Source organism: Nicotiana sylvestris, chromosome 11 (genome assembly GCF_000393655.2).
Source record: "Nicotiana sylvestris chromosome 11, ASM39365v2, whole genome shotgun sequence".
NCBI classification, from domain to species: Eukaryota; Viridiplantae; Streptophyta; class Magnoliopsida; order Solanales; family Solanaceae; genus Nicotiana; species Nicotiana sylvestris.
Window position 1 is genome coordinate 135,749,832 of NC_091067.1, and position 72,089 is coordinate 135,821,920.

General features: G+C 38.6%; 1 protein-coding gene, 1 long non-coding RNA gene and 2 pseudogenes across 3 annotated transcripts; 2 read left to right on the forward strand and 2 right to left on the reverse strand.

Annotated features, from left to right (window-relative positions):
* Positions 1 to 32,126: 32,126 nt before the first annotated feature.
* Positions 32,127 to 34,265, reverse strand: LOC104248001 (lysM domain receptor-like kinase 4). 2 transcript variants are annotated; one of them, XR_011403832.1, is made up of 3 exons: positions 34,085 to 34,265; positions 33,906 to 33,967; positions 32,127 to 33,169 (listed from the first exon to the last, which is right to left on the reverse strand). XR_011403832.1 is itself a non-coding variant. In XM_070162867.1 (3 exons), exons 1-3 carry the CDS (start codon positions 34,185 to 34,187, stop codon positions 33,164 to 33,166), a joined length of 477 nt encoding a protein of 158 aa, XP_070018968.1. In that variant the 5' UTR covers positions 34,188 to 34,265; the 3' UTR covers positions 32,127 to 33,163. The 2 variants fall into 2 exon arrangements, 1 of the variants encoding a protein (XP_070018968.1); XM_070162867.1 differs by having other exon boundaries at positions 33,600 to 33,967.
* Positions 34,266 to 41,897: 7,632 nt separating this feature from the next.
* LOC104226749 (uncharacterized) lies at positions 41,898 to 43,083 on the forward strand. Its single transcript, XR_710912.2, has 2 exons — positions 41,898 to 42,393; positions 42,514 to 43,083. It is a non-coding gene; the product is annotated as an uncharacterized lncRNA (long non-coding RNA).
* Positions 43,084 to 44,443: 1,360 nt separating this feature from the next.
* Positions 44,444 to 45,794, forward strand: LOC138881684 (uncharacterized mitochondrial protein AtMg00810-like; annotated as a pseudogene).
* Positions 45,795 to 46,295: 501 nt separating this feature from the next.
* On the reverse strand, positions 46,296 to 48,010 carry LOC138881685 (protein LYK5-like; annotated as a pseudogene).
* Positions 48,011 to 72,089: the final 24,079 nt, after the last annotated feature.

Here is a 72,089-nt window from a genome sequence, read left to right on the forward strand (position 1 = left end):
TGTTTGTATTGTTGTCTGTGAATGTTTATCTTGTTTTAATTAATTAAAAATACAAAAATATATATTGCATGCACATTTAGGATTTAATTGTGCACTTAGGAATTAACTGAACCATGTTTTGTTTCTAAAAGAAAGAAAATCACAAAATATGTATTTGTTGCATTTTTGTCGTTTTATTGTCCAATTGTCTAATTTTGTTTTTTTTTTATTATTAATATTTAATCTTGTGTGTCAATTATTATTTAGATTTAATTAATATTTTTAATTTAATTTTGGTTTTACAACTTATTTTAGAATTTTTGGTAATTAGGAATTAAAATGGAAAAAGAAAAACAAGTGAAATAAGAAACACATTCGGAACTGGGCCATTTTTTGGACACAAAATCAGGCCCAAAACACCCCATTTACCCAGACCAATATGCCTGATCTCTTAGAGGACTCAAATGACGCCGTTTAGGCATCTCAAATCTGAACCGTTGATCAAACAGATCAAACGGTCCAGTTCAGCCCCAACATTGGTTCAAACGACACCGTTTCAGGTGATTAAATATGAACCATTCGTTCCTTTTGATCTAACGGTCCCAGGCTTCCCCCATAACCCGGTCCATTTCACCCCGGCTCGACCCAGTCTCGCAGCATGGCCAAACGATGTCGTTTCCTATTAGTAAAATGATCCAGGCCGTTGATCGTGATTGATCCAACGGCCAAGATCAAATGCCCCCTCCCGTATATAACCCTAATCCCTTACCCCCACGCCCCCAAACCAAACCCTCCCTCGTCCCATCGTCTCTCTCAGACCCTTCAGAGACGCCCCCCAAACCCTAGCCGCCCTCGTTCCCTTCGCCTGAAACCCGGCGGCAACAACGCCGCCGATCACCAAATTAACACCCCTAAGCCATCTGACCACCCTTGTTACGAATCCGTTAACTGTTTGCCTCTAATCAACCTCTAGCTTCTCGAATCTTCAATCGAAGATTGGAGCAAAACCTAAACCTACTCCAACCAGTCCCAAACTCATACCACGACACCCCCTGACCTCCCTCGTGCCCATAATACCTTTGGCCTGGTTCGAATCTTGCTAGAACCATTCGAACCCCAAATGGAACCAAGACCCCTATGACGACCAAACCTGGGTTTTGTCCGAAATTAAAGGAATTTGGGCGTCTAATCGACCTTAGTCGAAGTGTTATCCATTGCGAACACTCGATTAACGTCCGTTCGACCTCAAAAAGTTCAAGTCAAGAGTTCGACTTGGGTTCGTCTAGTTTCTATTTTGTTAAGGTCCCTTTTTCTCCTTTCTTGTTCTATTTTTGTTACGGTTAATTGTGTTTAGTTTAGTTATAATCCAGTTTTTGTTCATTGCTTCTTCTTCTTCTCCAATCAGACCTTTTTATTTGGTCGAGTCTGCTTCTGTTCATGGTCGAATATATGCTATTAGCCATGTAATTTGTTAGTTTATAAGTTCCCTGTCTTTGTGAATACCACTCGAATCACTTATTGGTTTGTTTATTCTGATTGTTTATTGTTAACTGCTAAATGTTATAGCCTGTGTAATCAATAAGCATCGTCGATTAGTTTTTTAGGCTTGAGTGTTATGTTAACATGATAATAGTTCAACCTTTGGTTCATACCAGTATGTTTACCATCTTCTTATATGTACTTGAATTAGAGTTGTGTTTTCTCATTCCATGTATTTGGTTTGACCTCCTGTTCTTTATAGTTGTTCGCATGAACCTCCTTCCTTGATTCATACTGCTTCATTTTGGCTTGTATTATTGAATCCCTGCTCAATCACTGGGTTTGAGTTGATCAGGATTGGTTCCCAATATGATCAACTCATTCCCTTTGATTGATGCCATGTTTGAGATGATATGGTCTTCTTCTTTGAATCACTGTGTGAATTTGATAGTGGGAATTGGTTTATAGCTGTAATAATTTAGTGATCAATTAGAAATTAGTTGTTAGGGGTATTACAACTCATAGAGTTTTAATAATAGATCAATGAAGCTTAGGGCAGGCCAGTAATACATAGGGGTTAAGGGGGTAATTTTGGGATTTAGTAGGTCTGCAGGTGGACTAACTTAAGGGTCTGTTCAGTGGATAGTAGATACCATTAGTTTAATATCAATGTGGAACATAACATGATAGTATGGGAGTTAATAGGAATACTATAATAACCCATAGTTTTGATTGAAACAATAGGGAACAAGGCATGCAAGTGTGGGAAACAAAATAACTTCAAACAAGAAGACATCAAATAATGGGATTCAAAGGGGGGTGGGCAGTTAGAATCTGATAGTTTCAAGGCAGAGATAGCAGGCCTGTTTTTGGGTTATAAATAGAGTCATTTAAGACAGATTTAGGGGCTGGTTTTTTTGGAGAAGAAAAGATCATTTTTCTTTCAGTTTTTTTCAGAGAGTCTAGGCTGGATTTTTAACATTTAAGAGTTCAGTAATTTGAGAAAAAACAGGCTGGTTTTTAATCCTAAAAGGTTCAGTGTTTGAGAGCTAAGAAACTGAAAAGTGAGGTCTTTTCTTTTACTGCTGAATGTCAGAACTAGTACTGTTATTGTTTCATTGGTGTTGCTGGTTGGTATTTCTGGGGTTTCAATTGGTTTTTCCTGAGTTTGCTATTGGTTATTTTCTACTGTTTCATTGGGTGCTGCTAGAATTCTGCTGGTTGTTTTCTTTCTAATCTGTTACTGGGTTGTTCTGTTACTGTGTTGCTGGGTATTGTTGTTGCTGTTTGCTACTGCGCTGCTGATCCTCTTCTTCTTCTTCTTCTTCTTCTTCTTCTTCTTCTTCTTCTTCTTCTTCTTCTTCTTCTTCTTCTTCTTCTTCTTCTATTGTCTATTACCAGGTACACTTTCGAATCACACTGTGATGTAGCTGTGAGATGTAAAAGTGAAAAGAAAATGCTCGAGTAGTGGAGTACTTAGTGCATCTGTAATTTAGTAGATAAATGATAAGTTGTATAGTCTATCTTTATAACCCAATGGGGAATGTGGTCTGTGGAGTTTGTATCTGATAAGGACTGTATTGGACCATTAATTTGCCTTTCTTAGTTGCAAATTTAGTAGTTTAATACCAACTTTAGTAGCATAGAATTAAATAATCAAACTTCCAAGTTAACTGTGCTTTTCCTAAATAGTTAAGCATGCCCATTATTGTCAAGCTGTTTAGTTAAATAATTGGAGTAAGATGAAGATAGCATGAGTTTGTTCTATTTAACCTGCATGTTTAAACTTGTTAGTTTCACTAGCTATGAAAGTTTTAATATTGTCAACAGTAGGTAGATAATGATTGTTGGTAGCCCATTTGCTCAAAAGTTGAAATATATCGGGTTTGGCTTCATCATGTAAAGCAATTGGCAATAGCCTGTGTATGTTAAATCAGACTCGAATCCGCTTCTGTGAGTCGAACGCTGAACTTGGCCCAAATAACGCATGAAATCTGGGCGTAGGAAACGGGCTCGATCACAAGACCATCCTTAAAAATCATACAATAGAGTTAAGTAACAATTGGTTGGGACCTTCATTTTGTGTTTAGAGATGAACTTAATAGAAAAAATGTAGTCACTTTAGGATCGTCCTTTTAAAATAAACGAGATAAGCCTCGCCAAATAAAACACACAGATTGCGGGACCCTCACAAATGTATGTATTAATTACTTAGAACTCGGGATCGGCCGCTTAGCGAACTTCACGGCTTTTTCCCAAAATAACCACGCATTAGTCTCTTTAGGCGCGTGCTTTAAATAACATTACCTTCTTAAACCCGGGTGCACATTTATGTGACCCAAATCCAAATCTCAACGAAGTCGAAATGCGTCGCTAATCACGGGTACATTGATTGTGGCGTGGTTCGAGATGCATTTCCACAACGTTGTAAATTCCTTTTTTAAATATAATGAATGAGACGAGCCTCGACACACAAAAATACACAAGCTGCGGGGCCCTCTATACGTGTTGGTAAAATTACTTAGACTTTGGGATGGGTCGTTTAGCAAAATTTCACGGCCTTACCCAAAATAATGATACGCTAGTTGCTTTAGGCGCGCCTTTACTAATTTACTTTCTTAAGCTCGGGTGCACATTTATGTGACCCAAATCCAAATCTCAACGGAGTCGAAATATGTTGATAACCACGGGTACATTGATGTGACGTGGTTCGAGATACGTTCTCACAACGTTGCAATTCTCTGTTAAAATAATAATAATAATAATAAAATCGGTAAAGAGTTAAAACTTGCATATAAGCTCATAATTGTTAAAATCAGATAAATAAGCCGAATGTGATAGTTGAGTGACCGTGCCAGAACCACGGAACTCGGGAATGCCTAACACCTTCTCCCGGGTTAACAGAATTCCTTATCCGAACTTCTGGATCGCGGACTGTAATACTGAGTCATTCTTTTCCTCAATGGAATTCAACTGAGTAGTCATGTTGTTAACAACTGTATAAGAAAACAACACAAAAATTAGATAAAATTATAGGCAGTAATTTATAAATAAAAAGAGTCAAAGACATCCATTACACCCCTCATTTGGGGCAACTGTCTCTCCTTTTAAAAATCAAGGAGTTCAAGGCATTCTGTCACGACTCAGATTTTCCATCCTCGGGAGTCGTGCTGGCGCTTGCTAATGTGTGCTAGCAAGCCAAACCCTTAAACTAATTACTTCATTATCCATTTCTTTCTTTTTAACAAACATGAAGGGATAACGTATAAACAACGAAAATTTAATTTAAGCGGAAGAAAACCATAAAAATATCTGAAGTCTGTATTTATTACAACTGCTTAAGCCTTAATCACCCAAAACCTGGTGTCACAATACCACAGACGGTCTAAGACTGCTAAATACTAGGTCTAAAAATAAAATACGCACTGTTTCTGAAGCAAAAATATAAAACAAGAAATAAAAGATAGAGGAAACGCCAGTGTCTGCGGATGCCTACGGGTCTACCTTGGATCTTCGTGTGGACTGAAGGTAGCTTCCAAACTACAGTCCAAGAGCTGCTCCAGATCTACACATAGTGCAGAGTGTAGTATCAGCACAACCGACCCCATGTGCTGGTAAGTACCTAGCCTAACCTCGGCGAAGTTGTGATGAAGCTAGGACCAGACTACCAAATAAACCTGTGCAGTTATATAATATACAGCGGAAAGTAAAGCAGAAATAAACAAGTAAAGATGGGAGGGGGAAAACATGCTTCGGGAAATAACAGGTAACAACAGAATATCAAGAGAATTATAAAGGAACTAAAATCCAACTACTAACCAGGGTAAGGAAAAACGAAGGCATAATTCACTTTCATTTCACATCTTGTTGCAGGCATGCAACCCGATCCCAATTCATTTATCTCCTTGCAGGCGTGCAATCCGATCCCATTTCACATATCTTGTGGCAGGCGTGCCACCCGATCCCATTTCAAATGTCTCGTGGAAGGCGTGCCACCCGCTCCCATTTCATATATCTTGTGGCAGGCGTGCCACCCGCTCCCGTATTACAAATCAACAACAATCACAAAGAATTCCGGCAAGGGAACAAGAATAATATAACAACTTCCCGGCAAGGGTACATTAAGATTTCAACAACATCCTGGCAAGGGAACAATGATATTTCAACAGTATCCTGGCAAGGGAACAATAATATCAAACAAACGTCCCGGCAAGGGAACAATGATGATAATAATATGTCAGGCACAATAAACCACAATGGGATCATAACAATTATAATACAAGACTCACGGGCATGCTTGATACCGACGTATAGATACTCGTCGCCATGCCTATACGTCGTACTCTACAATTAACACGTAGCAAATAAGACACAACGCATAATCCCTCAATCTCAGGTTAGACCAAACACTTACCTCGATGCCACGAACATAATTCACGTTTCAATTATAGCTTTACCCCTTGATTCCACCACCAATTCGCTCGAATCTAGCCACAAGTTACTTAATTACATAAATAAATGCTAAATGAATCAACCCCAATGCATGAAAATGAGTTTTCCAAACTTTTACCCAAAAAGTCAAAAATCGCCCCTGAGCCCACATGGTCAAAACCCGAGGTTCGAACCAAAACCCGATTACCCATTCCCCCACAAACCCAAATATATAATTTATTTTGAAATCGGACCTCAAATCGAGGTCCAAATCCCCAATTTTTGAAAAACCTAGGTTCTATCCAAAACGCCCAATTTCCCCCATAAAATCATTGATTTTGAGTTGAAATCATATTAAAGATGTTAAGGATTGAAGAAAACTAGTTAAAAACGACTTACAATTGATTTGAAGAAGAAGAAGCCTTTGAAAAATCGCCCTAGAGTGTTTATGTTTTGAGAGGAGATGAAAATAGGTTAAAAATTCGTCTAAGTATAAAAGTTGCAGATCGCAGATGTGGGAATTGCGAACAGGGGTTCACAATTGCGAACCCCCGACCTCTGCTAAGTTGGGAATTGCGAAACAGGCTCGCATTTACGAACCCTTCAGGAAACTTGGACTTTCACATTTGCGTAACATATGTCGCATTTGCGATACATCAGCCTTCCAACCATCATCGCAATTGCGAGAGGCTGTTCGCAAATGCGAAATCGCATTTGCGAGGATGAAGTCGCATTTGCGACTCAGGCTGCCAGTCCACTTCTTTCGCATTTGCGATGATTTGTCGCATTTGCGAGCCAGGCTTCGCATTTGCGAAGCATGCAGACCTGATACACCAGCTGAGAAATCTGCAATTTTTCTAAGTCCAAAATACACCCCACGGCCTATCCAAAATTCACCCGAGACCTCGGGGCTCCAAACCAAACATACGCACAACCTCAAAAACATCCTACGGACTTATTCGTGTTCTCAAATCACCAAAATAACCTCATAAACATCGAAGTAAACCTCAATATTAATGAAATTTCTCAAAACTTCTTTAAACATCAAATTTTGCATTTAAGGCCCGAATTACATCAAATGGATTCCGTTTCTTACCAAACTTTACCGACAACACATATAAATCACATGAAACCTGTACCGGGTTCCGAAACCATAATACGAGCCCGATACCACATGTTTCCATTAACATTTCGCTTTCAAAAACATTTATATTTTTCAGAAAATAATTTCCTTTAAAAATTCATTTCTCGGACTTGGGACCTCAGAATTTGATTCCGAGCATACGCCCAAGTCCCATATTTTCCTACGGACCCTACGGGACCGTCAAATCATGGGTCCGGGTCCGGGTCCGGGTCCAGGTCCGTTTACACAAAACGTTGACCGAAGTCAAATTAATTCATTTTATAGTCAAAATTTATCATTTTTCATAGATTTTCACATATAAGCTTTCTGGCTACGCGCTCGGACTGTACACGCAAATCGAGGTGATGCTAAAAGAGATTGTTGAGGCCTCGGAGCGTAGAATTTATTTTAAAAAAACAGGTGATGACCTTTTGGGTCATTACGCATTCATTGCATCCTTGCCTTTAGCCAAGAGATACAAAACCTACTCCCCCTATTATCCAAGAGTACAAGGCATACATTATGTCCTTCCTTTAGGTAAGAGACACAAAACCTCCTTCTACAACAACTTATCCTTAGCATTAATTTAGCGTCACTAGTATCAAAAGGAAAATCTCTAATACTAGTGTACACTTATAAAGGATAATTTGGGCATGGTGCATTGAGAATATTTCAATAACTCAAATAAACAAATCACTTTGTTGGAAACTATCTATTAATCATAATTCTCAATCCATGCATTAAAAAATCTCACATGTATATAATATTAATAACTTTTTAGTGACTCCAAATAAATAGACCACTTTGGTGATGCTATTTATTAATCACAGTTTTTAGTTATACATGTTAATACATGTGATAAAATAACACCCATCGACGAGACGTTCACCTAAAAAACGGCATAGTGAACAAAATTTCGTTGTGTTGTACTGTTGTTCGAAAGTTGAAAGCAGCACTGTATATACTATGAAATTCAAGATTAATTTTATTGATCTTAATCCCTAACTATGGTGGCTCTGATACCAACTGTAAGATAATTAATTCGCAGCCATAGCAGAGATTAAGACACAATTATACAATTATACAATCAATCTAGAGTCAGAGTGTAAGAAAGTGCATCGTTCAACTCCATCGATTCAGCAGCGACATCAACCGGTGATTAAGCCTGAGACCAACTTCCACAATCCACTAGCTACGCACTCTCACAATCCGGAGAACTTGACCGATGTGACGTCTACCTTTACCACGTATTCATAAGGTAGAATAAGCTAGGGTTTTCTAATAGCTAGGAAAAGGGGAGTTGGCCGCTATTTATAAAGAGTATCTACCCATCACAAGCCAATAGTTATTGGGCCTCACTTATCCGCACACAAAATATTTAATATTAGGCCTTTTATTTATCCATTACTTGGGCCACTTCACTATCCTTTCAGGCTATAACTAATTAACATAAGTCCAAATTCCAACACTTCATTTAGTAACTAATCGACTGATGTAATTTTTTAAACATGAGGTGCTGTCAAACTTGTTGGCCTCATCTGTTTGAGCCATTAAACCTTAATTAAATAATTGAGAAAAGTATATTTCTAACTGCTCTTAAAAATAATAGCCGAGAAATGTATATCTTATATATATACACGTATTATATACAAAATGTATTTTTGTACATTTTTGGCTAGAGATATAATTAGTTCTAGCCAACCGACGAGTAATTTGCTAATTGATGCATGGACACTACGCACTTAATCTTTGGACCATTCTCAAACTTTGTTCTCAGGGCCCATTTTACATTACTTTGCAATAAATCACTTTTCCTGTGGATTTGAGGACATCGACCACTCTTGGTTATAGTGGTTGAGAGAGTTTCTCTAACACCACTTGGTCAAGGGTTCAAGGCTGGTACAAAAGGAAGAAAATAAGCAAAAAATGTGGTTATTCTAAAATATCTCTTTTTTATTTCTAAAATTATTTTATGTCCTCTATAACATAGATGTGCTTTTCTAAAAGACCAACTTTTGCAAAAATTGTAAAGAGAATGTGGAATTAAAGCAACATTTTAGTCATGACAGCAAGATGAAAGTCTAAAATCTTGACATATATATATATAGCTTATAAATTAAGGTGAGCAAATGCATTAGTTAACTATGATTTACTGATAATCATATTTGTGAAAATATATTTAATATATTTATTGAATTGCTATAAATTAATCACCTTAATTTATATCACTTAATCATGATAAATTAATAGAGTTTGATATAAACGCATACCATAAAATACCTCATAGACTAATACGCTTGTTCACATCGTTTCAAGTTAAGAAATGTGAATTTTCTCCAGCGTCATTCTAAAGGACAATGAAAAATATTTCTACTATTGTCATTCTTGCGCACGATCACACAAATACATACACATAGGATGTGTTTGGTAGAAAATATTTTACTACAACCAAACAAATAATTACTTACTGCAATCTAACACCAAAAGATATTTTTCTTGAATAATATTTTATTAATAAGGGAAAACGACTTTCTTTCCATATGTTTTTCTCATATAATCTATTTAAAGTAGTTTCTAGATGATTTCATATCTCTTTAATATATACTAATATATGCAAAAATTTACATGCCAAATATGAACCAAACAAAATAAGATACTAAAGATGACACCTACTTCGTTTAGTAACTCATCAACGGATGTAATTCGAAATATTGTTTAGATAAACATGAGGAAGGGTTAAGTTCCCAAATAATTTTGAATTTTTGGCCTTTGGGGCAGATCACCTGACCAATGGACAAAATTTCTAGTTTAACAATTTTTGCCCCATAACCAACATTAACTTTTGACATTTCTGCCTTTTTTTTTCTTGAGGAGTTCTCAAACTTGTGGCCTATTTTTTTGGGCAATTAAAAATTCAATATTTTTGCTAGGAGGATTTATATTGATACTTAATAATTGAGTGCGACAATACACGAGACAATTTAAAGGGGGTTGGACGTGCCAGTTGCATCATAATGTAGGTGCATGAGGGTATAAGGGGAAAGGGGGGGGGGGAGTTCTTCAAAATACAAGATCGGGTGTGGGGGTGATCCTGTGTTTGATTTTCCAAATTTTGCCAGTGCATCCGCAACTCCATTTCTTTCTCTTATTGCGTGGTTGAGTTGTTGTATGTTGAGTTCCTGGATCATTGACCTGCAAGCTGTTATGAGTTGTAAGTATCTTGGGTTTTCCATTTGAAGTAATACCTGCGAGTCTGTTTCAACAATTAATGGACAAAGTCTTCGATTGGAAGGAATTGTTAGTCCATGGTAGAGTGCCAGTAGTTCAGCCTGTATGGCGTTTGTACTTGGTAGATGTGTTTCAAAGTCGTAGATCCATTGTCCTGTGGAGTCGCAAAAAACTCCTCCTGCTCCTCCATAGTGATTTGTTGGGTCATAAGCCCCGTCGATGTTGAGCTTAATAAGTGGTGACTGTAGTTTAGCCCAAGGGGTAATTTCTCTCTTCGCCTTAGTTTTTTTGTTAGGGATATTTGTTAAATAGTGTACTTGAGATGCTAGAGAGATGATTGTGGTGGTATCTATTAGGTGGTTTTGGTATTTGAAATGGTTATTATTGCGGTTTAGCCAAAGTTGCCACAAGAGGATGGGTGTTAAGATGAAAGATGGTATGGAAGTGCTGGAGTTTAATTGGATTGGTGTATGTGAGGTACAAAGCTTGTGTAACCAGTGCATGAGATTGGTTGTTGGTGTTTTAATACGGATGTGGCGCCACAAAATGCTTGCTGATTTGTAGTGTAGAAAGATGTGTGGGATATCCTCTCGGATATTAGTACAATTCGGGCAGTATGGGTTATAAGTGATGTTTCTGTAGCATAGAAGTGATTTGATTGGGAGTTTCTCATGTGAAAGAATCCACAAAAAATATTTTATTTTTGGTAATGTGGTTAGTTTCCAGATCCAGTTGTTGGGAAAGTTTATTTTACGGTGAGTATCTTTATGTAGTATATATAGGTAGGCTGAGGAAGTGGTAAATGAACCATCATTTGAGTGGTGCCAATATGATGTATCTTATCCTTGTTGGGGTGTAAGGATGGGTGTGTTTTATACGAGGGACATGATTTGTGGGGGCAATGGAAAAGAGAGATTAGAGGTGTCCTAAGTGGAGTGTGAGGTGCCACTGGTTTATGTAGTTCGTGTTTAGGGATAGGTCCCTAGATTAGGTGCCTAGGAGATAAGTTATTTGCAATCTAGTGATTAGACCAAAAGTTTATGTTTTTACCATTAGTTATGTTCCAACTTGTTCATGTGCGACAATAATTAATGTTTTTGATGATGCTTTTCCAAATGTAGAAGTCGTTAGGGTGTTTTATTTTTGATTGTATAGAATGTTTTTAAAATATTCTTGTGGATGGTCATATTTTGCTGATAGGATATTTGCCCAAGGAGAATTATTGAAATGTGTGTAGCGCCAAAGGAAATTTGTTAGGAAGGCTTTATTCTTTTGGGATAGTTTTTGTATTCCCAAGCCATCTTCGAATTTTGGAGTGCTGATCTTGTCCCAGTTTATTAAATGCAATTTATATTTTTGATCTGTTGATCCCCAAAGGAAATTGCGTTGAATTTGTTTAAGTTTGTGTATTAGTTTGGGTGGTAGTAGATTAATTTGCATTGCGTATGTGGGAATTGTGTTTAGGACGGATTTGATTAGGGTTGTCCTTCCTGCTGTGGATAGAAATTTTGATTTCTATCCAGATAGTTTGAAGGTGACTCGATGAATAATGTATTGGTATTCAGCTGTTTTAGGTTGGTTATGAGCGATTGGTACTCCTAAGTATTTGCCTATTTTTGTGGTAATGAGGATATTTAAGGAATTTGATATCACTTGGCTAAGAGTAGGGTTTACATTAGCTAAGAAAAGAAGTTTTGAATTTTGAAAATTGATCCTTTGTCCAGATTTTACACTTAATTGTTGGAATATGTCAATTATTATCATAGTATTGGAAGTGATAGCTTGTGCTAGTAGGATGAAATCATCTGCAAACATGAGGTGTGAGAATGGTTGAGCATTTCTATTTAGTTGTATGGGTGTCCACCGACAAATATCTATATTGTGCTCAATAATGCGTGATAATAATTCCATACATATGATGAATAAGTATGGTGATAGTGGGTCTCCTTGTCTTATACCTCTAGAGGGTTGAAAGAAAGGAGTGGGTGTTCCATTGATAATTATTGTCATGACCCTAAAACGGACCCAGTCGTGATGGTGCCTATCGTGAAACTAGACTAGTCGACACAAACCCCAACCAACCGAACAATTAATAATAAGTCATTTAAAGACATTAACAAGATAAAATCCCATAGTATAAAGTAGGATAAAACAGTGCAAAAACCAAAAAATAGCCCGACATCGGGGTGTCACCAGTCTTGAGCATCTACAACTCGTCTAGAAATATGAAAAGATAACATATTCTGAAACAAAGCTAGTACAAAGCGAAATAAAGATAGGTAAGAGAAGCACTGGGCTGCGAACGCCGAGTAACTACCTAGTCAACTCCGAAAAAGCCTACTTGAAGACAAATCAACACTCGCTAGCGTGACCCGAGACTCCTTGATCTGCACATAGGGTGCAGAGAGTAATGTGAGTACGCCAACTCAGTAAGTAATAAAAGTAAAGGCAACTGAGCAGTAGGAAAACACGTCAAAATACAACATAATGCTACATCAAAACAGTATAAATCCAGAACAATATAGTAAAACAATAAAACTCGTAAAAACATCTCAGTTCAGTAAATATTTTTTTAAAACATCCTTCAGTAGTTCAAAAGAGTGATGAAAACAGTGAGAAAAAGGTAGAAATATAAATCAGCCCCTCGAGCAAAACAAGTACCATAACCACCCCTCGGAAAAAATACCAACAGAACCAGTCCCTCGAGCTACCTCACAATCACTCATATCAGCCCCTCAGGCAATAATATGAAATAACAATAGCCCCTTGGGAAATATCACATCTCACATTGGGTACCCGCGCTCACTGGGATTGTGCAGACTTCGGAGGGGCTCCTATAGCCCAAGTGCTATATCAAGCCATCTCGTGGCATAATCAACTGCCCCTCGACCACATAACAAGCCACCTCGTGGCGTAACAAATCAGGTCCTTGTCCTCATAATCATGAATCAATACAACACTGCTGCGGCGCAAAGCCTGATCCCATAATATCCTCACAACACATGCCCTCAGCCTCACTCAGTCAGAAGTCTCTCAAGCCACTTGGGCAACAGTAAAACATGATGCTCAGCCAAAATATCATTTAAAATATCAAAATAGAGTAAATATGGCTGAGTTATGAAAACAGTAGAATACAACATGACTGAGTACAAATATGAAGTCAAAGCAGTGAGGAATAGTAGTAAAAATCCCTTAAAGGTCCAACACAATTGGCACGAGGCCCAAATATGGCATTCAACCCAAACATGATAATACTTTTCAAAACACAACGACATCAACCAGTTTCAATAAAATACGCAACTTAACAGTCACACGGGACGAACTAAGTCACAATCCCCAATGGTGCACGACCCCACGCTCGTCATCTAGTGTGTGTATCACCTTAAAGTAGCACAACGATGTAAAATCCGGGGTTTCATACCCTCAGGACAACATTTACAATCATTACTTACCTTTATCCGGTCCAAACTCTAGCCCGCGATGCCCTTGCCTCTCGAATCAGCCTCTGGATGCTCCAAATCTAACCAAAAATAGATTTATACCATCAAAATATGCTAAGGAAACAAAGCCCACTCGAAAATAATTAATTTACATAAAAAATCCCGAAATTGGCAAAACCCGACCCCCGGGCCCACGTCTCGGATTTCGACAAAAATCACAAAACTAGAATCCATAAACTCTCATGAGTTCATACATATTAAATACATCAAAATTCGACCACAAATGACCCCTCAAATCCTCAAATCAAAGTCTCAATTTCCAAGTCCTAACTCCCCAATTTTAGGCTTTAGATTCCACAAATTTCATGTTTAATTAGGTAGAAATCACAATAGGATTGAGTATTAAGTTCATAAATCTTACCTCCAAGTGTTTCCCTTTGATTCACTCTTCAATTCTTCTCAAAAAGCTCCAAAGCCAACTCAAAAATGGTGAACTATGGCCAAAATCGCGAAAGTGGTCTTTTAAACATTCTGCCCAGCAATTTAAATCCCTTCTTCGCGAACGAGGTCAACGCCTCGTGTTCACGAAGTACAAAATTCGTTGATCACTTAAATCCTTCATTGCGAACGCGACATTCTGAACGCGAACGCGAAGCTTCAGCTTCTCAAACCATCGCGAACGCGAAGCACAATGAACCTGGACCCAGCTGCTCCCATTTACTCTACCCGAACACGAGAAACTCATCGCGTTCTCGATGAACATTGCACGTAACCCTTTGTAAATGCGGGACACCCATCGCGAATATGAAGGCCAAACTTCCTGCCTCACACCCTAAACCTTGGCGAACACGAGAGCCCACTCGCGAACGCGAAGGCCAAATGTCTGCAACACCAACAACAGATTTTCTGCAACTTTTCCCACATGAATTTGATCCGTTCAACCACCTGAAACTCACCCGAGGCCCTCGGGACCTCAACCAAATATGTAAACATATCTCATAACATCATTCAAACTTGTTCCAACCCTCAGAATGCTTGAAACAACATCAAAACACCAAATCATCATCGGATTCAAGCCTAAAAATTTCAAAAACTTCCAACACATCAAAAATGACACAACAGACCTACTCCAACTTTAGGAATTTTATTCCGACCCCTATATTAAAATCTCACCTATCAACCGAAAAATGCCCAAAATTCCAATTTCGCCAATTCAAGCCTAAATCTACTCCGAACCTCCAAAATACATTCTGATCATGCTCCTAAGTCTCAAATCACCTCCCGAAGCTATCCGAATTATCGAAATTCACATCCAATCCCTTTTCACATAAATCAATATACGGTTAACTTTTCCAACCTAACCTTACTCAAAAGAGACTAAGTGTCTCATTTCTTCCCAAAACTTCTCCGAACCCGAGCCAACCAACCTGATACCACATAATACAACTAAACAAGGCAATAAGAAGTAGAAATGGGGGAAACGGAGCGGTAACTCATGAAACAACTGGTCGGGTCATTACATCCTCCCCCTCTTAAACAAACGTTTGTCCTCGAACGGGTCAAGAAACATACTTGAAGTCTCAAATAGGTAAGGATATCTACTCCGCATCTCCCAGGTAGCCTCCTCCACGGTCTGACCCCTCCACTGCACTTTCACTGGCTCCGCATCATAAGTCAAATCATCATCTAACTGAACCGTGCTGAAATCCAAAACATGAGACGGATCGCTAATATACTTTCGGAGCATAGAACATGAAATACTAGATGCACGCTAGATAATCTGGGTGGCAAAGCAAGCTCATAAGCCACCTCCCCAATCCTTCGAATCACCTTAAAAGGCCCAATGAACCGAGGACTCAATTTACCCTTCTTCCCAAATCTCATAACACCCTTCATGGGTGAAACCTTCAATAGAACCTTCTCACCAACAATGTAAGACACATCCCAAACCTTCCTGTCAGCATAACGCTTTTGTCTCGACTGCGCTATACGAAGCCTCTCCTGAATCACCTTCACCTTGTCTAAAGCATCCTACACCAAGTCTGTACTCAATAGCCCAGCCTCACCCGGCTCAAACCAACTGACCGGAGATCTACACCGTCTCCCATACAAAGCCTCATATGGAGCCATCTGAATAATCGACTGATAACTATTGTTATAAGCAAAATATGCAAGAGATAGAAACTAATCCCACGACCCTCCAAAATCAATGACACAAGCGCGCAACATGTCCTCTAATATCTGAATAGTGCACTCGGACTGCCCGTCCGTCTGAGGGTAAAAAGCTGTGCTCAACTCAACCTGAGTACCCATCTCTCGCTGTACAGACCTCCAAAAATGCGAAGTAAACTGAGTACCTTTATCTGAAATTATGGAAACTGGGACACCATGCAAACAAACAATCTCTCGGATATATATCTCTACCAACCGCTCTAAAGAATAGGTAGTATACACAGGAATGAAGTGCGCGGACTTGGTCAGCCAATCCACAATCAACCAAATAACATCAAACTTCTTCAAAGTCCGTGGGAGCCCAACTACAAAGTCCATAGTGATCCGCTCCCCCTTCCACTCTGGTATATCCATTTGCTGAAGCAAGCCACTCGGTCTCCAATGCTCATATTTCACCTGCTGACAATTGAGACACCGAGCTACAAATCCTACAATGTCCTTCTTCATTCTCCTCCACCAATAATGCTATCTCATATCCTAATACATCTTTGCGGCACCTGGATGGATGGAGTACCGCGAGCTATGGGCCTCCTCTAGAATCAACTCCCGAAGCCCATCTACATTGGGCATGCAAATCCGGCCCTGTATCCTCAATACCCCATCATCACCAATAGTCACATCTCTGGCATCGTCGTGCTGAACTCTGTCCTTAAGGACAAACAAATGAGAATCATCATACTGGCGCTCTCTGATGCGACCAAATAAGGAAGACCGAGAAATCACACAAGCCAATACCCTACTGGGCTCCGAAATATCTAACCTCACGAACCGATTGGCTAAGGCCTGGACATAAACTGTAGGAGGTCTCTCCCTAACAGGAATATACGCCAAACTTCCCATACTTACCGCCTTCCTACTCAAGGCATCGGCCACCACATTGGCCTTTCCCCGGATGGTACAAAATAGTGATATCATAGTCCTTTAGCATCTCCAACCATCCCCGCTGCCTCAAATTGAGATCCTTCTGCTTGAACAAGTGCTGGAGGCTACGATGATCGATAAACACCTTACAAGACACACCATACAAATAATGCCTCCAAATCTTCAACGCGTGAACAATGACAGCCAACTCCAAATCATGAACAGGGTAGTTCTTCTCATGGAGCTTCAACTGACAAGAAGCATAAACAATAACTCTACCCTCTTGCATCAACACACACCCAATACCAACTCTCGAAGCATCACAATACACTGTATATGAACCTGAAGCTGATGGCAAAATTAACACTAGAGTTGTGGTCAAGGCAATCTTGAGCTTCTGAAAGCTCTCCTCATACTCATCCGACCACCTGAATGGAGCACCCTTTTGAGTCAACTTGGTCAAGGATGATTCTATAGATGAAAATCTCCATAAAGGAAGAAATAGTCATATTTTGATGCTCTAAGCATAAGGGACCATAAATAACTGATCTGATAGTCGTACCAGGCGCAATTCATGGGTCATCCCAAAGTTTAATGTGAGTGACTCTTCCTATATTCCATTTTATACCTAGCTAACATAGATATCAACCAGTAGTTATATTAGACCAAATGTGAGAATGATTATTAATAGGAGAAGTATGAATATATTTGGACAGTAAGACCCTAGCCCACATAGCATTTGGTGAGTTGAATTGCCTCCAAGCTAAACTTACTAATAAAGCATTGTTCTTATCACGTAATTTTTGAATTCCTAATCCTCCAATATTTGTTGGCCTAGTAATATCATTCCATATGACAAGATGTAGTTTCTTTTTTTCTAATGTAGTGCCCCATAAGAAATTTCGTTGATACCGATCTAACTTGTGTAGAATATGGGATGGAATGTGTATATATTGCATTAAATGATTAGGTAGTTGGTTTAATGTAGATTTTATTAAGTTAGCTCTTCCTGCTAATTTATTCTTAAAATTATCAAGTAGGAACAGAAAATCAGCATTTTTAGGTTTTGCTTGGAATATGGGGATCCCAAATATTTGCCAAAAGAGGTGCCTTCTTTCATACTAAATGAATTGATAACAAAATCTTTTTCAGTAGGACCACAATTTTTGGAGAAGAAATTTTTTGATTTATCAAAATTAATTCTTTGCCCTGAGTATTCTGAAAAGTTATTTAACACATCAATGATCGCATGACAGCTTTTAGTAGTTATTTTTGAAAATAGTATAATATCGTCTGCGAAGAAAAGATGAGATAGTAGTGGGCCTTTGTTAGATAGTCGAATTGGTTGTCATTTTAGATAGTCCACTGATTGTGAAATATTTATAGACAATAATTCCATGCACATGATAAATAAATATGGTGATAATGGATCTCCTTGACGGATACCCCTTGAGGGTGTAAAGTAATGTGTGCTTGAACAATTAATTAAAATAGAAACCGATGTAGTTGTAACACAGGACATAATTAAAGAAATCATTGAAGGGGGAATATTAAAGTAAAATAAAGCATGTCTTATAAAAGACCATTCTAATCTATCAAAAGCTTTCTCTAAATCAAGTTTTAATAATATTGAAGGATATTTCCCTTTCATTCTAGCAAGGTAATTTAAAGCTTCTTGGACTATTATAGAATTATCGCAAGCTCTCTTAACTTGTTGGAAGCTAGTTTGTGTTGGTCCTATAATCCTACTTATGAATTGTTTAAGCCTATTGACTATTATCTTCGTAATTAGCTTATAAACAGTATTGCAAAGGCTAATTGGCCTAAATTGTTGTATTCTTGTAGGATGTTTTACCTTAGGGATAAGGTAAAGGAGAGTCTTATTAAGCTCAAGTGGCACAGTTTTAGAATTAAATACATTATAACAAAAAGTGGTTACTTTAACACCTACATCCTTCCAGTATTTTTGGTAGAAAAATGGATGTAATCCATCTGGTCCTAGTGATTTGTAGGCCTTAAAACTATTTAAAGCATTTAAAATCTCTTCTTCATCAAGGGGTAAATCCATCTTAAGTAAACCATTAGAAGAGATCTCACGGCTATATGAATCCATACTCATGTTCTTAGAGATTAAGTGGTCACTCTGAAATAGATCAGTATAATAATTTAAGATTAAGCAAAGAATTTCAGTAGAAGTAGATACCCAATTCCCTACGTTATCTTGTAAAGTAGTTATTTTATTTTTATGACGTCTATGAAGAGTGGATAGATGATAAAATTTAGTATTTGCATCCCCTTCATTCAACCAATTTATTCTAGATTTTAACTGCCAGAATTATACGAAGAATGTAACTATATTCCAAAGTCAATTGAGTTTCTAAATTTTGCAAGAAGATACTAGTAGGATAATGGAATGAAGATTGTAAGCCTGCTAATCTGGCAAGCAATTTTCTTTTTCGTTTAAAGATATTACCAAAAATATTATAATTCCAACATGTTGCTACCCTCTTAAAATTTTCAGTAGTAGTTAATAAAGGTGAATTATTCGACCATGTTGCATGAACCAATTGTTGAAATTGAGGATGAGAAGCCCACATAGTCTCAAATCTAAATATCCTTTTGTGGAATGGTTGAGGAGGTTCTAAATTAATTAGTAAAGGACAATGATCAGAGTGTACGAGGAAGATGCGTCACAGTAGAGTTTGGAAATAAACTTTACTAATCATAATTAGCCAAAAATGATCTAGTCTTTCTAATATGGTATGCCCATTTCTTTGTTTATTAGTCCAAGTAAAACGACTACCCTGAAAACCTAAATCCAAAAGGTTACAACTATGCATGAAGTTAGCAAATTTATCAGTCCTATTATTGTTAATGGGTAGACCCCCAAACTTATCCCTAGATTCTAGAATTTCATTAAAATCCCCCCCTATTAGCCATGGCAAATAATTGTTAATATGCAAATTAATTAAACTGTTCCAAAGCATATCACGTAATTGGTAGTGTCGACTAGCGTAAATAGCAGATAATAGCCAGAAGGGTTTTGTAGGACTAACCTGGATTAGGCAATGTATTTCCTGTTCAGAAATTCTCATTTAAGTGACATTAATAAGATCATCATTCCAAAGCACCACCAAACTCCCAATGAGTCCATTTGTAGAAGCTTGAGCCATATTTGTGAAATTGAAATCCTCACGCAAGCGTGTATGATCTTGCATGTGTGTTTTCAGTAAGATAGCAAGAGTGGGCTTATGATTATCTAATAGAGACCTAAAGTGTCTCCTAAACTCTTGATTATGGGAGCCCCTACAATTCCAAACTAAGAAATTCATATAAGAATTAGGGTTCCTGTGTTGGTTCGTAGGAGCTTGAGTCAGTGGATTGACAACTGAGGGTGTCATCGAATCCAGACTCAGTGGAAGTTGAAGAAGCGTTGGAATGATGACCATGGCATATTTTCCAACCTCCGGATTGGTGGTCTGACGGAATTGAGGCTGCATGTTTTCAGTTCCGGAGGACACTTTAGAATGAATTTTTTTTCAAATTGTTCTTTGAGGTTGTAAAACTGGATCCCTTTTAACCACTAAAATTCCGTTCGTGTTTCTCTCATCTCCGCAAGTATGGCTATCAGTTCCTCTCTTGTATCTCTGTCTAGTTCTTGTGGAGATGGAGGAGGTGAGTGCACTGGACTGGTTGGTGGTGTTAGACTCTCTAGTGAATTTAGTGGACTTGAATAAGGGGAGAGTGGATTGAAGGAGTCCAGAGCTTGAAACCAAGGAGCATAGACCAGACCCATATGATGGAGTGGATAAAAAGGTAGTAGACTTACTGTGTGATCCCAGGTTAGATTCATCTAGGTGAACTGATATGGTCAAGGTTGATGAGTGGAGCTGGAAGCCTGGTGCTTCATTGGAAGAGGGGTTTGGGTCGTGTACCATTGATTCTGGTTGTAGGCTTCCATTCCCAACCTCATCCCTTCTGTCACTATTTCTGCTATATGTGTTGGGTTTTGTATGAGCAGCACCACCTCTTGGTTGTTGAGTTGCAGTGTAAATACTAGAGCATATCCCTGCAATCCCATTTCCAGCCAAGATTGGAGAGGAAGGTCTGTGGTCATTATCTGGGACGTGTATATCAGAGGTGATGTACTCTGAGGTAGCTGAGGACCTACCATTGTGAGATGAAGAAGATGGAAAAATTGGTTGTTGGTCTGTAAATTCGCCCTCAAAAACTGACTCCGAGTCATACTTATGAATGTTGGTCTCTACATTAAAAATAGAGTATGGTAGTTGCTTTGCTTCAGAGGGAATAATCGTACTAGGCATGGGTGTTTGAATTAGTGAAGGATAAATATTAGTGAGTGAAGGAGATAAGATAATGAGTTTGTCATTATGATATTCACATGAAAGATCATTATGCGGTTTACATAGGTTTTGAGGAAACCTATCATCATAAGTAACTGTATTTACTATTACTCCTTTAGATTGAGATGGATTCAACGTGACCGAATTTTGTAGAGATCCTTCTAACTTGGTTAATGCTGATTGGCTTATAGAAGTGTATGGCTGGTTACATGACAAAGGTAGAATAGGTGTCATGCAATCCTGATGAGACGTGTGATAATCAACTAAGATTAAGGAGTGATCTTTTAGTAATGTAGGCTTAGGGTTAAGGGAAAGAGTATTGGTTATAACGGGCGGCAGCTTATCAGCATCCAGTAAGTGGTTATTAGCAAGGTCTTGGGCTTGTAGTAGTTTATTACTATTATTATTAGTTATTGAGCTTTGGAAGGATTGGCTAGATTGAAAATCTGTATGCCTAACTATAGAGAGCAACTGAAATTTATTTTTAGATTCTATAGTGGGCTCATGTATCTTAACAGGCTTAGTGGGGGAGACTCGGCCCATTGCATCCTGAGTAGGGTTAGAGAAATTACTTGGTGATGTCTGTGTCACTGGTGAAACCGCCATTGTAGTTGCCTGCTCCTTGCCAAGAGGGAGTTGTTTAGGTAGATGAAAGTTTTTCTTAGGAAAGATTACTGTTTTCCATTCATTGTTCTTCAAAGATATGTTATTAGTAGAGGTAGTAGATTGTAGCTGTTTGTTTTCCTCATTTTGATCTTTTGGTACACTAATACTTTCAGGGCAATTATTGGCAGGGTGTCCAAATCTCCCACAGTTGGTACATAAAAGATTTAATCCTTCATATAGAAGGGATTGCCTATGGTTTCCTATATATAGATGAGTTTTTAATGGCTTCTCCAAAGGCACTTCAATACAGATACGAGCATATCGTCCTCGCGTAGTTGATGATGTACATATATCTATTTTCAGCAGTTGCCCTAGTTTAGAACCAATCATGCCGAGTATTTCCAAGTCGTAAAACTCTGTAGGCAATTCAGGCAACCTGACCCATAGAGCTGAGTATGTAAGCTGTGTAAAGGAGGCTTTGAACTTAGGTTCCCATCCTCTGACAGTTAGGAAGTGACTTAGAATAAACCATGGTCCTCCGTGCAAGGCCTTATGCATATTTTCTTCTCTTTGAAATTTAATGAGAAAGAAATCAGAACCCAAATCAATGAGGGGGAGGGCCTCTATGGGTTTCCATAAGGACATCAGCTTATCATGCATGATTTGATGCGTAATCCTTTTGCCAAAGATCTTAACGATGACAGAGTATTTCCATAGTTCATATAATCGTGTTTTATCAATCGATGTAATTGGTATAAAAGTATCATCGTAAGTAGGGTTGTGAATAACTTCATCTATTAGATCTATAGTGGTTAAGGAGGGTATTTGCGTGGTTGGGGCTGGCATAAGATATTTATCAGTTAGTAGAGTTTGTAAGAAAGTTGGAGGTTGTGTAAGCATATTTGTATCATCTATTTGCATAGATCCAATATCTGGGGGTTTTGTAGGCGTAGTGGTCTGGTGTAGTTGTTGCTGAGAATCATCCATGGTGTTTACTAAAAGAGTTAAGATGTATGGAGTTATTTTCTGAAGTAGATCGTTGATAGGGAAGGTTTTCACATTGTTCTATTTTACTTATGGTTGCAATGACTTTTTGTCTTGTTTTATATGTCTGCTCGATGTTGTATTCAACAAAAAAAGTTACAAATGAGAAAAAATCTTTAATATTTACGATTTCTCTCTTTCGTGATTTTTCTCACAGTTTCAATGTTTAGTTTACTGGTTTGATTAGGAACTTTTTTACCCCTTCTCCTTTTGCATCTCTTTGTTTTAGGTTTTTCGTTCTCTTACAAATTTATTGATGTGGCGAATGCAGAATTTAACGTTATGAATTCAAAATAAATGTTATCTTACTATATGTAAACAACTTAGATAATTACGTAATTAGAGTAATAAACAATGAGTTAAATTTTGTTTTTCTTATCCCGCCCCACCCTGTTAGGGGGTAAATATTACAAATGATCATATAACTATATATGAATTTTTTCACCAAAGTCATATAACTTTATTTTCTCACAAAAATTATATAACTTGTATGACACTTCTATAGATTAAAATAATACTAAAAGTGAATAGTAAATCCTTCAACACATGACACTTCTGTTTGACCAAAATATATAATCCTTTGGTTGAACTAATTAATTTTGTATAATGAGAGATTAAACCTAGTTAATAATAATAACTTCAGATCTATAATCAGTCTAGGTGGATGATGTTGAACATTGTTAGGAGAGAATAATGCAACGTCTATTTAATGTTTCTATGTCAATAATGGGAGATGATATGAAGCATTAAATAATAATAAGTGGCATTATAAAAATAAGTAGAATAATTCACCCAATATTGAATGAGGTGGATGATTCTTCCTTCTGACAATGATGAATGACAGACAAATATAAGAATATTGGAGACTTTCTCGGATCTTATGGGAAAAGTAGAACAATCAACCAAAACGAATATCTCTAGAAAGGTGTTGTTTGTATTTATCTAGAGAAAGTCTGCTTTTTAAGAGTGTTCTTATCAGAGAATATTACATGCCTTTTACCTTATCTCTCTTTCTATTTATATGGGACATACCCTCAGTTAACCCTAAAAGTACAAATACAAAGAATATTCACTGGAATATTCTTCTAAAAGTCATACTACAAAACTAGTCGCTACTGCCGCCTTCGATGCTTGACCTCGGCCATTATCGACTGCTCGGCTATAACCCCCACTGTTTAGGTCTCGATCTCGGCCATATTACTTTTCGTAATTCCACTTCATTTTAAATTTCTTGAAGGCAAATTTAGACACATACAGTTAGTCCCTCCGCTTATTGAGGTCGACCCTCGACGACCTTAATGAGCGGACTATGTTAGTTGTGGTCGAGATATTTAGGCGACTAGTTCGAGCAGCATTGTTCCGATCGAGGTGGCTATGTTGCGCTGTGTGAGCCATAACCTATGGTTACATTAATTCGGAGTGACGTCATGACGTCATGCGTCATTATTACATGTTTTCCCGATGCGTTGCATCATTGACCGTGCCTCTGTCATTTCGATATTTTTGTTGGGCTTTGACGATTTGTTTCCTCGGTATTGATGCCCTGATTGTTACAAATAGAGAAATGAAACCCTTGACCTCACTCTTTGTTTTCCCTAACCTTGAGAATTTGTATCTTCTTCTTTCTTCTCCATTCAGGATTTCTACTCCTATTATTCTTTCTCTCGTGCCTCTATTTTCGCTGGTTTTGGTGACTTCTGCTACTCACGGTTCTTCTGTTCTTATATCATCTTCATACATAAACCAAAAAAAATGGTTATGTAAAGACCCATCCCGTTATTTCAAGCTCTAGCACGTCGTTCGGCGGTTTGAGACTTTGAGTAGCTTTACTTCAGGTATTATGAACTGTACTTTGAATTTCGGAAAATTCGGAGTTGATTTGGAAAGAAAATTATAATTTCGGAAGCTTAAAGTTGGAGGAATTGACTAATGTTTGACTTTTGAGTTAACGACCTCGGAATCGGGATTTGAAGGTTCCAACAGGTTCGAATGATGATTTTAGACTTGGGCGTACTTCCGGACCCGGTTTTGGATGACCCGGGAATGTTTCGGCTCCTATTATGGAAAGTTGGCATTTTGGAAGGATTTCATAAATTTGGGTTGAAGTACATTTCAATGTTATCAGTGTCCGTTTGGAATTTCGTGTAACGACCCGACCTGTCGTTTTGAGCTCTAACGCATCGTTCGGCGGTTTGAGGCCATGAGCAGCTTCACTTCAAGTATTATGACTTGTACGCGTGGTCGGGATTGAATTTTGGGAAGTTCGGAGTTGAATTGGAAATAAAATTCTCATTTCGAAAACTTTAAGTTGGAAGAATTGACTAAGATTGGATTCTCAAGTAAACGACCTCGGAATCGGGATTTGAAGGTTCCAACAGGTTGGTACAATGATTATGGACTTGGGCATATGTTCAGATCGGGTTTTGGATGACCCGAGGATGTTTCGGCGCCTATTGTGGAAGTTAGCATTTTGGAAGAATTTCATAAATTTGGGTTGAAGTGCATTTCAATGTTATTGATGTCCGTTTGGAATTTTGAGCCTGAGAATAGCTCCGTATGGTGATTCTGGTATTAAGAGCACGTCTGAAAGTGGATTAGGAGGTCCGTAGGTCATTTTGGAATCGTTTGGCAAAAGTTAGAAATTTGAAGGTTTTTGAGAAGTTTGACCGGAAGTCGACTTTTTTGATATCGGGATCGGATTCCGATTCCAGAAGTTAGAGTAGGTCCGTAAAGTCAAGTGAGACTTGTGTGCAAAATTTGAGATCAATCGGACGTGATTTGATTGGTTTCGGCATTGAATGTAGAAGTTTGAAGTTCTAAAGTTCATTAAGCTTGAATTGTAGTGTGATCCATGGTTTTAGCGTTGTTTGATGTAATTTGAAGCCTTGAGCAGGTCCGCATTATGTTTTGGAACTAGTCGGTGTGATTGGATGGGGTCCCGGGGGCCTCGGGTTGTTAACGGGTTGAATTCGTCCTTATGAAGATTTCTAAGCCTGCTGACATCTGGTGTAACTGCACCTGCGAGGTTTTGGCCGCAGGTGCGAAGCCGCAGAAGCGGCCAAAAGGGCACATATGCAATTTGGTGGGGAAGTGCTGAGACCATAGATGCGGTCATCTCGCCGCAGAAGCGGAAGTGGGCAGCTGAGGGATAGACCGCAGAAGCGGTCAAGTGACCGCAGGTGAGAAAGTTGGGGCTGGTAGTATCTTCCTTAAAAACGAGGGTTTAGCTTACCTCCACTTCGGATACGGCTAGGTAGAAGAGGAGGCACTCTTCGAGATCCGCTTTGGGCAGTAGTGGTGATGATAGGTAAGCTTTTAACTCCTTTAGGGCATCGACGCACTCGGAGGTCCATTGGAGGCTGTTGTCTTTCTAGAGTATGCCAAAAAATTTGTGGAATCTCTGGGATGACCGCGAGATGAATCTTGACAGGGCGGTTATACGGTCGATCAGTCACCGAACCATTTTTTTGGTTAAGTTATGTGATATGCCCTCTATAGCTTTGATTTTGTCGGGGTTTATCTTGATGCCTCGTTGTGATACTAGGAAGCCTAGGAATTTCCCTGAGGTCACGCTGAATGCGCATTTTTCAGGATTCAGTTTCATTCTATATCGCTTGAGTATATCGAAGGCTTCTTTCAGGTGGTTGATGTGATCTTCTTTTCTTTTGGACATGACCAACGTATTATCTATGTAGACCTGCATGGTTTTGCCGAGTTGGTCTTTCAACATTCTTGTCACCAACCTTTGATATGTCGCCCCCATATTTTTCAGTCCGTAAGGCATCATCCTGTAGCAATACGTTCCTTGATGGGTGATGAAGGTGGTTTTCTCCTGGTCCTCCTCCTCCATGAGGATCTAGTTATAGCTCGAGTATGCGTCTAAGAAGCTCAACAGTTCGTGGCCGGCTGTTACGTCAATGAGCTGATCGATATGGGGTAGTGGGAATGAGTCTTTCGGGTATGATTTGTTCAAATCTGTGAAGTATACACACATCTGCCATTTTTTCGTTCTTCTTTTTCACTCTGACCACGTTGGCGACCTATTGGGGGTATTTTATTCCCTGATGGAGCCATTTTCCAGCAGTGTTTCAACCTCCTCACGGACTGCATCATTTATTACGAAGTTGAACTTCTGCTTAACTTGCCTTACCGGGGGTAAAATGGATCGACGTTCAACTTGTGTGTCGCTATCTCCTTCAGTATACCTGGCATGTCTGCATGGGAAAAGGCAAACAAGTCACGTTATTAGTTAAGAAATGATGGAATTTACCTGGTTCTTGAAGTTTGTGGCCGATATAGGCTTTATTGTTGTGGTCATTATCATCAAGTTGGACGGATCGAGGTCTTCTACGGTTGATCTCGTGGCCTCTATTATTTTGGGGTCTTTTATGACGTCCTCCCTTTTGTCACTGCCCGACCTCGACCCTGTTAATTTCTATGCCTCCTTTGCTTTTCCATTCATTTGTTGGGTGTATGTACAATCCTGGACAATGCACAATAGCATTCTCGGGAAGTGCGTTGTTCTCCTCGTATACTGAACACTCCCTATGGTGTGGGAAATTTGATAACTTGATACAAGGTGGAGGGAATGGCCTTCATGGCGTGTATCTAGGGTCGACCTATTATGGTGTTATATGTCGTATCTTGGTCCATGATATGGAATATGGTTTCCAGAGTGACGCTGCCAGCCAGAACGGGGAGTGTGATTTCTCCGGATATTCGTTCAACTGCATTGTTAAAACTGATTAGCGTGATGCAGTGTGGCAATATCTTATCCTCGAGTTTCATCTGTGCAAGCACTCGAGGGTGGATAATTCACGCATCGTTCCATCGTCCACCATAATATGTTTTACATCTGTATCTAATATGCGGAGCATCATAGTGAGGGAAAAACAAACCGTGGGTATTCGACTTATCGAAGATGATACTTTCTTCGAGTTCGTCATACCGTTCGTGAGTGATCGACCGTTTGAGTTTGTGGATCGTGATGAACTTTACGCTATTGATTGATGCATCGTCACCGCCTCCGATGATCATTTGGATGGTACGAGTTGGTGAAGGTGGTTTTTGTGGCCCCTGGTGTTGTTCACGTCCTCGGGCAATGTTGGCCCTTCCTTGATCGCTCAACAGATCTTTCAAGTGCCCTTGGTGAAGCATGTTCATGACCTTCTGCCTTGCAGTCCTCTGTTTTATGACCTCGCTCTTGGTGGAATTCACAGAGGGCATTGGACTTCCTGGTGCTTAGATCAGACCTCATTTTTGCGGCCACTTCACTTTTGGGCCGAGTTTCTCCAATGCGTACACTATTTCTGAAGGCCAGACACAAAATTGTGAGCAGATAGCAAAGGGGGCATACCTCTCTCGCTCCGGTGAGTCCCTGTCCTTGGCCTAGATGAACCTTCTTCAGGACGGGAGGGGGTCATGAAGGCACCCATGACATATGGTTGATGTCTTTCTCGGTTGGGTCTTGGAGCTGCTAGATCTCTTCTGGCATCGTTTCTTGTGGCATCGTTTCTTCAGTCTTTCCTGGACTCGCCCTGTACCGATGTTAACTGTTGGGTTCGTGCATTTAGGTCGTCTTCGTCCGCATGGACTTCGGCACAGTAGGCATTATATAATTCATCCCAAGTGGTTGGGGGATATTTCATAAGCCAACTCAACAACTTTCTAGTCGCCCTCGACCCGTTTCTGTTCAGCCCGTTTTGGAAAGCTACTACAGCCATGCCTTCTGATACATTTGGTAAGGTCATCCTCACACGGTTGAATCGAGCAAGGAAGTCCCTCAGTCCCTCTCCAGGTGATTGTTTTATAACAAATATATCGTTCACTCTTGCCTCCGCCTTTTTGGCTCCACCATGGGCCGTTACGAATTTGTTGGCCATCTCCTCGAAGGTTTCAATGGAGCATGCGAGCAGCTGCGAATACTAAGTTAATGCGCCTCCGGTGAGGGTTTCACCAAACTTTTTCAACAGGAAGTAGGATACTTGTTCTATGGCGAGGTCGCTCCCCTTTACCGCAGTGACGTAGTGAGTCACATAATCTTTAAGGTCGATTGTGTCATCGTATATTTGTAGGTAGGGTAGAATTTTGAAGGTCTTAGGTATGGCATACTGGTCGGCTTCTCAATGTAGGGTTGTTCCACGAACCGACCCACATCTATTTTTGGTAAGAGTTTTGGGGCACCCGATATTTTGTCTACCCTTTATTGATGTTCCTTCATTTGGTCTAGTAGCATTTTGTTCTCGTTTCCATTTTTTTTATATTCCTCATAATGGTTGTGAGGGTGTCGTCACCTATATTACTAACATTGTGAGTGATACCTGTTATTGGAGGGGGAGGCCGTGCTGCTCAGCCGCTATTGGTGCAACGCAGGTCCTCGCATTCTCTCTGGTTGCTTTTTGGGCGGGCATGTAGCGTGCTTGTCAACCAAGCCTCAAGTAATTTATTCATTGCTGGTGGCGCCTCTTCCGTTGTAGACGTGGAAGCCCCTTTACTGTGGGACATTGTGATACTATCATGAGGGAGGGGCGGGCCACTTCACCTGGGAGAGCCGTCCGACGTTACATCTTTACCCTCCGTGTCTGAAACCTCGTTGATGGTGTTTAAGAGATTGGTGGTGAGATCGGCCACTGCCTTCATCCTTTCTTCTCTGTTACCTGCCATGTTAGATCTGTGTGTACAAGAGAGTAGGGGGTTCTGCATTTTTTTTTGCCAGTTATAGATCTAGAAGAAACTAAAATTTTAACTAGGAAATCCCCACAGACGGCGCCAAATTGTTTGACAAAAAAATATAATCCTTTGGTTGAACTAATTAATTTTATATAATGGGGGGTTAAACCTAGTTAATAATAATAACTTCAGATTTATAATCAGTCTAGCTGGATGATGTTGAACAATGTTGGGAGAGAATAAATGCAACATGTATTTAATGTTTCTATGTCAATAATGGGAGAGGAATGTCAAGCATTAAATAACAATAGATGACACTATAGTAAATAAGGAGAATAATTCATCCAATATTGAATGAGGTAGATGATTTTTCCTTCCTACGATGATGAATTACAAACAAATATAAGAATATCGGAGATTTTCTCGGATCTGATGGAAAAAGTATAGAACAATCAACCAAAACGAATATCTCCAAATAGGTGTTGTTTATATTTATCTAGAGAGAATCTGCTTTTCAAGAGTGTTCTTATAAGAGAATATTACATGTCTTTCACCTTATCTCTCTTTCTTTTTATATGGGACATACCCCTAGTCAACCCTAAAAATACAGGTACAAAGAATATTCACTGAAATATTCTTCTAACGATCCTATTACAAAACTAGCTGCTACTGCCGCCTTCGATGCTTGACCTCGGCCGTTATCGACTGCTCGGCTATAACCCCCACTGTTTAGGTCTTGACCTCGGCCATATTACTTTTCGTAATGCCACTTCATTTTAAATTTCTTGAAGGCAAATTTAGACCCATACAACTTCTATCTTTTATTTTATTTTTTCAAATTGATAGCATTTTTAGCTTGCTAATTATACCTTTTATTTCTTTATTTTTTTGTCAGAATCTCATGCATTCCGAACTAAGATTTTTACGGGGAAAGAATTCACTTTTAGTATTATTTTAACTTACGTATAAGGGTATTGGGTCAGGCTGGGTTGGATCATTCCTATTTTAAGGAAGAATATAAAATTAACCGGTTGGCCGAAACTAATTGCATTTGCTAGCCAAAATATATAGAATGTGTATATTATATGTGTATAATACACATATATATATATATAAATATTTTATCGGCTATCTTTTTGGGTGCAGTTGGGTAATTATTTATTAGACTGAAAATAAAAAATAAAAAAACGTCAAAAAAGAAAATACTACCGAAAATTTGTTTTCTCACCATTATGATTTTTGTGTGAGTTAGTGAAAGTTTTATGATTTTTGTGCGCGTTAGTGAAAGTATTACGATTTTTGTGTGAGAAAACAAAGTTATAGTATGACTTTAGTGAAAAAGATCATAGTTATATGATTTTTGTGTGAGAAAATAAAGTTATATGGCTTTGGTAAAAAAAGAGTCATAGTTATATGACCATTTGTGAAATTTAACCCCCTCCCCGGTTAGGAGAATCAATAGTGTTCTCACTCGTATAATGATAAACTCTATTTTTTCGTTTTTTTATTTTATTTTTATATTCTATCCCAACATCATAAACATGAACCCTGACAGTGGTGCAACAACATAATGACATGAGATTAATAAATCTAACTAGACAAAAAAAAATTACAAACGGTCCTTTTCAACAAACGATTCTGATTAAACATTGAATATAATTTGCACTAGGAAAAATCATGGAAATAGTCGGTGGTCATTTTATTTGCTATTATTAATTATCCTATGTTTTTTAACTAATAGAAACAACATATAATTCAAACCTGCTCAGCTACTCAAATATAGCTTGAAAACTTCTTCACATTATTCTTGTGGTCAAAGCCAGCTATATCTTCTTGGTCAATTTCACATTTCTATTTCCACTAATGCTACTTTAATTTATTCTTCTATATAAACAACCTTCCATTGGTAAAGTTTCCATAACAAAGTACAAGTTTAGAATCTATACTTCATTCCTCTCTATAAGCAACGTTCTATTGGTAAAGTTTCCTTAATAAAACACAAGTTTTATTAAGCTCAACAAAGCATAATTTGCATTATTACAAAAATCAGATGATTTAACGTATATTACTGACAGTGCAAGGAATATAATTTTTACTATATCTTACCATATGCATAGAGGTCTATTTACTTTATTTTTTTGGCTATGATATTAGGGTTATTTAATTTAGAAATTTAGACCTTAATCTGAAAGCGAAAATGTTTGACAAGAATAATTCAACAAACACTATAAAGATCGATCAATGAATATATATTGAGTAATAGGACCTATTATTCCTACATGTTCCATTAGTAACATTCCCTTGAAATGTTACTAAAAATCATGTGTTTAATCTTTCTTGATTAGAAATCATATTAGGAATAATGGAGGTCGCTCCGCTGAAAGACGGACGTAACTATAATTGTCCTAAGCTAGCGAAATTATTTATCGGGTAAGTTTCGATCCGCACGAAAGACATAACGATATGTGCACTGTCTCGGAGAGAGGCTCGATGAAATAGACGACATGTCTGTGAAGATGCGAACTACCTTACTGTACCTTAGTGATGGAAAGGAAGTAGGATTTATTAAAATGAATACAAATTGAAAGCAAGAATTCATAGATCTAGTGAAAACTGTAGCTACAAAGAGACAATTAATATTTGACTAGGGCAAGTACAATTAATTGATGTTACTAACATTGCATATGGTGATGAATGGAATATATTTTTGAAATCATACCATTTTGGCAACAACAATAACATATTCATTGTATTTCCACATGTGGGGTCTGTGGAAGCTAGTACGTACACAGATCTTACACTTATCTTGTGGAGGTCCTATCGATCCTCACCTAAATGTAGACCCTCGGCTAAATAAAATCATACCATTCTAGCAAGAACTTTAATTATATCATCCATAGATGGCCTATGAAGAGGATCATCTTCAATACAAGCTTTAGCTAAAACAACTAAACATAATGCTTCTGCTAAAGGGTAATCTTCCCTAAGGCATGGATCAATGGAAAATTTCAACTGTTCGAAGCATCCTCCTTCATTAGCTTCCCCTCTCAAAAATGTAATTGAATACCTCAAAAAATTCCCATCAACATCTTCTTTTCCCGATATCAGCTCGACTAATACTACCCCGAATGCAAAAATGTCCACTTTTTCAGACACTAAGCCATGTACTAGATGCTCGGGGGCAATCCAGCCTCCGAGACTTCCAATACTTCCAATTTTCTTTGTCGTTCCAATGACAACCTTCGCTCCAAAAACAGCAAGCTTTGCCCTCCAATTCGGAGTCAAGAAGATATTTTTGCTATTTATGTTCATGTGTGTATAAGGTGGAATAGTGCAAAAGTGCAAGTAATGTAACCCTCTGGCAATGTCAAAGGCAATTTGAGTTCTTTTATGCCAACTAAGAGAAGCTAAGGAGTTTGACAAACAATCCCTTAATGTTCCATTTGATGAATATTCAAACACAAGATAAGATCCTGAAATGTCATCCTCGCCATAACAAACACCTCGAAGGTTAACAATATTGACATGATTGATTCTTGAGTGTACATCAATTACTTGTTTTGTGTCCTCAAATCTTATTTTCTTGATCAATACTTCAGCATTATCAACACAACCCTTGTATACATTGTCACTTATCTTAGTTCCTTCACTAAAATTATTCGTCGCTCTTTTCAATTCATCTATGTTGTACTCCCCCAAAGAGTACTTTATTCCTGCAAGTAAATCAGGTGATAAGCACAAATTCGTGGAACTTCTAGTAGTCGTTGGAGGGGAATTTCTTGGTGTTGAACCTGAAGTAACAGAGCTTTTATGTATCGAAGAACGATTTTTCTCTGCCTTGAATTTCCTTATGGCCCTTATATATAAACCACAAGCAACTAAAGTTGCAGCAAACAGGAAAAAACCAACAACTGACACTGAAATGTAAAGTTTCTTTAGTTTCAGGTTTTTGGATAATTTTTCTACCATTTGTGTTGGTAAAAAATCAGGAGTAGGAGAATCAGAATCATGTATGCTGAAATTAATAGAGGGTTCTCCTCTCAAGGGAACTAAAATTGCTGTATTTGAAAATATAGTGGGATTAAAACTTAAATAGTTAGCACCCCATATATCTTCAATAGAAGTATTGAATTTTTCACTTACTTTTCCTGTATCATCTCCTGAAATAAAAGGGTATGTGATAAGGTACTTTAATCCAACATCAAAAAATTTACCAGGACATGCACATTTCAAAGGCATTAGCAACTCTGTACCAGCTTTGATATCATAATTGACATCAGAAATATTGGTTTTCTTGGAAATATTTTCCTCCAAAAGTGTAATGGATTTAACTAAACCTTCAAAAACTCCACAAGCAACGTCGTCGAATTTTGTGTTTGTAGGTGAATGGTAGCTAATATTAGCTTGAAAGGATTCACCTAAACAAGAACATTGAATTGGAACAATTACCTCTCTACCAATTTCAAGAATCTGCGACGACGAAGTGACATTGTTTAAGGTGAGTAGTACATCTGGAGAAAAACCAAGCAAGTAAGAAACATCAGATATTGTTGTGAAATCTTGATTAGTTCTATAGATCAAGAATGTTTGACAAGAATCATTTAGAGAAGTACAAGTATATCTTGTACCTGGAGAACTGATATTAGAAAAACATGAGGTTGAATCATAGAATTGTTGGCCATAGCTTGAGCTAATGCAGATGCAAATTACTAGAAGCCATTGAAAATTCATGACATACAAATTAAAATTTAGATGGTAAGCATTCTGCTCAAGGATTCTGCTCAAGCATTGAAAATATGTCCAATGAGATTTAATGGCAGGCCAAGCAGTGAAGTATATGAAAGGAATGACCATTAATTTTTTATTCATTTCCTTTGCTTTTCTATATAGTAATAACAAATTGTGACTGAGTTGGTAATGGAAATTTTTATATGAAAGGCAACATTAGCAGCCGGCCATTTTGTATCCAACTGTTATCTACGACTACTAGTAATTGGTAAGTAGACGAAAAAAAAAAAGATGGAATATTTTCTGACGTTTGTGATGGAGCCTGGATATGTTTCTAGCTGATAAGAGTGACATAGCTCTGTCCTTATACAATAATCCGAGTCAATAATTCGGTATAACCTATACAATATTCAGTTTTCAGTATAAAACTTTGCATTATAAAGATAATTTATGTATAACTAATACATCATTCAGCTTTCAGTATTAAACTCCATATAGCTTATGTGAAGTTGAAATACCAGAAACAGAGGCGGAGCTAGGATTTAAACCTTATGGATTCGGGATTATAATCATATGTAACAGCCCAATCCACTAGTATAATTGTCCGCTTTGGAAATAGGCTCGCGCGGCTTTAAAACACGTCAGTAGAGTCTAAGACATGTCTATTTATATACCCAGCATCTCTCACGTATTTTATCGATATGGAATTCGCCTAGGGTGTCATATACACCCCCTCATGGATTTTCCCTACCACCGTTCAAGGTTGCATGCGGAGTGACTCAAATATCATATGTAACAGCCTAACTTACTAGTGATATTGTCCGCTTCGGGCCTAGGCCCGCACGACTTTAAAACGCGCCACTAGAGTCTAAGGCATGTCTACTTATATAGCCAACATCTCTCCCGTATTTTGTCGATGTGGGATTCTGATGGTAGGCTATAATTGCGTATTTTAGTCGCTTATCGCACTCTAATTTACTGCACCTTTATTGTGTTTGATCTTTAATCGCTAGTGTTTTTCACTTATTGTGTGTTTTATGCCTTGTAGGAGTGATTCTGTGTTATGGAGATGTTGTGGTACTAATTCGAGCTATGTGGAGCTTTGAAGTCTGAGTAAAATCCCAAGGAATGAAGTCGGGATCGTGTTCGGGGGTCGAGGATCAATTCTTAACGTCAAAATTCAAGGAAGAAGCAACTGCTGAAGAAATGCACTAGTGTGGGTAATGCGAGGCACTGTGCGACGCATTAATGCAAAGTTTTGTCAGAAATTTATAAAGTTAAGAGACTGTATTTTTTGTGGTGTGACAGGAAAAGGCATTAGTGAGACGCACTGGGCGACGCATGAAAAGCAATAAGTTTGCAAGTTTTCCTATTTCGGCTAGGAAAAGGAAATTTCGTCTTGGTCCGACCCTACTTGGTATAAATACAAGGAAAAATATTATTTTCTGAACTTTGGAACTAATTCGAGCTATGTGGAACTTTGAAGTTTGAGTACAAGCTCAAGGGTTGAAGCCTGGATCGTTTTCGGGGGTCGAGAACTAATTCTGGACGTCAAAATTCAAGGAAGAAGCAACTGCTGAAGAAATGCACTAGTGCGAGGCGCTGTGCGACGCATTATGCAAAGTTTTGTCAGAAATCTCTAAAGTTCAGAGGCTGGGTTTTTTGTGGTCTGACATCAAAAGGCATTAGTGTGACGCACTGGGCAACGCATGAAAAACAATAAGTTTGCAAGTTTTCCTATTTCAGCTAGGAAAAGGAGATTTTGTCTTGGTCCGACCCTACTTGGTATAAATACATGGAAAATGTTATTTTTTGAACTTTGGACACACTTTAGACCTAGAGACACACGATGAACATCCCGGAGCAAGGATATCTCAGATTTCTTCATCGTTTCTTAGTATTTTTAATTATCCAACACTTATGAATTTGTTTGATACTATCAAGAGTGGCTAAAACCCATAGTTCTAGGGTTGTGATTTAGCCATGAATATTGATATTTAATGTCGACTTAACCTTGATTATAATTCACCAATATATGGTTGTTTCTTCAATTTTGTGATTAATTGCTTAATTTTCTGTCCAACAGTTAGGTTCTATTTCCTATTTATGCTATGCTTGGGAAAGCCATGTTTAGATTAGAGAAGAATTAAAGAGAGCACGATCTTAACTCTGGGAGGGAGGCGGATTTGTGGTTAGGATAGGAATATACCTAGTCACCATGCTTAATTAAATATCTTAATCTTAATGCGTTCTTAATAAATTGATTTCATAGGAATATAGGCATTAATCTATTTTGAATAAGCGAGTAGTACTTCGAAAGAAGGCTATGAGAGCAATTGTTCGATTAATTAGCAACCATGAGTGAATTGTATGAAGGGGAAAGTTAACTAGAATATAATAGGATTGGTGAATTGATCACAACCCTAGAATATTTGTCTCTACTGAATACACAACAACTGTTTTATTGCTTGATAATTTAGTTACTACTTAGAATTATAGTTTAGTATAATTAAACTCTTGAACTCAAATTGGCTCGACTGAATAACAATCTTGGTGAATTTAGTGGATACTTGATACAAGTCTCTGTGGGTTCGACACTCGACTTATCATTTTATTATTTGCACGACCACGTATACTTGCATGTGCATTTGGGAGAAAAAAGTTTTTGGCACCATTGACGGGGACTTGAATATTGACTACTCTCTAGTTTTTGCTTTCATTGTTTATTTCGTCAAGTCTAACATTACTTGATTGTTACTCTGATCTCAGGAACTTTGATTGAATGCGCAAGGTCAGAAGCCAGGACAGACTTTAAGGATTTGATCCCGAACCTGAGAGAACATTTCATAGGAGGTTGAGGGAAGTAAATGATACAAATAATCTTCATGCACTTGTTCAATTTCCTGTGAACATGGAAGAGGAGCAACGTATGGTTGTTCAGGAGATGGCTATGCCCAACATTGCTAATGTTACCTCTAGCATTGTGAAGCCCAGAATCACTGGGCACTTTAAGCTAAAACAGAGCATGATCCAGCTACCTCATGTGAATGGGCAGTTAATGGGTCTTCCACACGAGGATCCACAACAGATATCCTGAATTTCTTGGAGATTAGTGATACTTACATCACTAACGGAGTCACTCCAGACTATGTGAGGCTCACACTTTTCCCGTTCTCTCTGTTGGACGAAGCAAAGTGATGGCCGAAGGCAGAACCAGCTAATTCTATTACATCATGGAATGACCTGGCAAGGTTCTTTCCTTTAGGCAAAAGTGCAAAGATCAGAAGTGAGATAGTCGCATTCAAATAGAAATCGGGGGAGTCTTTATACTCAGCTAGGGAGAGGTTTAAGGGGTTGCTAAGAGACTGTCCTCATCACAATCAGACAAATGAAGTGTTAGCTCACACATTCATAGAAGGGCTATATCCTGAGACAAAGATTGTGGTAGATGCTACAGCTGGAGGTCAAGTGTTGGAGAAAAGCTTTGATGAGATATATGCGTTGTTGAACAAATTCTCCAAAAGCAATCCTGATTGGCAAGGAGAGATGGGCAGACACAAATTGTAAAAATCTATAGGGTTCTCGAGTTAGATGTCGTCTCGGCATTACCAGTGCAGATTTCCACATTGACAAACTAAGTCAATCAAATGACCTTGGTTATTAACAAGCAACAAGCTCAACCAGTGCAATAGGTTCAATTGTTTTGAGAAGTATGTGGCGAGGGTCATACGAGCGATTTATACCCAGTTAATCTATTTTGTGGGTAATGCATATAGGGGCCAGACAAACCAGTATGGGAACACCTACAATCCTAACTGGAGGAACCACCCAAACTTCTCTTGGGGTGAAAACCAAGGTGCTAAGAATCAATATTGACCACAAGCACCTCAACAACAATATAGACCACCTCAAGCTGAGCAAAATGCAAACTCAACAAGTCACATTGAGGAACTGATGAAGAAGATGGCTAAGCAGCAAGCCCACACATCATGATGAAGAAAGTGATGGCTGACCAGCAGTCCCAAGCCGCAGCAATGAGAAATTTGGAGCGACAAATGGGACAATTTGCTAGTTCCCAAAATACTCGACCAATTGGAGCTCTTTCCAACGATACTAAGGCTAATCCTAAGGCATCTATTAATGTTGTGTCATTAAGGAATGGGAGACAATTAGAAGAAGTCCAGTTGAAAAAGAGAAAACAAGTAACCTTTAATGAGAATCCGGCCACTATATTGTCAGAATCAGAAAAATCAAAAGAGTCAGAGAAGCCAGCCGAAGAGGCTGTGGCTAAGCAAACCCCACCATTGGTTGAGAGGCCATCACCTCCGTTCCCTCAAAGATTGCAGAAATTGAAGGATAGTGCCGCGTATAAAAAGTTTCTCAATATTTTGAAGTAGGTGCAAATTAATATTCCACTGGTAGACATCCTGCAAGAAGTACCCAAATATGCAAAATACATCAAGGACGTAGTGGCCAATAAAAGGAGGTTGACCGAGTTCGAGACTGTGGCACTCAATGAGGAATGTGGCTCAAGAATTCAAAGCAAGCTACCTCAGAAATTGAAGGATCCGGGTAGTTTCACTATCCAAATCTCAATTGGTAAACATGCAGTTAGGCGAACGTTATGTGATCTTGGAGTGAGCATCAATTTGATGTTGCTATCTGTGTTCAGATAGTTGGGGTTGGGTGAGCCGCGCGCAACAACAGTAATCTTACAGTTGGTTGATCGCTCCCTTGCTCATCCTGAAGGAGTGATTGAAGATGTGTTAGTTCAAGTGGGTTCGTTCATATTCCCTACTGATTTCATTATCTTGAACCAGTTCGGACGAACCTAGTAACTTTTTGCTTAGACGATATATTTGTACTAGAAAATTCATTAAATATGTATTAATACTTAATTGCGAACCCAGTAACCAACGAGCTATGGGTTCGATTGCAAATTCAAAACGCATAAACTTTAAATCATGTTTCCGCCTCTATCTCTTGTTACAGATCGAGGATGATTTAAAGGCTCTAGCCCATACAAAAGGTGTGGAAAGAAATATTGGAGTTATTGATCCAAAACAAGTGAAGTTAGGTAGCAGAAAATATTACAGATATATTGGCTCCTTGACTGTTCCTCCTTGCACTCAAGATGTTGTTTGGACTATTGTAAGAAAGGTAATTTAAAAACTCTAGCGTTCTATCTATGCTGTGATTATTCTTTTTGCCACTATCAATTTGAAGTTTAATATTCAATTTCGTTTGCTTTATATTTTCTTAGGTGAGAACTGTTACAAAAGAGCAAATGAAACTAATCCGCGAGGCTGTTCATGACGTAAGTTGCTACACTTCACCTTCGGTCCATATTTTTTAGTAACATTTTAAGATTTTGGCAAACCCTTTAAGAAATATATGATTATCCTTAATCATAAAAATATTCGATTAAATTAAATAGATTTTTAGTTTTTGTTTTATACGTCACACTTAATTAATACTCCATTAATTGGAGTAGTAAATGTAAATTTGAAGGGGAAAAAAAGGTAAACTCTTACTTATTGTCTAAAACGTCAAATATTTCAAAATTTGTCAAAATGACTCATATTTGGTACCTTGGGTGCTAATTCTTTATTTGATCATAATTTTTTTTTTTGCAGGAATCTGAAACAAATTCAAGACCAGTCCAAGCAGCAAACAAACGACCGATCCGACTCTATCGACCAAATGATCCTAAAGAATAATAAAAATGATTCTACGTACAATCTTAGACGTAACTTGCCATATTTATAGTTACTGTCACAATGATTTTGTTTATATACAATAAAATTGAGTTCAGTATATGAGCTAGAAATGGCCTTATCCCGTTAATGGCCGTTATCATCCATGTATTTTCATAACATGGTCGGAATTCTTTCCACAATATAGTGTATTTCTTGGTTCTATTTATTATTTATTGAATTGTAGCAAAATAAATTAGTGGCACTTGTTCTTTGTACCAGTAGGCCTCTCATTTTCAGTCTTCGACATATTTGTCTTTATTTTTTATTCTACTAACCCCACAAAAGCAACAAATGTAGGAAAGATTCATTAATTAGAGTTAGGCAACAAGTAATTAACTATTGGACAAGATTATGTCAAACAATTGGCAAAGCACAATATAGATTCTACTAGTCATGCATATGTTCAACAGATAGTCCATTTGTTCCTTCCAAAACTGGATTAGAAAATTTCTTTATCGTTGTTGAAGCTAGCATACATAGAGCATAATTTGTACTATTACAAAAATCAGATGTCCCCGTCACAAATTAAAATAAATAAACTAATACGCTCTAATGTTTTAACTTATCTACACTGAGAACGTACGAAATTTTTACGGCTATATGCTGATAGAGAAGGGGAGCATTCACGGTAAAGTTGTTGTCATATGACCAGGAGGTCACTGGTCGAGCCGTGGAAACAGCCTCTTGCAAAAATGCAAGGTAAGGCTGCGTACAATAGATCTTTCTGGTCCGGCTCTTCCCCGGACCCGTGCATATATAACGGGAATTTAGTGCACCGGACTACTATTTTTTATATGATGCTAGCAGAATATTTAATTTATTTTCTTGGCTACGATATTAGGATTATTTAATTTAAACATTTAAACCTTAACCTGAAGGTGAAAAAGTTTGACAAGAATAATTTAACAACAACATATATACCCATTATAATCTCACAAATGATAGGTGTAAAGGAATTACATAGATGCACTACAGTGCACTATTGTTGAGTTGGACACTAGCTAGGGACAGTTGTACATTGTAGCTAGTTAGTTGATTAATTAAGTCGGTTAGTTAGTTGTATATATTGCTAGATACAATAGCTATTTAGGCAGAGCTTCATTTTCTGTAATTGCATGTTGATCAGATTATTCTAGAAGCTGTCGATTTCTCCTTGCTCTATCTTCATTCTTCTTCTGCTCCTCATCTCTTAAATCATGGCTGATAATCGGCCAACTTAACATGGTATCAGAACTAACTAGCTACTAGATTGAGGGATTTTTCACAAAATTGACAGTGAAAAAAGAGGAATTCAGAGATAGTGTAGCAAGCAAACCCTATTTTTCAAATTCAATAGCGATTAAAAAGATAGTTACTGAAAATATGAGTGATACTTCAAGCGGAGTCACTGGCGGTAGCTCGATGGTGATTGACCACAATCACCCTTTATTCCTTGGTGCCGGCGACACTCCTGGCGTCGTTCAAATTGGAATTCAGCTGGTCGGAATGGAGAACTACTCGTTGTGGAGTTGATCCATGAAAGTAGCTTTGCTAGTGAAGAACATGCTATGTTTCATAGATGGCTCAGTGTGACGTGAAGATTATAGAGGAGATCTGGTGAAACAGTGGAATCGCTGTAATGCAATGGTGATTTCTGGCTTACGAGCAATGTAAGTGCAAATTTACTCAGTGGAATTCTCTATAGTTCAAATGCATTTCATGTCTGGAATGATCTTCAGGAAAGATTTGACAAAGTTAACTTGACAAGAATCTATCATTTGCTTCGAGCAATTTGTACACTAAAACAAGGTGTTTCACCTATTTCTGTCTACTACTCAAAGATAAAAGACCTTTGGGATGAAATGGATTCAATTATTCCTTTTACTTCTTATAATTGTGATGAATCTAAGGAGTATGTGGTTCATCTCTGAAACCAGGGGTTACTACAGTTCCTAGTGGGACTTAATGACTCATATAGCCAAGTAAGGAGTCAAACATGATGATACCAACTCCTAGTGTAAATCAAGCATATGCTACGTTTGTGCACGATGAGAGTCAGAAAGAAACTTATGGAATGCTAAATTTAAGGGGAAATGGTACTGAACCAACAGCCTTATTCACAACAAAATGAGGCACATGAATGGGACAGGGGAATAGAAAAAATTACAATATGTACTTTGACTATTGTAACATGAAAGGACACAATAGTGACAATTGCTTCAAGCTGATGAAATGTGAGGTTTGTCAGATCAAAGGTCAGACGAAAGAGAACTGCTATAAGGTGATAGGATATCGAGTTGATTTCAAAGGAAAAAAGGTCAACTTGGTGAATGTAGGGGGAGATTATGGTTAGCAGTCAGTTGGTCACATGAATACACTAGTAGCATCATTCTTCACTAAGGAACAATACAGTCAAATCTTGACCATGTTAAAGAAGGCAAACATATCTGATGCAAGTGTAAGCTTAGCAGGTAAACCTTTATTTTTTACATTAACTAACTTGAAATGGATTGTGGATTTTGGGGAAACTAACCACATGGTTGGTGAAAAATCCATGTTGAACACTGATGTATCAGTTACTAATTATGCAGTTGCAAATTCTGGCATAGGTGAAACTTTCAATTGGTGATTCAGCAGGTGTCTCAAATTAGAAATTGCTCATTGACAGAAGGTGAAGTCCTCAAAGATGTGTTGTGTGTGCCAGCTTTTAAGTTCAATTTCATATTTGTATCAAAAAGTGATAAGAGATCTGAATTGTTACATCATATTCTTTCCTAGTTTTTATGTGTTTCAGGATCTCTTCACTGGGAGGGTAAAGGATATTGGTAGAGAGGTAGATGGGCTATACGTTCTGTGTTAACAAAATACAACAGTCCAATTTGAAAATATGAAGTCTATGACAGCAATAAGCAGTGTACCTACATAACTCTGGCACAAGAGAATGGGTCATGTTCCCATGTCTGTTCTTAGGAAGTTCACTACTTTTCAGAATAGTGATAAGTTTTGTATTACTCATTGTGAAGTATGTTCTTTAGCAAGACAAACAAAAGTTCCATTCCCAATTAGTAGTAGCAAGGCAGATAGCATGTTTGCTCTCTTACATGTGGATGTATAAGGCTCTTATAAGGTGCCAACACATAATGGAATGGGGTATTTTCTTATATTGGTTGATGACTACTCTAGATGGACTTGGGTTCATTTTCTGCACCTTAAATCTAATGTTGTGGTTTTATTGAAGGATTTTATTGTGATGGTGGCTACTTAATTTGGTCAGAAAATTAAGGTGTTTAGATCTGACAATGGTCCAGAATTCTTCCACTCCAATTGTAGTAATTTGTTCAAAACCAATATAATTGTTCATCAAAGCTCTTGCACTTACACTCCACAACAAAATGGAGTGGTCGAGCGATGGCACAAATATATATTAGAAATAGCTAGAGCAATAAGAATTCAGGGACACTTACCTATCAGATTTTGGGGTCAATGCATCATTGGGGCTGTGTAGATTGTTAATAGGTTGTCATCTGTAGTACTGGACAACAAGTCTTCTTATGATATTGTATATGGGAAAGAACCTTCTTTGCAGCACATGAGAGTTATAGGATATCTCTGGTATGCCACAAATGTCAGAAAGAAGGATAAATTTTCCCTAAGGGCAATCAAATTTATTTTACTAGGATATTGTGCAAATCAAAAGAGGTATAAGCAGTATGATATAGCTAACAAATCTATTTTTGTTAGTAGAGATGTCACATTTCATGAGGACATATACCCTTTCCAATATCTGAGTCCTCCTATTAATTTGCTTGATAGTTCTCTGCATCACATACCTACACTAACCCCTATAGAAATTGTTCCTTCCAGCCCAGACGACTTGTTATTTAATTTAGGAAAACAATCACATGTACTGAGGGAACCTGAGATGGAGGTAGACAGGTTCATCATTGATCCCATTGAGCAATAAGTGCAACCTCAGGATGTCTTGCCCAGGGCAGACTCTCTTTCACCAACTCAAGATACACATGTTCAGTCTTCAACTTTCATTTCTCAGGAGCAACTTGTTAATAAGGAGCCCATACAGAATGCAGTCAGGCAATCATGGAGAGTCAGTAAGCCTCCCATCTGGCTCAAGGACTATGTAACTCAAGGCAAGGTAAAGACAGTGGCACACATGCCTTTATCCTATTAGTAGTGGTCAGCTATGATCATCTGTCCAAGCCTTATCAGAACTTTGTGGCCTATGTCTCAAGCATCATTGAGCCCAGATCATATCAGGAGGCTGCCAAAGATAGCAAGTGGCTTGAGGCAATGAAAGCTGAGATATGGCCATTAGAATAAAATAAGACATGGGAAGTTGTAGCACTACCTAAAGGGTAGAAGATCATATGATGTAAATGGATATACAAGATCAAGTATAAGGCAAATGGTGAAGTAGAAAGATTTAAAGAAAGGCTAGTGGCCAAGGGCTACAATCAAAAGGATGGAATTAATTGTCAAGAAACTTTCTCTCATGTTGTTAAAATGGTCATTATTAGAGGAGTTGTTTCTTTAACTGCATCTAAAGGTTGGACCTTACATCAAATGGATGTTTATAATGCTTTCTTGCAAGGTGATTTACGTGAGGAGGTGTACATGGATCTTCCTCAAGGTTTCAGTTCTGAGGCTGGTAAACATAAAGTTTGCAGGTTACGCAAGTCCCTCTATGGGCTTAAACAAGCATCCAAGCAATGGAACATCAAGTTGATCTCAGCATTGACTGGTTTTGGTTATACAGAGAGTCATTTGGACTATTCTTTACTCACCAAAAAATCAGTCAGCAAGTTGGTAGTGATTCTCCTTTATGTTGATGATCTATTAATTACTGGAAATGATCTTGAGCTAATCAATGTCACAAAGGCTGTTCTGCAGAACAATTTCAAGATCAAGGATCTAGGTGAATTTAGATATTTTTTTGGGGATAGAATTTTCCAGAAGTAATGAAGGTATTCTGATGCACCAACACAAATATTCTCTGGAATTAATCTCAGACATGGGGTTAGTAGGTTCTCGATCAATTGGTGCACCGGTGGAGTTGAACCAGAAGCTTACCAATAGTGAATTCGATGCTCATGTTGGCTCATCCTCTGATCGACCACTAGAGGATCCTAGCAGCTATCAAAGATTTATAGGTACACTACTTTACTTGACCATTACTAGGCCAGACATTGCTTTTGTTGTGCAATGTCTGAGCCAATTTATGCATGCTCCTAAAGACTCTCACACGGAAGCAGCAATTAGGGTAGTGAGATATGTCAAACAGGCCCCTAGCCTTGGTATCCTCATGTCATCTCACAGCTCTCCTACACTTCAGGCCTTTTGTGATGCATATTGGGCCTCCTGTCCCAATACCAGAAAGTCAGTAACTAGATACTTGATCAAATTTGGAGACTCTCTCATTTCTTGGAGGACCAAGAAGCAGGCAACCATTTCTAGAAGCTCAGCCGAAGCTGAATACGGGAGTCTTGCAACCACTGTTGCAGAGATTGTTTGGCTCATAGGTGTATACAAAGAACTGGGAGTTTCCTTACATCTGCCTATTCCAATGCGTAGTGACAGCAAGTCTGTCACACAGATTGCTACTAATCCTGTGTTCCACGACTGGACTAAGCATATCTATATTGATTGTCACTTCATTCAGGAGAAGACTCATCAAGGTATGGTGGACACCCTCTATGTGCCATCATAAAAACAACAGGCTGACATCTTGACTAAGGGCTTTCCTATTGCTCAACACTGTTATCTTCTATCCAAGTTAGGAATAAAGAATATCTTCATCTCTCCTAGCTTGAGGAAGGGTGTAAAAGAATTATATAGATGCACTACAGTGCACTAATGCTGAGTTGGACACTAGATGGGGATAGTTATACATTGTAGCTAGTTAGTTGATTAATTAAATCGGTTAGTTAGTTGTAAATATTGCTAGTTATAGTAGCTATTTAGGAAGAGCTTCATTTTCTGTAATTGCATGTTGAAAAACAAGAATAATTCAACAAATACTATAAAGATGATCAATGAATATATAATCAGTACTGGACCTTAGTGATGGAAAGGAAGTAGGATTCATTAAAAAGAATACAAATTGAAAGCAAGAATTCATAAATCAAGTGAAAATGTAACTACAAAGAGACATTAATATGTGACTGAGGCAAGTACAATTAATTGATGATAACTAACATTGCATAATGAATGGAATATGTTTCTGAAACCATACCATTCTGGAAACAACAACAACATATCCAATCTATTTCCACATGCGGGGTTCGGAGGAAGATAGTGTATACATAAACCTTACACCTACCTTGTGAAGGCCTTATCGACCCTCGGCTAAAGAAAGTCATACTATTCTAGAAAGAATTTTAATTATATCATTCATAGATGACCTATGAAGAGGATCATCTTCAATACAAGCTTTAGCTAAAACAACTAAACATAATGCTTCTGCTAAAGGGTAATCCATAAGGTTTGGATCAATAAAAAATTTCAATTGTTCAAAGCATCCTCCTTCATTAGCTCCCCCTCTCAAAAATGTAATTGAATCCCTAAAAAGGCTTCCATCTACATCTTCTTTTCCTTATATGAGCTCGAGTAATACTACCCCAAATGCAAAAATGTACATTTTTCAGACACTAAGCCATGTACTAGATACACAGGGGCAATCCAGCCCCCGAGACATCCAATACTTCCAATTTCCTTCGTCGTTCCAATGATAGCTTTTGCTTAAAAAATAGCTAATTTTGCCATCCAATTCGAAGTCAAGAAGATTTTTTTGCTAATTATGTTCATGTGTGTATTCGGTGGAATACTGCAAAAGTGCAAGTAATGTAGCCCCGTGGCAATGTCAAAGGCAATTTGAGTTCTTCTATTCCAACTAAGAGAAGCTAAGGAGTTTGACAAACAATCCCTTAATGTTCCATTTGATGGATATTCAAACACAAGATAGGATCCTGAAATGTCATCCTCACCATAACAAACACCTCGAAGCTTAACAATATTAACATGATTGATTCTTGAGTGTACATCAATTACTTGTTTTATCTTAGTTCCTTCACTAAAATTATCTGTCGCTCTTTTCAATTCATCTATGTTGTACTCCCCCAAAGAGTACTTTATTCCTGCAAGTAAATCAGGTGATACGCATAAATTTGTAGAACTTCTAGTAGTCATTGGAGGGGAATTTCTTGGTGTTGAACCTGAAGTAACAGAGCTTTTATGTATCGAAGAACGATTTTTCTCTGCCTTGAATTTCCTTATGGCCCTTATATTTAAACCACAAGCAGCTAAAGTTGCAGCAAACAGAAAAAAAACCAACAACTAAAACAACAATGTAGAGTTTCCTTAGTTTCAGGATTTTGGATGATTTTTCTATTATTTGTGTTGGTAAAAAAACCAGGAGTAGGTTGGTCAGAATCATGAATTATAAAATTAATAGATGGTCCTCCTTTTAAGGGAACTAAAAATTTTGTATTTGAAACTGCACTGAGATTAAAACATAAATGGTTAGCACCCCATATATCTACAACAAAAATATTGAATTTTTCACTTACTTTTTCTGTATCATCTCCTGAAATAAAAGGGTATGTGACAAGGTACTTTAATCCAACATCAAAAACTTTATCAGGACATTCACATTTCAAAGGCACAAGCAACTCTGTACCAGCTCTAATATCATAATTGACTTTAGAAATATTGTTTTTTGGAAATATTTTCATCCAAAAGTGTAATAGACTTAACTAAACCTTTAAAAATTCCACAAGCAACGTCATTGAATTTTGTATTTGTAGGTGCATGGTAGCTAATATTAGCTTGAAAGGATTCACCTAAACAAGAACATTGAATTGGAACAATTACCTCTCTACCAATTTTAAGAATCTGCGACGACGAAGTGGCGTTGTTTAATGTGAGAAGTCTATCAGGAGCAAAACCAAACAAGTAATAAACATCAAAGATTGTTGTGAAATCTTGGTTAGCTCTGTAGATCAAGAATGTTTGACAAGAATCCTTTGTAGAAGTATAGGTATATACTTGTTTACCCTCAAAATTGGATAACATATGAATTTATACGCGATTTTAAGGATACGTGATCTAACTTGATAGAAATTGAGAAAATCAAATTAATATTGAAATTAATGATAGAAAAGTAAATGCAAGCCACAAAAGTTGGGCAATCTTGGCAGTGAAGGTTGGTCACCCTCGGGTCAAAAGTACCTTAATCGATGCCCGAATAGAAAGATAAGATAATAAGAACTAATAACAATAGTATATTGCTTTTGGATGCATATTACAATGTGTGTTATAAATAATTAGATCCCCTTTATATAGTAAGGGAGTCCTAATTTGGATACAATGATATAAAAGGTAAGGAATCTTATGATTTGCTAATTAATCAGTTTCTCATTGATACATGCCGAGATTCCCGCCGTGATATCCGACCGGTTGCGGATATTTCAACCTTTCATTTTGGTCCGATAATGTTTTCTTGAGCTTATTCGGAGTCAGGATTGGTTTCGGAGTTACGGGCTCGATGATCTTTGAAGACGTATGTTTTAACTTCGTACCTTAGTTCGATGGAATCTGGGGTCAATCTTCAATCCATCACGTTTCAGTCCCGATCTTGTCACGCTATAGATAAACCCGGTATCGACCTTATACAGATAGTCCCCTCATTTTTCGGAGAGTAAACAACGAGAAATGATATGAGCCCTCGATCTTTGTCTCGATACTTCGCGCCAGAAATGACAAAACTTACGAAACGTCTCGTCAGTCACGTATTAATAGCATTAAATGTGCGTCAGTTGCTGGCCGACCATTACAGGTTTTGAACCATCGTTTGCAAACTATAAATACCTCCTCATTATCTCATTTAAACTTTACTTCAAAACCTCTGCCCTCGTACATTAGAAATTTCTATATCCCCAAATATCAATTTTCTGATTACTCTAAAATCTCTTTATAAGAACTTCTGTTCTTCATCCCAAATTATCAAGCATATCCTTTTAACTTTCTCTTTTCTCATAACTTTCCAAAAAAATTGGCGAAAACCTTAAAGTTCTTTCCTTAAAAAGAAGCTCCCTCTGCCCTGCGACCGGCTGAATAGGAAAATGTTCCATCTGCTGTTACTGAGGAAAAGACGTTGGAGCCCTTCTTGAAGATGTACATTCCTGTGGGGTGCCCAATCGGTGCTGATTTCATGGTCGAGAAAACCTCTTTTGTACCGGGTCGGTGCGATCCGGCCTCGAGATATATATGCTCGATCACCGACGGTCTCTTCTCCAAGGTCAATGAAGATTGCAATTGGGTCGGTAAGCATGTTGTGGTGCCTACGCCTGAGGAATTCTTCTCCGCTTCTTCATAAGCAAAATCGAGAAATGTGCCTTCACCATCGATCATCTGATGCGTCTGTACAATCCCCGACTTTATCGAGGGGGATTAATAAAACTTGCCCGTTGGGCCACTAAGGCCCCATTTTCAAGTATAGACGGGGATCGAGATCGAGGCTGGTTGGATCGATTCGTTCGAGTAAAAACCTCTGATTTAATCACGGCCGAGGATATGCCATTTTCTGAGAAATGGAACATGAAACATAAGTATAACCTTGCCTTTAAGATTTCGTTTATTGATTTTCCTTTTCCTCCCTTCTTATCGATGCTTCTTTCTTGAAGGTTTACTTTATGCCTCAAAGTTTAGGTTTAAAATTTGGGATCCATCCCATTGGTCAGCAATAGTTGGCAATACCCTTGTGCCTATTTTACTTGTGAATTTAGTTTGGTAGAGAAGCTTGGCGGAAGATTTTACTTGGAGCCAAAGTATGCAAAAATGTGGAGGAGAATTAAAATTCTCATGTAGCACACTTGGAGCCCAAAGTTATGTTCTCCTATAAAAGGAGGAGCTCTCTCACTTCTTCAAACACACCAAAAAGTAAAGAGAAGTACTAGAAGTTAGAGAGAATAATCCACAGATCATAGTCTGTGAGATAAATAGTGAGTGCGAGTAATATTTTTGTGAGATATTTAAATAAAGAGTGTTATTTCTTTCGAAGTTGTAGTAGTCTCTGGACATTACTAAATTGTAATATTATAGTGGTAATATTACTCTGTTGGGTATTGTATTTTACCCCGTTAAAAATTTGGTGTCTTTGTTAATCTCTTGTGTTATTGTTATTTATCGTGTGTATTATTCCTGGGCGAGATTATTATTACTTTTCTAACAATGTGGTATCAGAGCCATGGAAAATAATAGTCCGTTATCTTTTCAATACCCCCGTCTCACAAAAGATAATTATGAGAAATGGTCTACATATGAAAGAAATTCTTGGCTCCCAAAATGTGTGAGAAATTATAGATAGAGATTATGCAAAATCCGATAATGAGCAAACTCTGCCTCAAAATAAAAAAGATGTCTTGGTATAGACAAAGAAGAACGATCAAAAAGCCCTCACGCTCATCCACTAATGTTTGGATGATGTCATGTTTGAGAAGGTGGCAGATTTTACCACCTCAAAGGAAGCTTGGGAGATTTTACAAAATTCTCTTCAAGGAGTTAACAAGGTGAGAAAGATAAAACTTCAAACTCTAAGGGCTGATGAAGTTTTAAAAATGAAAAATCCGAATGCATTTCAAATTATTGTTCAAAAGTGAAGGTTGTTGTGAATCAATTAAGAAGATACGGGAAGGACATAGAAGATGTCCGTGTAGTAGAAAAGATTCTTCGTACTTTAACACCTAAATTTGATTTTGTGATGTGTGCTATTTAAAGGTCTAAAAATTTAGACTCTATGATGGTAGAACAATTGGAGGGTTCTTTATAGGCCCACGAAGAAAAGATCAAAAGGTGACAAGAAGTGCTATTGGAGCAACTTCTTAAAACTCAGGCATCCTTCAAGGATTATGGAGGTGAGAACAGGTATCGAGGGAATGGAAGGGGACGAGGCCGTGGCGTTCATGGAAGAGGAAGAAGTAATGATAACAACTTCAATAATGAAGTTAAAATCCACCAACATTCAGAGGTCGTGGTCGTGGACAAAGAGGAGGAAGAGGACGTGGCTACAATCAAGAAAATAATGGACAAATGTATGACAAATAAAAAATTGAGTGTTATAATTGTCATAAATTTAGCCATTACTCTTGGGAATGTCGTCGTTATGTTGAAGAGAAAGCTAACCTGGTTGAGAACAAGAAAGAAGAAGATGAGTCAACATTGTTGTTGGCACTCAAGGAAAAAGATAGGGATGATTGTAGCTTGTGGTATTTGGACAATGGAGCAAGCAATCATATGTGTGGATGCAAAGAGAAGTTTGTGGAGATTAATTAGACGGTGAGAGGTGATGTGTTCTTTGGAGATACACCAAATATTTAAATCGAAAGGATAGGTACAATTTTGATCTCCTGTAAAGATGGTAGTCACAAGCTAATTCAAGATGTTTATTATGTGCCAAAATTAAAAAGTAATATTTTGAGTTTGGGCCAACTTCTTGAAAAGAAATATGACATCCACATGAAAAATATGCATCTTTGTCTTAGAGATTCAAGTGGAATTCTAATTGCTAAAGTGCATATGGAAAAGAATAGATTATTTTCTCTGAATCTTAAAACAATTGATGCAAAGTGTTTGAAGGCTAATGTACAATATGAATCATGGTATTGGCACATACGATGCGGGCACTTGAATTATGAAGCATTCAAATCAATAATAGAAAAGAACATAGTGCATGGGATACCATCAATCAACCATCCCAATCAATTGTATGAAACTTGTCTTCTTCAAAAACATGCAAAGAGAAGTTTAACAAAGGAGGCCATATCAAGATCAACCAAGCCGCTCCAGCTTATTCACACTGATGTGTGTGGACCAATCAATCTACCTTCCTTTGGTAATAGTAAATACTTTTTGCTTTTCATTGATGACTATACCAGAAAGACTTGGGTTTATTTCTTAAACCAAAAATCTGAAGTTTTTGCTACTTTTAAAATATTTAAAGTACATGTGGAGAAAGAAAGTGGCTATGAAATAAAAGCTTTAAGGTCCGATAGAGGAGGAGAATTCACTTCAAAAGAATTTAATGACTTCTGTGAGTCTCATGGAATTCCTCTCCCTCTAACGATACCTTATTCACCCCAACAAAATGGAGTAGCAGAGAGAAAGAATCAAACGATTCTTAATATGGCTAGATATATGTTGAAATCTAAAAGTTTGCCCAAGGAATTTTGGGCCAAAGTTATTTCTTTACAGGTTATTTGAACAACAGGTTTCCAACAAGAAATGTTAGAGATCAAACCCTTCAAGAAGTATGGAGTGGAAGAAAGCCAAGTGTTAAGCACTTGAGAATCTTTGGGAGCATAGTCTATGCTCATATACCACAACAAGGGAGAGCAAATCTTGACAATTGAAATATCAAGCATGTATCTATTGGCTATGATACAAGTTCAAAAGGCTACAAGTTATACAACCAAAGTAGGGGCAAAGTGGTGGAAAGTCGCGATGTTGAATTTGATGAAGAATTGGCATAAAATTAAGAAGCTCAGGAAGAAACTTCATATGATTTTCTTCCATACTTTGGTGATGAAGAAGAACTAGAGATCGTGGAGCCTATGCATGATAGAACACTACCTCTTTCTCTAACCAATGTTGCATTTCCTTCTTCTCAAGAAAGTTCAAATGAACAGTCGCAATGGACGAGGAGTATTCAAGAGCTCTATGAGAACACAGAAGAAGTTACTAATTTTGAAGTTACTACAAGACAATATATTATACGAATATATATACATAATATACAATATATATACTACAAGAAAATATATTATGCTACAATATATACATAATATACAATATATATACTACAAGAAAATATATAAGAGAATATATATACATAAGATACAATATAATATACTACAAGAAAATATATTATGCGAAAATATATACATAATATACAATATATATACTACAAGAAAATATATTATGCGAACATATATACATAAGATACAATATATTATGCGAATATATATACATAAGATACAATATATATACTACAAGAAAATATATAAGAGAATATATATACATAAGATACAATATAATATACTACAAGAAAATATATTATGCATGACAATTTAGTGTTTTACTATTGTTTTGTTATTTTCTTTTTCGTCAAGCACTTTAATAATTAGATATACATATATACTACATATATATACCACGAAGCCCGGGACCGCGAGGCCAGGCCCGTTAGGCCCACTAAGGCCCGGGCCTGGGCCAAAATACAACATTATACTGAACCAATGAACTTTCATGAAGCTGTTACAAACAAAAAGTGGAGACAAGCCATAGAGGAGGAGATCAATTCAATAGAGAAGAAGAACATTTGAGAGTTAACAACTCTTCCCAAGGGTCATCGAGCAATTGGAGTAAAATGGTTATACAAGACAAAGAAGAATGTTGATTGAGATGTGGAGAGATACAAAGCACGATTTGTGGCTAAAGGCTACAAGCAAAGGTAAGTCATTGGCTATGAAGAAGTCTATACACCTGTTTCCCCCATGGAGACGATTCATTTGCTTATCTCTTTGGCAGTATAAATGAAGTGGAAGATCCATAAATTAGACATCAAGTTATCCTTTTTGAATGTCTATCTTGAAGAAGAAGTGTATAATGAACAACCATTGAGCTTCGTGGTCAAAAATTACAAAGATAAAGTGTTGCGGTTGAAGAAAGCTTTATATGGATTAAAGCAAGCCCCATGACCATGGAATAGTTGCATCGACAAGTATTTTCAAGGCATTGGTTACTCGTTGTCTCCTTGAATATGCTTTTTACCTTAAAGTTCATATTAATGGAGATATGTTGCTAGTTTGTATTTATGTTGATGATTCTATTTTTACGGGTGATAACCCAAGTTTGTTTGAAGCTTTTAAGAAAGATATATCACATGAGTTCGAGATGACAAACGTAGGGCTCATGTATTACTACTTGGGCCTAGAAGTGAAGCAGATGGAGGATGAAATTTTTATCTCTCAAGAAAGCTATACAAAAGAGATGTTGAAGAAGTTCAACATGCTCGATTACAACCCTGTGAACACATCGATGGAGAGTGGGACAAAATTGTCCAAGTTTGATGAAGGAGAAAAAGTGAATCCCGTATTTTTTAAATGTCTTGTGGGAAGTTTGAGGTACTTGACTTGTACCAGGCGAGATATCCTCTTTGCAATTAGAGTAGTAAGTCACTTCATGGAAGCTCCTAACTCCACTCACTTGAAAGTCGCTATAAGAATTCTTCGTTACCTAAAAGGTACGATTGATTTTGGGCTATTTTACTTTTCTTCTAGTGATTTCAACCTTATGAGATTTTGTGATAGTAATTATGTAGGTGGAATTGATGATAAAAAAACACAACTGGCTTTGTTTTTTTCTTGGGGTGATATTGTTATTTCTTGGAGTTCAATGAAACAATCAATTGTCACTCTCTCGACTTGTGAAGTTGAATATGTAGCAGCAACATCTTGTACATGTCATGCTATATGGCTGAGAGGATTATTGAAGGAGCTCAATTTATAACAGATTGAAGCTACAGAGATTTTGTATTGACAACAAATTCGCACAAGCAATCGCGAAGAATCCAGTGTATCATGATCGAAGCAAGCATATAGATACACGGTATCACTTTATCAGATAATGCATTGCCAAGAAGGAAGTCGAGCTCAAATATGTTAAGTCTCATGATCAAGGTGCGGATATATTTACAAAGCCTCTCAAGTTTGAAGATTTTCAGAGATTGAGATCAAGACTTGGAATGAAAAGAAAAATCAAAATTAAGGGAGAGATTGTGGGGTCCATCCCATTGCTTGGCAATAGTTGGCAATAGCCTTGTGCCTATTTTGCTTTTGAATTTACTTTGGCAGAGAAGCTTGGAGGAAAATTTTACTTAGAGCCAAAGTATGCAAAGATGTGGAGGAGAATTAAAATTCTAATGTATCACACTTAGACCAAGGTTATTTTCTCCTATAAAAGGAGGAGCTTTCTCACTTCTTCAAATACACCAAAAAGTAGAGGGAAGTAACAGAAGCTAGAGAGAGTAATCCACAGATTGTAGTCTGTGAGATAAATAGTGAGTGCGAGTAATATTATTGTGAGGTATTTAAATAAATAGTGTTATTTTTTTCGAAGTTGTAGTAGTCTCTTAACACTACTAAGTTGTAATATTATAGTGGTAGTATTACTCCACTCGGGTATGGTATTTTACCCCGTTAAAACTTTGGTGTCTTTGTTATTCTCTTGTGTTATTTTTATTTATCGTGGATATTATTCCTGGGCGGGATTATTATTATTATTATTATTATTATTATTATTATCCCAGCATAAAAATGCTTGTGCATGTTGGTAAATCTTATATGTAATCATCTAAGTTGACATCGGTACCTTTTGCACAACTGTAATCATCTAAATATTAAAGTACTCAAAAGTACAAAACTATAAAGGTTTGTTGACAAAAGTTTTGTCACGACCCGGATTTTCCACCCCCGGGAGTCGTGATGGCGCCTATTAGTGAAAGCTAGGCAAGCCACTGTTCCGATTAATTTACCCTTTTCATTTTTAACCTCTTAACAATTTCAAGTTAACATATTATAAACAACATAAATAAATAAATGGAAGAATGAAATTTAACGATTAAGCTAATACCGATACGAATCCATAAATATAAACCACCCAAAATTGGTGTCACAATCTCACGAACTATATAATAATACTATAAACATGGTCTGAACAAAATAAATCTGTCTCTGGAATAGTAAAGAACAGAAAGAAACTAGATAGGAAGGGGATGCCAAGGCCTACGGACGCCTGCAGGACTACCTAGGGTCTTCTGCTGGACTGAAGGCAGCAACCTCTAGCTAAGGTCTGTATGCTCCAGTACCGGGATCTGTACAACAGAGTGTAGAGTGTAGCATCAGTACAACCGACCCCATGTACTGAGTAAGTGTCGAGCCTAATCTCGGCGAAGTAGTGACAAGGCTAGGACACAACAAACAAATAACCTGCAATTAAACAATATCTAGCAGTAAAATAGGAATAGTAGTAATTCAAAAATAACGGGGGAGGGGAAACATGTTGTGGGACAAATACCAACATAAAGAATCACTATAACAAAGGAATAAAGCAATTTAGGTATTGGAACCGTAAACAACAAGAAATCATATTAAACAGGCAATAATTGCACGACAACTCCCATCGTGCTTTATCTCTCTTTCCTCAACCCAAAAAATAGCAACAACAATATCCCGACAAGGAAATCAACAATAAGAATAAGTACATCCCGGCAAGGGAACCAACAATAAGAGTGAATACGTCCCGACAAGGGAATCAACTATAACCAAACTTGTACCAACAATTAACTTCACAATTGAACCTCAACTGGAGCCAATGCTCAACAATAAACAAATACCAAGAACATAATCATAAGTCTTGCTCAACATGGATAATCAACAATTTAGGCAATTGTAGTACTTATTAAGAAACACAACTACCAAATTTTAAGACTCACAGGCACTTTACCTCTTCATTCCACCACCAACTCGCTTGTATCGAGTCACAATTTACTTAATAACATTAATAAATGCTAAATAAGCCAGTTCTAATCCAATAAAATAGGTCTTCTAGTATTTTCCCCAAAAAATCAAAAATCTACCCCGGGCCCCCTTGGTCTATACCCGAAATTCAGACCAAAACCCAATTACCCATTTACCCCCGAGCCGGGATATATAATTGGTTTTGGAATCCGACCTCAATTTGAGGTCTACATCCCCAAATTTTGATATTCCTAAGTTCTACTCGAAATTCCCAATTCCACCATGAAAACCCTATATTCTAGGATGAAATCTTGTAAAAAGAAGTTAAGGAGTGAAAGAAATGAGTTGAAAATCATTTACTTGTGTTTTGGGGAAGAAAGAGTGTCTTGAAAAATCACCTCTTATGTTTTAGGGTTTTGAAAAATGAGAAATGGCTGAAAAGTTTCGTTTAAATATACCCCTCACAGGCCCTCACTACTGACTACATAAAAAGGACCACGACCGTGAAGCTCCTCCGCGGACCGCGAAATATCGAGCGCGGCTGCGAAGACATGTCCTTGACCATCACTGACCATGAAAAACCCTACCGCGGTCGCGAAGACCCCACCACGGTTGCGAGAAATCACCGCGGACCGTGATCCCTAGTTCAGAGACTTGCAACTTTCTCTGAACCTGCAACAGTTATATTCTAAGTCTAAATTCACTCTATGGCCTATCCAAAACTCACTCGAGCCCTCGGGGTTCCGAAATAATCATGCATGCAAGTCTAAAAACATCATACAGACTTGCTCGTGCGGTCAAATCATCAAAATACATCAACAACTACGAATCCGATCTCAAATTCATACAATTACTCAAGAACATTGAATTTTCCACTTTCTCTCAACTATAGGTCGGTTTTACACCAAACCACTTCTGATTCCTACCAAATTCCACAGATTTAACCAAATTATTATTTTAAATTTGTACCAGGCTCTGAAACCAAGATACGGGCCCGATACCATCAAGAAATTGCATTAATTCACTTCTAAAAGCCTTTATATTTTCCAACAAATAATTTTCTTTAAAAATTCTTTTCTCGGGCTTGGGACCTTGGAATTCAATTCCGGACATACGCCCAAGTCCCATATTTTATTACGGACCCTACGAGACTGTTGAATCACGGGTCTGGGTCCGTTTACCAAGAATGTTGACCAAAGTCAACTTTAATCAATTTTAAAGGCTATTTTCCTTATTTCACTTAGATTACACATAAAACACTTTCCGAAAAATGCACCCGAACTGCACATGCAAATTGAGGTGAGACAAAAAGAGGTTTTTAAGGCCTCAGAACACAGAATCGACTTGTAAAAACAAGTGATGACCTTTCGGGTCATCACATTCTCCACCTCTAAAATAATCGTTCGTCTTCGAACGGACATAGAAAAGAAGTACCTGAGTCAGGGAAAAGATGGGGATAACGGCTCCGCGTATCGGACTCAAACTCCTAGGTTGTTGCCTCAACAGGCTGACCCCTCCACTGAACACGAACCGAAGGAAAACTCTTCGACCTCAACTGATGAACCTACCGGTCTAGAATGGCTACTAGCTCCTCCTCATAGGACAAGTCCTTGTCCAACTGGACAGTGCTGAAGTCTAAAATGTGGGATGGATCGCCGTGGTGCTTCCGAAGCATGGACACATGAAACACTGGATGCACGGCTGATAAACTTGGTGGCAACGCAAGTCTGTAAGCCACCTCTACCACTTGATCAAGAATCTCAAAAGGACCAATGAATCTAGGGCTTAGCTTGCCCTTCTTTCCAAATCTCATCTGCCCTTCATAGGCGATACCCGAAGAAACACCCGTTCGCCGACCATGAATTCCATATTACAAACCATATGGTCAGCATAACTCTTCTGCCTGGACTGAGCTGTACGAATCCTATCCTAAATGATCTTAACCTTGTCCAAGGCATCATGTACTAGATCTGTACCCAACAACTGAGCCTCTCCCGGTTCAAACCACCCAATTGGCGACTGACACCGTCTACCATATAAAGCCTTATAAGGAGCCATCAGGATGCTCGACTGGTAACTATTGTTATAGAAAATCTCCGCTAGAGGCAAGAACTAATCCCACGAGCCTCCAAAGTCAATAACACAAGCTCGAAGCATATCCTCCAAAATCTGAATAGTACACTCGGACTGCCCATCCGTTTGTGGATGAAATGTTGTGCTCAACTCAACCCATGTGCCGAACTCATGCTAAACCGCCCTCCAAAAATGTGAGGTAAATTGTGTACCTCAGTCAGAAATGATAGACACGGGCACACCATGAAGACGAACAATCTCCCGGATATAGATCTCTGCCAATCGCTAAGAAGAATAGGAAACCACCACAGGAATGAAATGCGCTGACTTGGTCAACCTATCAACAATAACCTACACTGCGTCGAACTTCCTATGAGTCTATGAGAGCCCAACAACAAAGTCCATAGTGATCCACTCCCACTTCCACTTAGGAATCTCAATCTTCTGAAACAAACCACAAGGTCTCTAATGCTCGTACTTTACCTACTGACAATTCAAACACCGAGATACATACGCAACAATATCCTTTTTCATCCTTCTCCACCAATAATGCTGCCGCAAATACTGATGCATCTTAGCGATGCCCAGATGAATAGAGTATCAGGAACCTATCGGCTAAAGCCTGAACATCCAAAGCAAGCGACCTCTCACCGGCCAGAATATATGCAAGGCTGCCCATACTGGCAGACTTCCTACTCAAAGCATCGGCCACCACATTGGTCTTCCTTGGATGGTACATGATGGTGATATCATAGTCTTTCAACAGCTCTAACCACCTCATCTGCCTCAAATTTAGATCCTTTTGCTTGAACAAGTATTGCACACTCTTGTGATCCATGAATACCTCACATGACACACTGTACAAATAATGCCTCCAAATCTTCAGCGCGTGAACAATGGCTGCTAACTCCAAATCATGAACTAGATAATTCTTCTTGTAGATCTTCAACTATCGCGAAGCATATGTAATAACCTTGCCATTCTGCATCAACACCACACCAAGTCCAATATAAGATGCATCACAATATACTATATATGGCCCTGAACCTGTAGGCAATACCAACACCGGTGCCGTAGTCAAAGCTATCTTGAGCTTTTGAAAGCTCACCTCACACTCCTCTGACTACCTGAACTGGGTACCCTTCTGGGTCAACCTGGTCATCGGGGCTGCAATAGATGAAAATCCCTCTACAAACCCACGGTAATAGCCCGCCAAACCCAAGAAACTCCGGATCTCTGTAGCTGACGTGGGTCTAGGCCAGTCCTTGACTGCCGCAATCTTCTTAGGATCCACATGAATACCCTCTGCTAATACAACATGACCCAAGAATGCAACCGGACTCAACCAAAACTCACACTTCAAAAATTTAGCATACAACTGGCTATCCCTCAGAGTCTGAAGAATCACTTGAAGATGCTGCTCGTGATACTCCCAAATACGGGAATAAATCAGAATATCATCATTGAAAACAATCATAAAGGAATCCAAATAAGTCTTAAACACTCGGTTCATCGAATCCATGAAAGTTGCTGGGGCATTTGTCAACCCGAATGACATCACCAAGAGCACATAATGCCCGTACCGAGTGCGAAATGTTGTCTTAGGGACATCGGATGCCCTAATCCTCAACTGATGGTAGATCTCAAATCAATCTTCGAAAATACCCTGGCACCCTGAAGCTGATTAAACAAATCATCAATCCTCGGCAATGGATACTTGTTCTTGATTGTGACCTTGTTCAACTACCGATAATCTATATACATCCTCATCGATCTGTCCTTCTTCTTGACAAACAACACTGGTGCACCCCAAGGCGAGACACTAGGTCTAATAATGCCTTTATCAAGTAAGTCTTGTAACTATTCTTTTAATTTTTTCAACTTTGGCGGAGCCATGCATTACGGCGGAATAGAAATGGGCTGAGTGCCCGGAGCCAAATCAATGCAGAAGCTAATGTCCCTGTCGGGTGGCATGCTCGGCAGGTCTGAAGGAAATACCTTAGGAAACTCACGAACAACATGCACAAAATCCATAGAGGGAACCTCAACACTAGAATCACGAACGTACACCAAATAGCCCAAACATCCCTTATCAACCATATGTCGAGCCTTCATATATAAGATAACCTTGCTGGTAGAATGACCAAGAGTCACTCTCCACTCCAAAACAAGGCAACCCCGGCAATGCTAAGGGCACAATCTTTGCATGACAGTGCAATATAGCATGATAAGGGGATAACCAATCCATCCCCAGAATGACATCGAAATCTACCATATCGATAAGTAGGAGATCTACTTGGGTCTCAAGACCCCCAATAACGACCATGCAAGCATGATAAACACGATCTACCACAATAGAATCACCCACCAGTGTGGACACATATACAGGAGCACTCAAAGAATCATATGGCACAACCAGATAAGGGGCAAAATAAGATGATACATAAGAATGTGTGGACCTTGAACAAATAGAATTGAAGCATCCCTACTGCAAACTGAAACTGTACATGTGATAACTGCATTGGAGGCCTCAGCCTCAGGTCTGGCTGGAATAGTATAACATCGGGGCTGGGCCCCACCACTCCCTTTCAATCGAGCATGCCCGCCCTTTAGCACTTCCATTCCCGAAGTGGGAGTAGGAGAAAGAAAGCACACTCGATCAATTACCATGCCGTGTCGTAAGACAAAAAGTCACCCGTAGGAGTTTAAAACCAATATGCAAGCTAATTTTCTCGCTAAATCCGTCTATGATCTTCTCTACTATTTTAGTTGCTTTCTTGGGTGTAAGGTTCCTAATGTTCTAACTCAGAAAGTATAGTCGTTCTCTCTTCCTGACCGTTCGGCCAAGCCTTTTTCTGTTCATTGGATTGATATCAGATAGATTTTCCTTCTCCCCAACCGCTGTCATGTCCCACTATGCTCATTCAATCTGATTTACCAACTCTAAGACCGACTAAATGGGAGGAATCAAATCAATCTTAGTGCTTTGCTTTGAACTACATCCCGAGGGCAGCCTCCTATTAGCTAGCCTCCGCCTCTAGCTACCTGACCTCCACCTCTAACGGTCTGGCCTCCATCTCTAATACCTTGACCCCTACCTCTAGCTGGATGAGCGGGTGGTGGAACACCTGGTACTGAAACCATAGCACAAGAACCATGATGTTGAGAGCTACTCAAGGCTCGAGGGCAATACCTAGCAATATGTCCCAGATCACCACATGTATAACAAGACTTTGGCTGCTGAGGCTGTTGACCCTGAAACTGACCCTAACGGCCTGAGTAACCACCATGATAACTCTGGAATGGGGGTGCACTGATAGGAGTTGATGGTGCATGGTAGGATTGCTGATCAGAATACTGCACATAAGAACTACAGCCACCTGGAGCAACCTGAGAAGTCTGAAGTGCTGAATGAAACGACCTTGGAGAATGGCCCCTAACGAAAGAATCCCTGCCTCCAAATGAGGCACCACTGAACCTGCCTGAATGACAAGGCCTCTTGTTAGACCCCTTGACCACTCCCTTGAAATAAAACTATCTCAACTCTCCTGGCCACATTGGCCGCATCCTAAAAAGAAATCTCACTCCCAGTCTCCTTAGCCATCTGTAATCGAATCGGCTTAGCGAATTCCTTAATGAACCTCCTCACCCTCTTTCTCTCTCGATGGGAAGTATGATAAGAGTATGATGGGCCAAAGCAATGAATCTGGTCTCGTACTGAGTGACGGCCATAGAACCCTGCTGGAGACGCTCAAATTGCCTCCGATAGTCCTCCCTCTGAGTGATAGGAAGAAAATTTTCTAGAAATAGCTGAGAGAACTGATCCCAAGTCAAAGCAGGCGACCCAGCTGGCCTAGCAGAACAACAATCCCTCCACCAAGTCTTGGCGGAACTTGACAGACGGAAAGCAGCAAAGTCGACCCATTGGTCTCCACTATCCCCATGTTCCGAAGAACCTGATGACAGCTGTCTAAGTAATCCTGGGGATCCTCTGAAGATGTACTACCATAAGCAGTAGTGAACAGCTTGGTGAACCTGTCCTAGCTATAGTTGCCCCATCATCGGCCTGAGCTACTACACCCAACTGAACTACTCCAACTAGATAAGCTGCTGGAGTCTAATAATATTGGGGATCCTTCTACTCCGGAGTGCGGGTAGTAGGAGTTTGTGCTCCTCCCCTAGCCTGAGAGACGGCTGGTGCTATAGGAAGTAAGCCTGCCTGAGTAACACTCTCCATAAGGCCCACCAGATGGACCAGAGCATCCTAGAGTATTAGGTAGCAATGAACCCCTATGGGACATGAGCTGGGCCTACCGGAACTGTCTGGGTCGGAACCTCATCATCAAACTCAACCTGAGGCTCCGCCACTGGTGCTGCTGCTCTGGGCTGAGCTCTGCCCTTGCCTCGGCCTCGTCCTCTACCCCTCGTGGGACCTACTACTAGGGGCTCGGGCTGCTGATTAGCGGATGAAGAAGCATGTGTTCTCGCTATCTGCGAAGGAACAGAGTAGGAGTTCAATTAGCATTGAGAAACCAAATTGCATGACAGAGAAGAATAGAAGTGAAATTGTTCCTAAGTCTGTAGCCTCTATGGGATAAGCACAGACGTCTCCGTGCCAATCCCTCAGACTCTACTAAGCTTGTTTGTGAATTATGAGACCTAAGCAACCTAGAGCTCTAATACCAACTTGTCACTACCCGGATTTTCCACCCTCAAGAGTCGTGATGGCGCCTACTAGTGAAAGCTAGGCAAGCCACTATTCCGATTAATTATCCTTTTCATTTTTAACCTCTTAACAATTGCAAATTAACACATTATAAACAGTGGAAATAAATAAATAGAAGAATGAAATTTAACGATTAAGCTAATACCGATACGAATCCATAAACATAAACCACCCAGAACTGGTGTCACCTCATGGACTTTATAAGAATACTACAAACAGGGTCTGAACAAAATAAATACATGTATGTCTCTGGAATAGTAAAGAACAGAAAGAAACTAGATAGGAAGAGGACGCCTGCAGGACTACCTCGGGTCTCCCGATGGACTGAAGGCAACAACCTCTAGCTAAGGTCCATATGCTCCAGTATCGGGATCTGCACAAAAGAGTGCAGAGTGTAGCATTAGTACAACCGACCCCATGTACTGAGTAAGTGTCGAGCCTAACCTCGGCGAAGTGGTGATAAGGCTAGGACACAACAAACAAATAACCTATAATTAAACAATATCTAGCAGAAAAACAGTAATAGAAGTAATTCAAAAGTAACAGGGGATGAGTAACATGCTATGGGGAAAATACCAACATAAAGAATCAATGTAACAAAGGAATAAAACAATTAAGGTATTGGAACCATAAACATCAAGAAATCATATCAAACAGGCAATAAGTGCACGGCATCACCCTTCATTCTTTTACTCTCATCCTCACCACATAAATAAAAAAAATGGCACGGCATCACCCTTCGTGCTTTTACTCCCAATAATATGGCACGACATCACCCTTCGTGCATTAACACTATTTCACAATATCATGCACGGTATCACCCTTCGTGCTTTACACTGTTTCCTCACTATATGCATAAGTATGAATGTGCACGGCATCACCCTTCGTGCTTTATCTCTCTTTACTCACCCAAACAATACCAACAACAACATCCCGGCAAGGGAATAAGAATAAGTACATCCCGGTAAGGGAACCAACAATAAGAATGAATATGTCCCGGCAAGGGAATCACTATAACCAAACGTGTACCAACAATTAACTTCACAATTGAAACTCAACTGGAGCCAATGCTCAACAATAAAAAAATACCAAGAACATAATCATAAGTCTTGCTCAGTATGGATAATCAACAATTTAGGCAATTGTAGTACTTATTAAGAAACACAACAATCACAATTTAAGACTCACGGGCATGCTTGACACCAACGTATAGATACTCGTCACTACACCTATACGTCGTACACCACATTATCACACAACAAATAAGGCATAATACATATTTCCTCAAGCTAAGGTTACACCAAACACTTACCTCAATTCCACGAACACAATCAAGCCTCAACTACCGCTTTACCTCTTGATTCCACTACCAACTCACTTGTATCTAGTCATAGTTTACTTAATAACATTAATATATGCTAAATAAGCCAGTTCTAATGCATAAAAATAGGTGTTCTAGTGTTTTCCCCAAAAAAATAAAAAATCGACCCCGAACCCGCTTGGTTCAAACCCGAAATTCGGACCAAAATCTGATTACCCATTCACCCCTAAGCCCCGATATACAATTAGTTTTGGAATCCGACCTCAATTTGAGGTCTAAATCCCCAAATTTTGATATTCCTAAGTTCTACCCAAAATTTGCAATTCCACCATGAAAACCCTAGATTCTAGGATGAAATCTTGTAAAAAGATGTTAAGGAGTGAAAGAAATGAGTTGAAAATCACTTACTTGTGTTTTGTGGAAGAATGAGTGTCTTGAAATATCGCCTCTTATGTTTTAGGGTTTTGAAAAATGAGAAATGGTTGAAAAGTCTCGTATAAATATACCCCTCTCAGACCCTCACCACTGACCACATAAAAAGGACCGTGGCCGCGAAGCTCCACCGTGGACCGCAAAATATCCAACACGGCCGCGAAGACATGGCCTTACCCATCGCTAACCGCAAAAAAACCCACCGTAGTCGCGAAGACCCCACCATGGTCGCGAGAAATCACCGCGGACCGCGAGCCCTAGTTCAGAGACCTGCAACTTTCTCCGAACCTGCAACAGTTATGTTCTAAGTCTAAATTCATACGAGCCCTCGGGGCTCCGAATTAATCAAGCATGCAAGTCTAAAAACATCATACGAACTTATTTGTGCGATCAAAACATCAAAATAGCATCAACAACTACGAATTCAATATCAAATTCATACAATTACTCAAGAACATTGAATTTTCCATTTTCTTTCAACTATAGGTCCGTTTTACATAAAATCACTTCCGATTCCTACCAAATTTCACATATTTAACCAAATTATTATTTTAAACTTGTACTAGGCTCCAAAACCAAGATACGAGCTCGATACCATCAAGAAATTCCATTAATTCACTTCTAAAAGCCTTTATATTTTTCATCAAATAATTTTCTTTAAAAATTCTTTCTCGAGCTTGGGACCTCGGAATTTGACTTCAGGCATACACCCAAGTCCCATATTTTACTACAGATCCTACGAGAGCGCCAGATCACGGGTCCGGGTCCGTTTACCAAGAATATGTACCAAAGTCAACTTTAATCATTTTAAAGGTCATTTTCCTTATTTCACTTAGATTCCACATAAAAAGCTTTCCGGAAAACGTGCCCGGACTGCGCACACAAATCAAAGTGAGACAAAAAGAGTTTTTTAAGGACTCGGAACACAGAGTCGACTAATAAAAATAAGTGATGACCTTTCCGGTCATCACAAGTTTTGTCCAAAACTAACAAATATCAACCCAGAGAGAGAAAACTGTATATAAAGTAATAAATTTGATCATTATAAATATCTTGTTACTTAATTAGAGTTAATTGATGAACTTAGATAATAAAAGAAAGAAAAATTTTAGAATTTTATATTTATGTTATAATTAATTACACACACACACACATATATATATATATATATATATATATATATATATATATATATATATATATATATATATATATTCATTTTAAAATATTAAATACCATATGTAATATCTATTTTTTTAAAATTAAACCAAATACCGTATCGAATACCAAATATCAAAATTTTTGATTTCGTTATTTACCAAATTATACACAATCCTACCTCCACTAAAAGAACCATATCAGTCTTGAACTCTTGACCTAGTGGTTCTAGAAAACTTCCTCAACCTCGTTGACCAAAAGCGACTAATTTCATCCAATCAACAAGAAACATTATTTCAACGAAGTCCAAAATTGAGTTGGTAGTGTCCATGTGTCTATGGGCAATATTGTTATGTTTATGATCCCAACCCTACAAGACAACTTATTACCAACAGTCCTCTACAATTCTCACCACTTGCTAACGCACTTAGATTTATCACTGGCTCCGGAAGAGAGCATCCCACAATATAAAGGTTTAATGAAAATAATGCTATGGAAATGCTGAGGAGCTCATAATCAAGAATTCCGCCGGAATATCAGGTTCTTGGTCACATGGAACAACCCCTCTATCATGTGCCTCACAGAAACAAAAATGGCTGATCACAGCGAGCTACTCATGGAGTTCAACTACACAGACTTAATCCAAGTTGCAACTCAAGGCCAATCAGAAGGTATAGTTATTCCCTGGCGCGCCCATGAATTGGTTATAAACACAGTAGCAATCACAAATCAAGAGATACACACCTCTGTCAAATTAAATAAATCACCTTCATGGTTACTATCATTAGTTTATGCTAGCAATAATTTTACCGATACGAAAATACTATTGAACAATCTATAAACAGTGCATGAACATTTTAGTTGTGCATGGCTCCTATGTGGTGACTTCAAAGAGGTCTCCACCTCTAAGGAAAAATTTGGCGGAGCACCTATTAATATAAAACAATCCTCCACTTTTAACAAATACCTTAATAATATTAAAATGATTGATCTAGGATTCTCAGGACCTAGGTACACCTGGACCAACATACCTAATTTTAATCACCAAAAAAAACCATCCAAACACTATCATCATGAAAAGACTGGATAAATTCTATGGTAACACTAAATAGCTAGAAGTTTTCCAAGACTCAACTGTCAAGCACCTAACACGTACTAACTCTGATCACTGCCTCCTAATTCTTAATTTAACCAAACTTTACTCCAAATCTACTCCAACCTTCAAATTTGAAACGATGTGGCTGCAACACCCTTAATTCCAACATGTTGTAGCAAACACTTGGCTAGACGAAAACGACTATTCTAAGGGAATAAACAACTTCATAGACCTAGCTAATCACTGGAACATTCACACTTTTGGGAATATCTTTTACAAAAAAAATATCATAATTGCCCGACTGAAAGGACTTCAAAATATGAAACCAGGAAACAAAAACTCTTCCACTATAATCTTGAAAATCAACTAATTACGAATTTTAATAACTTACTCCGAATAGTAGAGGAATACTGAAAATTAAAATCCCATGTCCAATGGCTTAACGATGGAGATGCTAATACATCCTACTTCCACCTCTCCACAATAAAAAGACGTAGATAAAATAAAATCCTAATTCTCCATGATTCACTAGGAAATTGGACTTTAAACATCCACACTATTCGTGATACAATCCTCAATTACTACCAAGACCTTTTTACTACTCAATTAACACATTGCCAAAATAAATTTATTCATACCTTCTTAAATTCTCTCGCAAATGATGACATCCAAGCATTATAAAGACCCTTATCCACTTCAGAGATCACAAATACAGTAAACTCATCCAAACCTCTTAAAGTTTTGGGCCCGGATGAACTGCACCACATTTTCTTCCAAAATTTTTGGTCGAAAACAAAGCAAGAAGTAATATACACCTGCCAACAAGCCTTCCTTACATATACTATTTCCCCCGAAATAAATAAAACAAAAATTATCCTCATCCCCAAGACTAACTTTCCTGAATCCATACACCAATACAGACTAATTAGCCTATGCAATACCATATACAAGATCATTACTAAAATTATTGTTAAAAGAATCAAACCTCTCCTTCCAAAATTAATCAATCTAACTCAAAGTAGATTCCTAAAAGGTCGTAAGACAGCTGACAACATCATCCTTGTACAGAAAATCATACATTCTTTTAAATATGTAAAAAAGGAATTGGATGTGAATTTCGATGATTCGGATAGCTTTGAGAGGTGATTTGGAACTTAGGAACATGATCGGAATGTGTTTTGGAGGTCCGAAGTAGATTTAGGCTTAAATTTACGAAATTGGAATTTTGGGCGTTTTCCGAGTGATAGGTGAGATTTTGATATAGGCGTCGGAATAGAATTTCGGAAGTTGGAGTAAATCCGTTGTATCATTTTTGATGTGTTTGCAAAACTTTAGGTCATTTGGACGAGGTTTGATAGACGTTTTGATCGAAAGCGGATTTTGGAAGTTTTTGGAATTATTAGGCTCTAATCCGATGATGATTTGGTGTTTTGATGTTGTTTCGAGCGTTCTGAGGGTTGTAACAAATTTGAATGATGTTATGGGATTTGTTGTCATATTTGGTTGAGGTTCCGAGGGCCTCGGATGAGTTTCGGGTGGTTGAATGGAACAAATTCATGTGGGAAAAGTTGCAGAAAATCTGCTGTTGGTGTTGCAGACATTTGGCCTTCGCATTCGCGAGTGGGCTCTCGCATTCGTGAAGGGTTAGGGTGTGAGGTAGGAAGTTTGGCCTTCACATTCGCGATGGGTGTCCCGCCTTCGCGAAGGGTTAGGTGCAGTTTTCATCGCAAATGCAATGAGTTTCCCGCGTTCGCGTCGAGTAAATGGGAGCATCTGCGTCCAAGTTCATTATGCTTCACGTTCGCGAGCTAGGTACCGTGTTCACGATGGGTTGAGGAGCTGATGCTTTGCTTTCGCGTTTAGGATGTCGCGTTTGTGATGAAGGATTTAAGTGGTAAACGGATTTTGTGCTTCGCAAACGCGAGGCGTTGACCGCGTTTGCGAAGAATAGATTTAAATTGCTGGGCAGAATGTTTAAAAGACCAATTTCGTGATTTTTAGCCATAGTTCACAATTTTTGAGTTAGTTTTGGAGCTTTTTGAGAAGAATTGAAGAGGGAATCAAAGGGAAACACTTGGAGTTAAGATTTATGGATTTAATACTCGATCCTATTGTGATTTCTACCTAATTAAACATGAAATTTGTGGAATCTAAAGCCTAAAATTGGGGAGTTAGGGCTTTGAATTTGAGAATTTGATTTGAGGATTTGAGGGGTCATTTGTGGCCGGATTTTGATGTATTTGATGATTCTAGTTTTGTGATTTTTGTGGGAATCCAAGACATGGGCTCGGGGGTCGAGTTTGGCCAATTTTGGGATTTTTGATGTAAATTGGTTATTTTCGAGCGGGCTTTTGTTTCCTTAGCATATTTTGATGGTATAAATCTATTTTTGGTTAGATTTGGAGCATCCAGAGGCCGATTCGAGAGTCAAGGGCATCGCGGGCTAGAATTTGGATCGGATAAAGGTAAGTAATGATTGTAAATGTTGTCCTGAGGGTATGAAACCCAGGATTTCACATCGTTGTGCTACTTTGAGATGACGCACACGCTAGATGACGAGTGTGAGGTTGTGCACCATTGGAGATTATGACTTAGTCTGTCCCGTGTGACTGTTAAGTCGCGTATTTGATTGAAAACTGGTTGATATCGTTGTGTATTTAAAAGTATTATCATGTTTGGACTTAATGCCATATTGGGGCCTCTTGCCAATTGTTTTGGACCCTTAAGGGGATTTTTACTACTATTCCTCACTGCTTTGACTTTATATTTGTACTCAGTCATGTTGTATTATACTATTTTCATAACTTATCCATATTTACTCCGTTTTGATATTTTAAATGATATTTTGGGCTGAGCATCATGTTTTACTGTTGCCCGAGTGGATTGAGAGATTTTTGACTGAGTGAGGTCGAGGGCCAATGTTGTGAGGATATTATGGGATCAGGCTGCGTGCCACAGCAGTGTTGTACTGATTCATGACTATGAGGTCGAGTACCTGATTTGTTATGCCACGAGGTGGCTTGTTATGAGGCCGAGGGCTAGTTGATTATGTCATGAGATGGCTTGATATAGCGCTTGGGATGTAGGAGCCCCTCTGGAGTCTGCACACCCCTAGTGAGCGTGGGTACCAAGTGTGAGATGTAATATTGCCTAAGGGCTATTGTTGTTTCATGTTATTGCCCGAGGGGATAATACGAGTGAATGTGAGGTAGCCCGAGGGGCTAATTTTGATTTATTTTGCCCGAGGGGCAGTTATGGTACTTGTTTTGCCCTAGGGGCTGATTTATATTTGTACCCTTTTCTCACTATTTTCATCACTCTTTTGAACTACTGAAGGATGTTTTAAAAAGGTTTTTACTGAACTGAAATGTTTTTACGAGTTCTATTGTTTTACTGCATTGTTCTGGATTTATACTGTTTTGATGTAGCATTATGATGTGTTTTACGTGTTTTCTTACTGCTCAGCTGCCTTTACTTTTATTACTTACTGAGTTAGAGTACTCACATTAATCCATGCACCCTGTGTGCAGATCCAGGAGTCTCGGGTCATGCTAGCAAGTGCTGGTTTGTCTTCCAGCAGGTTTTTCGGAGTTGACTAGGTAGCTGCTCGGCGTTCGTAGCCCAGTGCTTCTCCTTCCTATCTTTATTTCACTTTGTATTATCTTTGTTTCATACTATGTTGTCTTTTCATATTTCTAGACGAGTTGTAGATGCTCATGACTGGTGACACCCTGATGTCGGGCTGTATTTTGGTTTCTGCACTGTGTTATCCTACTTTATACTATAGGATGTTAGCTTGTTAATGTCTTTAAATGATTTATTATTAATTGTTCTGTTGATTGGGGTTTATGTCAGCTGGCCTAGTTTCACGATAGGCGTTATCACGACCGGTCCATTTTAGGGTCGTGACAAGTTTGTATTAGAGCCTAGGTTACATAGGTCTCGCGGGTCATGAGCGGGTTTTTTAGAGTCTCGCGGATCGATACGGAGACGACTGTATTTATCCTTGGGAGGCTGCAGAACCTTTAGGAAAACTTCATATTCTTGGATTCTTGTCATGCGAATCTGTTGATTGGAGTACTAAATCTCTGTTATTCTATTCTCTCATAGATGGTGAGGACATGTGCTACCGGTCAGGATGGACGACCACTAGCTGGGGCCATTAGAGGCCGAGGACACAGTCGAGGCCGTGGTAGGGGCAGGGGTGTAGCCCGCGCAGCAGCTAGGGCAGCACCTGCAGATCCACCAGTTGCCCCAATTCATGATCAGGTCCTAGTTGTGGACGCTCTAGCAGCACCAGCTCAGGCACCAGCTGTGCCCATTGTGATTCCAGGCCTTTAGGAGGCTCTGGCCCAGATTCTATCAGTGTGCACTAGCCTAGCTCAGGCGGTCTCAGTTACTACAACCACAACTAATTCTCAGGTCGGGATAGGCACTCAGACTCCCATCGCTCGCACACCTGAGCAGGTCGTGCAAGGACTTCAGACACCGGGGGCGCCTCCAGCCCAGCCGGTTGTAGCTGCTCAGAACAATATAGCTCTTGTTATGCTAAAGGACTAGCAGTGCAGGTTGGAGAGGTTTGGTAGACTTCAGCCTCCGACTTTCAGTGGTACAGAGGGTGAGGATGCCTAGGGTTTCTTAGACAAGTGTCAGAGGATTCTTCATACAGTGAGTATTTTGGAGACCAGCGGGGTAGCATTTACTACTTTTTATTTTTATGGAGCTGACTTCACTTAGTGGGAGGCTTATGAGAGGCGTAGTCTTGTTGGTGC

Bases quoted from the DNA above. Each gene is read 5' to 3' on its own strand.
- LOC104248001 (XM_070162867.1), bottom strand. From the start codon at position 34,187: ATGAATTTTCAATGGCTTCTAGTAATTTGCATCTGCATTAGCTCAAGC. The intron at 33,968-34,084 runs GTACAAGATATA...GTTTTTCTCCAG, and splicing joins TTCTAATATCAGTTCTCCAG to ATGTACTACTCACCTTAAAC.